The sequence below is a fragment of the Syngnathus scovelli genome, chromosome 15 (assembly GCF_024217435.2).
Source record: "Syngnathus scovelli strain Florida chromosome 15, RoL_Ssco_1.2, whole genome shotgun sequence".
In the NCBI taxonomy this organism is placed as follows: domain Eukaryota; kingdom Metazoa; phylum Chordata; class Actinopteri; order Syngnathiformes; family Syngnathidae; genus Syngnathus; species Syngnathus scovelli.
In genome coordinates, this window is record NC_090861.1 from 12,953,269 (window position 1) to 13,025,357 (window position 72,089).

Here is a 72,089-nt window from a genome sequence, read left to right on the forward strand (position 1 = left end):
CACAGCGAGTGGCAAAGGCGCTGACAAAACGGGAGCTTTGAGCTGCTGAAAACGGCAAAACAAGTCTAAAGCGTGTTCAAACGCGTGCGCACAATGCTACTGCTTGAAAGGTCGGAATTTAAGGGGCCAATTTTTTGGATGGCGGCCGCCGGCCAAGCTTTGGACGGAAAAGGTTTCCTGGCGACAGCGAGCGAGCGCGGCGATGCCGTACGTGCACCGAGTCGCCTGCCTGAAGACCTTGGACAAGTCGTCGATGATGTGCCGCTGCTCCACAACTTGAAGGAACTCCATTTCACCGTCCTGCTGGCCGCAACCGCGCTCCAGGTCATTGAGCGAACTAGGCCTTCTCTGTGGAACACAAATGCAGTGGACTCTGTTGGCACGCCGCCGTTGTCCGCGTCGACTTACCAAGCTTGCCATCTCCTCGTTCTCCTGGGTGACAAAGCGCACTTTGTTTTCAAGGCGACACAGCACCAGCGAGAGTTCTTCATTCTTCCTGCTCAGGCGTTTGTTTTTGTACAGGAGTGGCAGAAACTGGCTTTCTGTTTCTCTCAGTCGCTTAAGCTGCAAGCATGAAGTGCGGGATGCGAAAGACGCACAACACGCGGGCCAGAACGTATCCATTCCTTTTGCATCGGTTTGAACGGAATCGTGGCTTTGGCTCCCAATAAAAGACATCTACCAGGCAACCGACTCGCCGCGCCGCTCAACTAATAAGCAAGCGCAATGGGTGCCTCGCTGGATGGCGCGCATCAAACGTAGCGCAAACCTTCAAGCGTGCCGTCAATAAATTACCAGTTCATTGCGCTCTTCAGAAAGCAGGGCGTTTCGATCCTCCAGTTTCCTGATGACTGCGCTGAGCTCAGCGATTTTCAGATGAAACCTTCGCGTGTCCCGATCCTCCTGAGACTGAAAACGCCCCGCAACACACACACACAACCACTCGTTCAAAGTTCAAAACTGTTTTTGTGCTACCTTCCTCCAGCAACGAACTAAGTCATGCGTACTGCAAGTGTGTGATGAGGTGGCTTACGCTATGAAGAGGATTGCTAGTAGCGCCGTTGACCCCACTTCCAGGGTAGTTTAGGCCCGCCCTTTGGGAATCCCTCAGGGCAGCGATCTGCTGCTCGGCAGCCTGAGTCTGCAGCTGAAGGCGGTGGACGTGGCCGGCCCCAGGGCTTTATCCAAAACACTAACCGCTCTGTCTTTCAGCTTGATCTCATCCATCTGGATGTACAAACGGGGAGCGCTCAGGCAGGCGGGCAAACTCATTTGCCAGAATTGTGACAAAAACAAAGAGAGCAACCGGCCAATTTTTATCTTGAATCGACTAGAACACCATTGCTGTGACAAAAGCGAAGCGAGCAACCGGACGTTTTCTTCTTGTGAAATAGAATAGAATAGAATGCCTTAGGTGTCATTGCACTGCAGGTATACAACGAAATTGGGAACATAGCCACGCACCGCGCATCTGATCAGTCCTACCAGTCGGCGGATCTCCCTCTCGCAGTCCCTCTTGGTTCGGCTCAGCTCCTCCCGATGCTGGTGATGAGCCGATCGGAGCTCGGCCGCTCGGGACTGCCAGGCCTGCTGGGCCGCTGCCAGGGCTTCTTCCGCGCTCCTGGTGGAGGCGACACCGCTCGGTCTCCCGACACCGCCGCGTCTCCTCCACTTCCGCCAGCAAAGCGCCCCCGCTCCTCACCTGAGCAGACATTGCGCCACATCGGGCCGTTGAGACCGCAACGGAGCGCCGCGACGCTTACTGGGGACAAGCTACACAATACGGTAGCGGCCGCATCGGAGCCCGACGTGGCGTGCGGATAGTCAGACACGGATTGAGCGGATCACCTTGTCCATGGAGCCGTCCCTCAGGCTGAGGACCAAGGCATTCAGTCGCTGGATCTCTCCATCTTTGATTTTGATCACTCTCATCAGCTCCATTTCATGCTGCCGCAGTAATGTCTCCCTGGTAACGGCTAACTCTTTCTGCTTCTCCTCATGGAGTTTGCTTTTGAGTTCCGTCATGGCGGCAGTGGCACGGTGGTGCTCCGCCCGCAGGTCCTGACTTCTCTCTCTCTCCAGACAGCTGACCTGACATGACTTAGACAAACTTGCAGTGCTAATTATGCAATAGTGCAAGTAGGCAAAACAGTATTCAAGAGTGTGCAGAGGAATGCTAAACCATGTATTAAACTTCTATTTAAATGGTTTACACAAGTTCAGTAAAGTTGGTAGTGCGAGATAGTGCAAGATAGAGGTCCGTAGTGTCATAAAGTACAGTTCTGTGAATGTGTGATGCAGAGTTCAGTTTAGAGCTCAACAGTTCTAGTGTTCAACAGTCTGATGACAGCAGGGAAAAAGCTGTTGCAGAACCTGGTGGACCTGCAGCGGATTGTGCGAAACCTCTTCCCAGAGGGCAGCAGGGAGAACAGTCCATGGTGGGGGTGTGATGGGTCATTGATGATGTTACGGGCACGGGACATGCAGCGCTGAGATGAAATGTCCTGAATGGAGGGAAGAGGAGCCCCTATGATCCTCTCTGCTGTCCTCACCACTCTCCTCACGTTCTTCCAATCGGAGGCGGTGCAGCCTCCACACCACACAGAGAGTCAGCTTGTCAGAATGCTCTCTATGGTGCTCCTGTAGAACGTCCTCATGATGGGTGGGGGCAGGTGGGCTCTCCTCATCCTCCGCAGGAAGTACAAGCGCTTCTGTGCCCTCTTGACCAGTGCCGTAGTGTTCATAGTCCAGGAATTCAAATCCGCGGGGAGAGTTAACTTGTTTAAAAGGGAGTGGGCAGAAGAATTATTTAATTTATTTAAATCTATTTGGAGTGTGCGCCATTATGTCAATGCATAACAACTGCAAGTCTACTAAACAAAACAGCGGTTGCTATATGACGTCTGCCACGTCGTGGTCACGTGACGCGGACGTGACGTCGACGCCTACTTTACATCCCACCGATCACAGGACCCCTCGGCTGCATAACTGCGCCCCCTTCCCAACCAATCGGATTTGCTATACGCGAAAACGACGCCAATGGGCGGGCTCTTCCGCCAGAATTTAAATCCGTGGGCGTGGCTCGCAACAGGAAGTAGGAAAATGGCGATGTTGACAAAGACACAGCGGATGGTAACATACGACTAACGAGAGAAATATTTTTATTTTCTGCTTGCAACTGGACCGTCCAGAGCGTACACGGTAAGTACAACTCATCGTTTTTAAAAAGAAGTACTTTTGTTGCCCTGAAAAGCGAGTGAGTGTGGCGTTTGGGGGGAACGTCGAATTTCGACGATTCTTTCTGGTCAACGGTTGTAAATGATTGCGTTGATTAAAAAAGAAAACTTGATGTAACTCTACTTTTAACTGCCGTTTCAGATAAGCGGGTATTACGTCGCAGTCATGTGCCGCGGATATGACGTAATTGGCTGAACTTCCACCAAAATTCAAATCTGTTGGCGCGATGGCCGTGAGCCACTGAGCAACGACGAATATCAACAGAAATATCTTTATTTTCTGCTTGCAACTGGACCGTCTACAGCGTACACGGTAAGTAACACTCATTGTGTTTAAAGAGATTTACGTTTGTAATAGCAACGTGTAGCTGAGGCGCTAGCAGAAGTGTAGCCGCGTTGCGTTGTACGTGTGAATATTGGTCCAGGCGAAATGTTAATGTTTAATTTCATTCCTTTAGGTTCCACGGTGTTTGTTGGCTGCAAGTTTTCCACTGCAAGAAGAGGCTCGTATCATTGACCAGGAGCGAGCTACAACGGTGAGTAGCCATAACATTTATGTTAAACACTTCCTATTTCATGTCTAACAGTACTTGATTTAACAAATAACCATAAATAAATACAGTGTGGGCACTGAAGTTAACATATGTGATTATACTGCCTAATCTGTCACCGAGTATATTGTTGCAAAGTAATATAAGATCCAAAGTTGTAATTCAGAATAGTTTTCAAAAGAAGGCCATTAGAATTATATACAAGTCTGATTACCCTGAACATAACAACAAGCTATTAATTAAATCACAAATTATTCAATTCAAAGATTTGGTAGATTATCAGAATAATAATGTCTAACAGTAATTGATTTAACACATCACGATAAGTAGATTGAGTGTGGGCACTCTCAAGTTAACATATGTGATTATACTGCCTAATCTGTTACAGAGTATGTTGTTGCCAAGTAATGTAGAATAGATCCAAAGTAGTAATCCAGAATAGTTTTGAAAAGGCCATTAGAATAATAAACAAATCTGATTACCTTGAACATAATAGTTAAGTGTTGAATATGTCCTATGAAGTTAAAATTTGGCACCATCATGTGGTGAAATTTGGAATTGCATCACATCCAATTTTGCCTGGGAACAAACAGATTAAATAAATCTTAGACTTAAATAAGCCACTCCTTCTCAAACAAGTAAACTCTGCCCATTTTGCGCAGTAGATGTTCTGTTAATATCTAGTATTTATACAAAGTCATAATTTAAATTGCTTTTAACCTTCATTCATCGCTTCAACCAACATTACTCGCTCTTATTACCAACTTGTATCGATTTAACTGAGCGTTTAATACTTCCTATCAGGTCTCAAGTCAAGATTTGGCAAAATACAATTTCAGCAAATCCAATTTTGCCAGGCAACAAAAAGAGATTAAATAAACTAAATAAGTCTTCTTCCCATTAAATAAATCAGAAAAGTCTGTCTTGCAACCAGTCCTCTTCAAACAAGTAAAGTCTGCCCGTTTTGTGCCGTAGATTTTGTGTCTATGCCTAGTATTTATACAAAATCATAATTTAAACGACTTCATTCCTTCATTCACTTTGGAAATTTGGAATTGCAGCAAATCGAATTTTGCCAGGGAACAAAAATAGATCAATTAAACTAAATAAGTCTTCTTCCCATTAAATAAATTAAAAAAGTCTGTCTTGTAACCAGTCCTTTTCAAACAAGTAAAGTCTGCCCATTTTGTGCCGTAGATTTTGTGTTTATGCCTAGTATTTATACAAAATCATAATTTAAAGGATTTCATTCCTTCATTCACTTTGGAAATTTGGAATTGCAGCACGTCAAATTTTGCCTGGGAAGAAAAGTAGATTAAATACATTTAATAAGTCTTACTACTTCCCAATAAATAAATTAAATACGTCTTACTTGTTCCCACTCCTTTTCAAAAAAGTAGTTTAAAACGAGGGCCCTTCACTCAACCTTTAACCTCAACACCGCACGTCACATTGTGTTGTATCTGTGAATGTTGGTTGTGGCCAAATGATAGTTTTCTTTCATTCGTTTAGGTTCCACGGTGTTTGTTGGCTATATGTTTTCCACTGTCAGAAGGATGAAAATACAAAGTACAACGCTTGGACGTGGGCGACGACGTCACCGGTGAGTCCTTCCTTCCTATTTATTTACCTTCTAGGTGCTAGGTGCCGCACTGAACAACATTATGCCGCACTGAACAACATTATGCCGCACTGAACAACACCATGCCGCACTGAACAACACCATGCCGCACTGAACAACATTATGCCGCACTGAACACCATGCCGCACTGAACAACACCATCCCGCACTGAACAACACCATCCCGCACTGAACAACACCATCCCGCACTGAACAACACCATGCCGCACTGAACAACACCATGCCGCACTGAACAACACCATGCCGCACTGAACAACACCATGCCGCACTGAACAACACCATGCCGCACTGAACAACACCATCCCGCACTGAACAACATTATGCCGCACTGAACAACATTATGCCGCACTGAACAACATTATGCCGCACTGAACAACATTATGCCGCACTGAAAAACACCATGCCGCACTGAACAACACCATGCCGCACTGAACAACACCATGCCGCACTGAACAACACCATGCCGCACTGAACAACACCATGCCGCACTGAACAACACCATGCCGCACTGAACAACACCATGCCGCACTGAACAACACCATGCCGCACTGAACAACACCATGCCGCACTGAACAACACCATGCCGCACTTAACACCATGCCGCACTGAACAACACCATGCCGCACTGAACAACACCATTCCGCACTGAACAACACCATGCTGCACTGAACAACACGACGCCGCACTGAACAACACCATGCCGCACTGAACAACACCATGCCGCACTGAACAACACCATGCCGCACTGAACAACACCATGCCGCACTGAACAACACCATGCCGCACTGAACAACACCATGCCGCACTGAACAACACCATGCCGCACTGAACAACACTATGCCGCACTAAACAACATTATGCCGCACTGAACAACACCATGCCGCACTGAACAACACCATGCCGCACTGAACAACACCATCCCGCACTGAACAACACCATCCCGCACTGAACACCATCCCGCACTGAACAACACCATGCCGCACTGAACAACACCATGCCGCACTGAACAACACCATGCCGCACTGAACAACACCATGCCGAACAACACCATGCCGCACTGAACAACACCATCCCGCACTGAACAACACCATCCCGCACTGAACAACACCATCCCGCACTGAACAACACCATCCCGCACTGAACAACACCATCCCGCACTGAACAACACCATGCCGCACTGAACAACACCATGCCGCACTGAACAACACCATGCCAAACTGAACAACACCATCCCGCACTGAACAACACCATCCCGCACTGAACAACACCATCCCGCACTGAACAACACCATCCCGCACTGAACAACACCATTCCGCACTGAACAACACCATGCCGCACTGAACTACACCATGCCGCACTGAACTACACCATGCCGCACTGAACAACATTATGCCCCACTGAACAACAATATACCGCACTGAACAACATTATGCCGCACTGAACAACATTATGCCGCACTGAACAACACCATGCCGCACTGAACAACATTATGCCGCACTGAACAACATTATGCCGCACTGAACACCATGCCGCACTGAACAACACCATCCCGCACTGAACAACACCATGCCGCACTGAACAACACCATGCCGCACTGAACAACACCATGCCGCACTGAACAACACCATGCCGCACTGAACAACACCATGCCGCACTGAACAACACCATGCCGCACTGAACAACACCATCCCGCACTAAACAACACCATGCCGCACTGAACAACATTATGCCGCACTGAACAACATTATGCCGCACTGAACAACATCATGTCGTACTGAACAACACCATGCCGCACTGAACAACACCATGCCGCACTGAACAACACCATCCCGCACTGAACAACACCATGCCGCACTGAACTACACCATGCCGCACTGAACAACACCATGCCGCACTGAACAACACCATGCCGCACTGAACAACACCATGCCGCACTGAACAACACCATGCCGCACTGAACAACACCATGCCGCACTGAACAACACCATGCCGCACTGAACAACACCATGCCGCACTGAACAACACCATGCCGCACTGAACAACACCATGCCGCACTGAACAACACCATCCCGCACTGAACAACACCATGCAGCACTGAACAACACCATGCAGCACTGAACAACATTATAAAGCACTGAACAACATTATGCCGCACTGAACAACATTATGCCGCACTGAACAACACCATGCCGCACTGAACAACATTATGCCGCACTGAACAACATTATGCCGCACTGAACACCATGCCGCACTGAACAACACCATCCCGCACTGAACAACACCATCCCGCACTGAACAACACCATGCCGCACTGAACAACACCATGCCGCACTGAACAACACCATGCCGCACTGAACAACACCATGCCGCACTGAACAACACCATGCCGCACTGAACAACACCATGCCGCACTGAACAACACCATCCCGCACTGAACAACATTATGCCGCACTGAACAACATTATGCCGCACTGAACAACATTATGCCGCACTGAACAACATTATGCCGCACTGAACAACATTATGCCGCACTGAACAACATTATGCCGCACTGAAAAACACCATGCCGCACTGAACAACACCATGCCGCACTGAACAACACCATGCCGCACTGAACAACACCATGCCGCACTGAACAACACCATGCCGCACTGAACAACACCATGCCGCACTGAACAACACCATGCCGCACTGAACAGCACCATGCCGCACTGAACAACACCATGCCGCACTGAACAACACCATGCCGCACTGAACAACACCATGCCGCACTGAACAACACCATGCCCCACTGAACAACATTACGCCGCACTGAACAACACCATGCCGCACTTAACAACACCATGCCGCACTGAACAACACCATGCCGCACTGAACAACACCAGTCCGCACTGAACAACACCATGCTGCACTGAACAACACGACGCCGCACTGAACAACACGACGCCGCACAGAATAACACAATACCGCACAGAACAACAACATGCCGCACAAACAGTTTTAGATAATATTACGTCGCAGTCATGCGACGCGGACATGACGTCAATAGGCGGAACTCATGGCAAAATTATAATCCGTGGGCGTGGCTTGCAACAGGAAGTAGGAAAGCGGCAATGCTGGCAAACAAGACACAGCGGTTAGTAACACGACGACTAACGAGACAAATATTTTTGTTTTCAGCTTGCAACTTGACCGTCTAGAGCGTACAAGGTAATTACAACTCATTGTTTTGAAAAATATGTTTTTTTGTTGGCCTGAAAAGCGAGGCAGTGTGGCATTTGGGAGGAACGTCGAACTCGGCGTCTGCTTCCAGCCACAGACGCCAAATTTCGACGATTATTTCGACTGGTCAACGTTTGTAAATTATTGCGTTGATTAAAAACTTTATTTAACTCTACTCTTAACTTTGCCGTTTCAGATATGCGGGTATTACACCGCGGAAATGACGTCAATAGGCTGAACTCTGGCCAAAATTCAAATCTGTGGGCGCAATGGCCTTGAGCGAGACAACGGATACAAACACGACGATTATCAACAGAAATATCTTTATTTTCTGCTTGCAAGTGGACCGTCTAGAGCGTACACGGTAAGTACAACTCATTGTGTTTAAAAAGATTTATGTTTGTGTAGTTTGCGTTGCGTTGTATCTGTGAATGTTGGTTGAGGCTAAATGTTAATGTTTAATTTCCTTCCTTTAGGTTCCACGGTGTTTGTTGGCTGTATGTTTTCCACTGCAAGAAGAGGCTCGTATCATTGACCAGCAGGAGCTACAATGGTGAGTACCCCTTTCGTCGTCCATTTATGTTAAACACTTCCTGTTTCATGTCTAACAGTACTCGATTTAACAAATAACCATAAATAAATACAGTGTGGGCAGTCAAGTTAACATATGTGATTATCCTGCCTAATATGTTTATCACAAATATGTCACTAATATGTTTATTTGTTTATCACAACACCTTTGGACCTTCAGCAATCGATTATTTCCCTTCATCTACATAGAGACAGAACGATGGTGTCTTAAACATCTCATTCATTTCACCAAATAACTTCACGCAGGTGGATAACGGCCGTCTCGGTCACGCTATGTTGCGTGATGCAGTTTTGAAGAACCAAATGCATTTATTCAATGAATAAGTCAAGCTAGATCTATGTTTATGACGTTGTACGTTACGGTACCGATTGAAGTTGAGTCCGAAGCCAGTGGAAAACAGCGCTGCGTTTGTGCTCTCCAGGTACAAATGTTGTGATCTCTGACTGACGACCGGGCGAGACTCGAGTAAGAGATGTCCAAACGAGCTCCGGCAGGGCGAGTCAAGGCGGAGCGAACGGACGCCTTTCAGGCCGCCAATGACGAGCTGAGAGCCAAACTGATGGACGTCCAGTTAGAACTTCAGCAGGAGAAGAACAAGGTGAAAACCTCGACAGACACTGCCTTCCTCCCTGCCTGCTTCCCTGCCTGCCTCCCTGCCTGCCTCCCTGCCTGCCTGCCTCCCTGCTTGCCTCCCTCCTGCCCTCCCTCCCTCCCTCCCTCCCTCCCTCCCAGTTTCCCCGATGTAGATTTGACATGCGTGTGCCATGACTGTGTCAGCCTACGTCAACAAATGCACCGAGGACGTCAGCACCACTAAGAATATCATCACCCGGGGCAACCAACGACCCTGGATGACTGAGGAGGTACGTCAAACGCTACGAGCGCGGAACTCTGCCTTCAAGTCTGGCGACAAGGAGACACTGAGGACAGCGAGAGCCAACTTGAACCGTGCCATCAGGGTAGCGAAGCGAGACCACAGTCGAAAAATTCAGGATCGTTTCCACGACGCCAACAACACCAGGAGTATGTGGCAAGGCATACGGGCGATTACAGACGACAACTCACCCTCCCCCCCCGGTGGGTGAAGTTGATTCTGACTTTCTAAATGGTCTAAATAACTTCTTTGGGAGGTTCGAGGCACTAAACGGCACTCCAGCAGTTAAAACTGTCCCCCATCAGGAAGAGGAGGTACTCTGCCTTGACTCCGCCGATGTGTTGAAGACCCTGAGGAGAGTCAACCCCCGTAAGGCCCCTGGCCCCGACAACATTCCTGGGCGTGTGTTCAGGGAATGTGCAAGTCAGCTGGCTGGGGTCATCACAGACATTTTTAACACCTCGCTGGGCCAAGCCACAGTGCCAGCGTGCTTTAAGACTGCCTCCATCATTCCGGTGCCGAAGAAACCTCAAATCACCTCATTTAATGATTACCGGCCTGTTGCACTGACTCCGGTCATGATGAAGTGCTTCGAAAGGCTGCTTAAAGATCACATCGTTTCCAGACTCCCCCCATTATTTGACCCGTTCCAGTTTGCCGACCGGCAAAACCGCTCCACTCAGGACGCCATCTCCTCCGTTCTTCACCTGAGCCTGGCTCACCTGGAGGAGAAGAACACCCATGTTCGGATGCTGTTCCTGGACTTCAGCTCAGCGTTTAACACCATCATCCCACAGCATCTAGTAGGAAAATTGGAACACCTGGGCTTCAACACCCCCCTTCGCAACTGGCTGCTAGACTTCCTCACCAACAGACCTCAGTCAGTCCGGGTCGGACAGAACACCTCTGATGTCATCACCCTCAGCACAGGCTCCCCTCAGGGCTGCGTCCTGAGCCCCCTGCTGTTCACCCTGATGACACACGACTGCGTCCCCAGGTTCACCACCAATCACATCGTGAAGTTCGCAGACGACACAACGGCGGTGGGGCTCATCAGAGACAACAACGACCTGGACTACAGAGAGGAGGTGGAGCAGCTGGTGGGCTGGTGCAGAGACAACAGCCTGATCCTGAATGTGGAGAAGATGAAGGAGATCATCGTCGACTTCAGAAAAAACCAGCCTCACCACGCTCCACTGATCATCAACAGCTCAGCTGTGGAGGTGGTCAGCAGCACCAAATTCCTGGGGGTCCACATCACAGAAGACCTCACCTGGACTATGAACACTACGGCACTGATCAAGAGGGCACAGAAGCGCTTGTACTTCCTGCGGAGGATGAGGAGAGCCCACCTGCCCCCACCCATCATGAGGACGTTCTACAGGAGCACCATAGAGAGCATTCTGACAAGCTGACTCTCTGTGTGGTGTGGAGGCTGCACCGCCTCCGATTGGAAGAACGTGAGGAGAGTGGTGAGGACAGCAGAGAGGATCATAGGGGCTCCTCTTCCCTCCATTCAGGACATTTCATCTCAGCGCTGCATGTCCCGTGCCCGTAACATCATCAATGACCCATCACACCCCCACCATGGACTGTTCTCCCTGCTGCCCTCTGGGAAGAGGTTTCGCACAATCCGCTGCAGGTCCACCAGGTTCTGCAACAGCTTTTTCCCTGCTGTCATCAGACTGTTGAACATTAGAACTGTTGAGCTCTAAACTGAACTCTGCATCACACATTCACAGAACTGTACTTTATGACACTACGGACCTCTATCTTGCACTATCTCGCACTACCAACTTTACTGAACTTGTGTAAACCCTTTAAATAGAAGTTTAATACATGGTTTAGCATTCCTCTGCACACTCTTGAATACTGTTTTGCCTACTTGCACTATTGCATAATTAGCACTGCTGCACTTTATACTTATTTGTAATATATATATATATACAGTATATGTATATATATATTTTCATAGGATATGTTACTTCTATTCAACTGCAATATCACTACTTTGTTGTAAGCCGTGTGCAACGAAATTTCGTTTTGTATGCACCATGTGCAGACAAGATGACAATAAAGTTTGTCTAAGTCATGTCAGGTCAGCTGTCTGGAGAGAGAGAGAAGTCAGGACCTGCGGGCGGAGCACCACCGTGCCACCGCCGCCATGACGGAACTCAAAAGCAAACTCCATGAGGAGAAGCAGAAAGAGTTAGCCGTTACCAGGGAAACATTACTGCGGCAGCATGAAATGGAGCTGATGAGAGTGATCAAAATCAAAGATGGAGAGATCCAGCGACTGAATGCCTTGGTCCTCAGCCTGAGGGACGGCTCCATGGACAAGGTGATCCGCTCAATCCGTGTCTGACTATCCGCACGCCACGTCGGGCTCCGATGCGGCCGCTACCGTATTGTGTAGCTTGTCCTCAGTAAGCGTCGCGGCGCTCCGTTGCGGTCTCAACGGCCCGATGTGGCGCAATGTCTGCTCAGGTGAGGAGCGGGGGCGCTTTGCTGGCGGAAGTGGAGGAGACGCGGCGGTGTCGGGAGACCGAGCGGTGTCGCCTCCACCAGGAGCGCGGAAGAAGCCCTGGCAGCGGCCCAGCAGGCCTGGCAGTCCCGAGCGGCCGAGCTCCGATCGGCTCATCACCAGCATCGGGAGGAGCTGAGCCGAACCAAGAGAGACTGCGAGAGGGAGATCCGCCGACTGGTAGGACTGATCAGATGCGCGGTGCGTGGCTATGTTCCCAATTTCGTTGTATACCTGCAGTGCAATGACACCTAAGGCATTCTATTCTATTCTATTTCACAAGAAGAAAACGTCCGGTTGCTCGCTTCGCTTTTGTCACAGCAATGGTGTTCTAGTTGATTCAAGATAAAAATTGGCCGGTTGCTCTCTTTGTTTTTGTCACAATTCTGGCAAATGAGTTTGCCCGCCTGCCTGAGCGCTCCCCGTTTGTACATCCAGATGGATGAGATCAAGCTGAAAGACAGAGCGGTTAGTGTTTTGGATAAATCCCTGGGGCCGGCCACGTCCACCGCCTTCAGCTGCAGACTCAGGCTGCCGAGCAGCAGATCGCTGCCCTGAGGGATTCCCAAAGGGCGGGCCTAAACTACCCTGGAAGTGGGGTCAACGGCACTACTAGCAATCCTCTTCATAGCGTAAGCCACCTCATCACACACTTGCAGTACGCATGACTTAGTTCGTTGCTGGAGGAAGGTAGCACAAAAACAGTTTTGAACTTTGAACGAGTGGTTGTGTGTGTGTGTTGCGGGGCGTTTTCAGTCTCAGGAGGATCGGGACACGCGAAGGTTTCATCTGAAAATCGCTGAGCTCAGCGCAGTCATCAGGAAACTGGAGGATCGAAACGCCCTGCTTTCTGAAGAGCGCAATGAACTGGTAATTTATTGACGGCACGCTTGAAGGTTTGCGCTACGTTTGAAGCGCGCCATCCAGCGAGGCACCCATTGCGCTTGCTTATTAGTTGAGCGGCGCGGCGAGTCGGTTGCCTGGTAGATGTCTTTTATTGGGAGCCAAAGCCACGATTCCGTTCAAACCGATGCAAAAGGAATGGATACGTTCTGGCCCGCGTGTTGTGCGTCTTTCGCATCCCGCACTTCATGCTTGCAGCTTAAGCGACTGAGAGAAACAGAAAGCCAGTTTCTGCCACTCCTGTACAAAAACAAACGCCTGAGCAGGAAGAATGAAGAACTCTCACTGGTGCTGTGTCGCCTTGAAAACAAAGTGCGCTTTGTCACCCAGGAGAACGAGGAGATGGCAAGCTTGGTAAGTCGACGCGGACAACGGCGGCGTGCCAACAGAGTCCACTGCATTTGTGTTCCACAGAGAAGGCCTAGTTCGCTCAATGACCTGGAGCGCGGTTGCGGCCAGCAGGACGGTGAAATGGAGTTCCTTCAAGTTGTGGAGCAGCGGCACATCATCGACGACTTGTCCAAGGTCTTCAGGCAGGTGACTCGGTGCACGTACGGCAGCGCCGCGCTCGCTCGCTGTCGCCAGGAAACCTTTTCCGTCCAAAGCTTGGCCGGCGGCCGCCATCCAAAAAATTGGCCCCTTAAACTCCGACCTTTCAAGCAGGAGCATTGTGCGCACGCGTTTGAACACGCTTTAGACTTGTTTTGCCGTTTTCAGCAGCTCAAAGCTCCCGTTTTGTCAGCGCCTTTGCCACTCGCTGTGCGCTGAAAACGACGGACTCGCCCGGCTGCTCAGCCCGTCAACCATGAGCCGCGAGCGCGACGTCATTGTCCGTAGGCAGCTAGTGGCAAAATGCACCCTGTTAGAGTTGCGCTCGCTCCAACTTATTTTGCAAGAACCACACGGGAGACAAGTAAGTTCTTTTGGACACCTGCAGGTGGAGAGTCCATCCGTTGTACGAATGAAGTCTGACTCTCGGCTCCCGCACGAGCATTTTTATTAAGAGAAACAGGGTGGGTGTAAGAGTGGATTGAATAGAGAAAGCCCTTGACCTCTAGTCAAAACATAGCAAGGGATGTTTTACGACTTTGTGTAGGAAGGGATAAGCGATAGGGATAAATAAGGGATAAATAATATTATTTATTACAGGTTGCAGTCAAAGTCAAAGCAACATAATCATACGATAAAGATAATCTGGAAAACCCTGACACACCCTGTAGTTGTCACTTTTGGAAAAGACGAGCGTCCCTCCAATCATCGCCGGTGACGGGTTTTTCAGGCTCTGGAGACAGGAGCTCATGTCAGAAATGTCATCGTGAGTCGCGTTTGTTTCTGCGCCGGAGCCGTTCGTTCCCTTTGCATCCAAAGAATCTCAAAGGCGGATTATTTGTGTCGACAGGAGAGAGATTTGCTGCTACGATACCGACGTCGAGAATCTCTGAGGAGGAACAAAGCGTGAGGTCCTGCAAGGTGAGTCTGTTTGTTTGCGGCTGCTTGGTGTTGCGCAAGATGAAATGGCCTTTTTCTCGCTATCGTTCCTCTCGTCGATTCATCGTGAGGTGTCGCTTCAGTTTGTTCAGAGAGATGTGCGCGGAAGCAGGTCATCGAAACATTTTACGGCTACGACGAAGACGTGTTGGTGGACTCGGACGGATCGTCCTTGTCTTTTCACACCGACAGAACCCCCGACACGGAACCCGAAGAGGTAGCCCGCCATTTCTGCCAGCGTATTGGCGCCAAACATTCCTCTTCAGCCTGGAATCGGACTCGTCTTTGCGTCGCGGGTGCTTTGTCGCCGGTCTGACTGATTCTGGTACTAGTGTTGTGTTGCATTGGTGTGTGCATGAGGAGGCGGAGCTTCGCTACCGCCAGCTGACGCAAGAATATCAAGCGCTGCAACGAGCCTACGCTCTGCTAGCCCAGACCAGCGGAGGGGACTACGACGCCGAGAAGGAGATCAAGGTGGCGCCCCTTCCCGCAACCCCCGGCCGGGTCGCAGCCTCCCCGTTCTCACCCAGCCTCGGGTGTTCTCTGGTCTGAAAGGAGGAGGAGGAGCCTTCCTCCTCCTCCTTTCAGACCAGAGAAAAGCTGATGGTAGTGTCAAACGCACCTCTTTCAATAATCACTCTTCCCTTAAATATCTACGAAAGTTATTTAATTCTCTAACATGTTCGGAGTTACTTTTTACGCGGCCCGTCAAAAGGGGAAACGGGCCTGCGCCCTTCAAATAATTAAATTACTTTCAGTTCTACACCAAACCGATAATCCGATTCAAACACTTCCGTTAATTTATTCAGACGAAGCAAACTTTCAAACGGATTGAAATTCACTCGTGTCTCAAATAACTACGAAAGTTATTCAATTCTCTAAAATTGTCTGATGTTACTTTTATTTATTACGGTCCTATGTTATACCATAATAACCCCCCGCACATTAATCAAATTGTCAAATCAACCCCGAACCATCGATTGTACATTCAGTACAAATCAGCGCACAACAAAGTAGATGAATATACACAACACATTTATTGAAGAAACATGAAATAGAATTACAAATCTTAATCACTCCAGAAACCGAACAATTTCACCCACTGATACCCGTGTTAATAAAATCATTCAATCCCAGAACAATTCGATTGCAAAACACAGTTCATGAAAGAGGGAATCAATTTTTAGCCAAGCAAAGAAATCAAGAAGTAAAAATCACATTTGTGCTTCTCCAAACAATTTATGTCACGCCACTATTCTCATAGTGACGGGTCCCTTGATCGAATTGACTAACAATATTGCTTTAAGCTGTTACAGAATACATTTTTAGCCAAGCAAAGAAATCAAAAAGTAAAAATCACATTTGTGCGTCCATGCGTGACTCACAATCCGACACCGTGTTCCTGTTTTATTTCTATTTTAACTTGCTTAGCTTATTTTGGCCCCTTTTTTGGTCTCATGTTTTGGTCTGGCGCCATCTTTTGGACAAATTTGGAATTTCAGCTCTGCCAATTTATTCCTGTGAACAATCCATATTTTACCATTTGCACCATCTCTTCCCCCCATGTTACATGACAGTAGAAATGGGTCACTATCAAAGCAGAGTAGCAGATCTGGAGTCAGCGCTGAAGCAACAAGGACAGGTAAGCTTATCAATGAGCACACCTTTTTCTCAGACAAAATAGCTACATTCTTCAGTCACTCATTCGTCTGGCATTACTGGACCAACCCCCTATGAACGTGGCTGGGAAAATGTGGAGAAAAGCAAATGTCATTTTCCAGTCAACCAAAGAATTTGTGGATGAAAATGACACAACATTCCAAAGCTGTCCACGCGTTTGTCTCTTCTAGAATGTCAAGTGGGTGGAGGAGAAGCAGCTGCTGCGTCAGAGCAATCAGCAGTTGGCCGAAAAGGTGACGGAAAGAAAGGCGCTGGGCGGAGTCGCTTGGCGTCACACCCGTCCGGAAGCCCCGCAGATGAGGTCTGACTGTCTTTTCAGGTCAGGCGGATGGAGGCGGAAGAAGCGCGTCTGAAAGAGCACATCCAGGATATCCGAGACCAAAACGAACTGCTTGAGTTCCGCATCCTGGAGCTGGAGGTGGGAAGACTCGCACAAGCGTTTTGAGGCCAGAGATGTGACGGACGGACGGACGGACGGACGGACGGACGGATGCATGCCTCTGCCTTTCAGGAGAGGGAGTGGCGCTCCCCCGTCTTGAAGTTTCTGCAAGTCCGTTTCCCAGACGGCCTCAGCCCTTTGCAGATCTACTGCGAGGCCGACGGCGTGAGCGTACGTAAGGCGTCCCTCGCAACCCTAACCTTAACCTGAGGTCCCAGAACACCTTACATTGCTCCTTGCGCCTTTCCCCAGGACATCGTCATCAGTGATCTGATGAAGAAGCTGGACATCCTGGGCGATAACGCCGTAAGTGTATGTCGAACTCCTTATGTTCGCACTCCACGAGACTCGGCGGCTCAAATGTGACTTTTGGAAGGCTTTGCGCTGAAAGAACCTTGTTGACGCTGTGCCTTTGGGCTCTTGCAGAATCTCACCAACGAGGAGCAGGTGGTCGTGATTCACGCCAGGACCCTTCCCACCCTAGCCGAGAAGGTAACGCGCACGTCCACGCACGCTCTCGCATTCTGCTTATGTGACAGCAGCCTTTCCTCAGTGGTTAGAATACATCAAAGTGACCAAGTCAGCACTTCAACAGAAGATGTTGGACATTGAAAGTGAGAAGGTAGACAGACACGCGACATCAGCCAAGGGGAACTCGGGGCAATGTGCCCCAACAATTCTGACCTTGAGCTGTGCTAGGATATGTTCTGCAACCAGAAGGGCTACCTGGATGAAGAGTTGGACTTCAGGAAGCGTTCCATGGACCAGGCTCATAAGGTAAGCCGCCCTCAAATCTCCCGCCGGACTACTGATGGACGAGGATTGCGGCCCAGAGGATCATGGAGCTGGAGGCCATGTTGTACGAGGCGCTACCGCAGAGGGACTGCCCCGCCACGGACGGCGAAAAAGCCAGCCACGCTGGCGTGAATGACGTGCTGACGGCGGATCAGAGACAAGAGCTTAGGAGCGCCGTGGACCAATGGAAGCGAGCCCTGATGTGGGAGTTGAGGGAGCGCGACGCTTGCATCCTCCAAGAGAGAATGGATCTGCTGCACAGCGCGCAACAGGTAAGGGCCCAAAGCCAGCCCGGCACTTACTTGCACGCTTACTGGCTTTTGAAGGCTACTTTCCATTTGTCCGTCCTAGAGGAACAAAGAGCTGAAAGAATTCATCGAAGCTCAGAAGAGACAAATCAAACAATTGGAGGAGAAGTTTCTGTTTCTCTTTCTAGTCTTCTCCTTGGCCTTCATTCTGTGGCCCTAACACCAGCTGGTGAGTGAGCTCCAGCGGCACCGCACTCGACACCTCCGATACACTGCCAGCCGGTCTCAGACGTTGGCAGACGCTCCGATGCCGACGTATACCCCCCGCCACGGTGACAGAGGCACCGCGTCACACCGGCGCTCATCCAATCAGAAGGCAGGAAAGGCAAATTCACATGCAGGGCACTCTTGAACCAGAAGAGAGCGCCACAAAAAACGGTTGTTGCCCCAAACGCGCACTAAAAAGGGTCAGAATAACAAGAGTCCCACCGGCCAGCCGGGGCCACCCGTCCATCCATTTCTTCAGGGGGGGAAAAAATTGGAGTCACCGGTGAGTACATTTTGCATTTAGCTCTGCTTTTCTGCTTCTGTCTTCAAGTGTGTGGCATCCTGCGACCAAAGATTCAGCCAACCCCAAAGCGGTTGACCTCAACGTCCCACCACCATTCCTACCAGAGCAGGTGACGTGATGCTTTGGACATCCTTCCGTCTCAGATGCCCAAAAGTACTCTTTGCCACATCTGCGGCAATACGGTGTCTTTTCAAAGGTGCAAATAAATCCAGCGTGGGCGGAACACGCACGTCTTCGGTTTTTCCCGCTTTGTTTGTGTGACAGCTGTTGTGAAAATTTTACACAAATAAAGTTGTATAGTACAGGTTTGGCCAAGCCGCAACTCCCGAACCGCATGCGGCTCTTTTATGTTCATATCAACACTTGTGTGTGTGTGTGTGTGTAGGTGTGTGTGTGTGTGTGTGTGTGTGGGGGGGGGGGGGGTTGTGCGTGTTGGCTTCACTTGAGTTCAATTTAGTATTTTCGTCAAAAGCGCATGTGGTGAAATTCCGCAAAGTAGGATGGGCAAACACATTCCAGTAAACTATTAGTGTCAATTGGGCTCTCGAAATGGCAGGGAAAAGATGCACAGTGTCAAACGCACCTCTTGCAATCAGGTGCCCCCCGGCTTCCCAGTAACGGGTTTGTTTTAGCCGGGTTCGGAGATTCGTCCGTAATCTAACCACCTGAGTTAAATTAACTCCTCCGGAATCAATCTAATTTCTGTACGACGCCAATCCCTCTCAAGTCACCCGAAGCGCGTGCCGAGTAACTCAATTCGAGGCAGGACTTCGAAGTGACCGCATCGTATTGATGGCTCCCCGCTAATGTTTGAAGTTCTTATTCGTTACGGATATTTTTTAGATGTCTTTGTTAAGACCTCAGGGATTCGTTTGTATAGCGCACCCAAGCACTAGTTTTGCCGAAGTAAATGTTGATATGGGTCCGTTCCACTTGGTCGCTCATGCAGCGAGCCGACCAACTTTTTTATTCGAAAGAGAATCGAATTAATAAAAGTGTGACAATAATAGCATTTAAGAAGAAAATTAATGCCCTTTATATTATTAATTCTAACTTCGTATACGTAGATCTAGCACTTGACCGTCGGAGTTCTTCACCCCACTTAATTGCTTCGAAGAGAATAGCGACTTTCTTAAACCGAATAAAAATGTCGTGCTGTCTTTAGATTTGCCCAATAATTAATTTGGAAGGCAAGTCTATTTTTTGATCGTGTCCTATTTAACTTTTGACGCGGCCCGACAACTAAAGGGGAACTGGGCCGCGCCCGACGGACAATCGAAATATTTTTATCCTCCACCAACTTCACTGATTTATTTTAATCATCGTCGTTATGTTATTTAAGGGAAGTAAATTCTCAACCGAATTCACTTTCAACGAACTCAACTCTTCCGTTAAATATTTACGAAAATATTTAATTCTCTAACTTGCTCAGAGTTACTTTTTACGCGGCCCGTCGAAAAGGGGAACTGAGCCGCGCCCGACGGACAATCGAAATATTTTTATTCTCCTCCAACTCCACTGATTTATTTCAACCGTCGTCGTTAATTTATTTAGAAGAAGTAAATTTCCAACAATTCACTTCTAACGAAATCCACTCCTCCCTTAAATATTTACGAAGGTTATTTAATTCTCCAACTGGCTCAGAGTTACTTTTTACGCGGCCCGTCGAAAAGGGGAACTGAGCCGCGCCCGACGGACAATCGAAATATTTTTATTCTCCTCCAACTCCACTGATTTATTTCAACCGTCGTCGTTAATTTATTTAGAAGAAGTAAATTTCCAACAATTCACTTCTAACGAAATCCACTCCTCCTTTGAATATTTACGAAAGTTATTTAATTCTCCAACTGGCTCAGAGTTACTTTTTACGCGGCCCGTCGAAAAGGGGAACTGAGCCGCGCCCGACGGACAATCGAAATATTTTTATTCTCCTCCAACTCCACTGATTTATTTCAACCGTCGTCGTTAATTTATTTAGAAGAAGTAAATTTCCAACAATTCACTTCTAACGAAATCCACTCCTCCTTTGAATATTTACGAAAGTTATTTAATTCTCCAACTGGCTCAGAGTTACTTTTTACGCGGCCCGTCGAAAAGGGGAAGCGGGCCTGAGCCTTTCAAATAGTTAAATAACTTTTCGTTCTACACAAAATAATAATCCGATTTAGACACTTCCGCCGTCAAAAAAGGGGAAGCGAGCCTGAGCCTTTCAAATAGTCAAATAACTTTCCGTTCTACACAAAATAATAATCCGATTTAAACACTTCCGTTGATTTATTTTATTTAAATCGGCCCCAAACCATCGGTTGCATATTCAGTACAAATCCGCGTACAACGAAGTAAGTAATATACAAAACACATTTATTGAAGAAACATGGAATAGAATTACAAATCTCAATTACCCCAGAAACTGAACAATTTCACTCACTGATACCCGTGTTAATAAAATCATTCAATCCCAGAACAATTCGATTGCAAAACACAGTTCATAAAAAAGGGAAGCGGTAATTACCAGCTGCGTGCTATTTTTGGTGAAAGCAAAGTCGAGTGATCAGTTCGATCTTGCTTCTAAATCCAAATTAAAGAAACAGGCTAGCCATGAGGAATCCGGCGGCCCGATGGCTATTCCCCCCTCTCGCTAAAATACATAAAAAATATAAATCCCTCTCACCTATTTCTCCTATAAAGTTGTCCAGTCCAATTTTTGGGAGTAAATCCAAGTTAATTTCAGTCCAGCGATCCTGCGTCTCACACAAAGATCTTCGGGACTTTGGAAAAAATCTTGAAACTCCTCCGGGCCTCTTCACGTATAAGCGCTCTTTTGGGGGAAAAAAGCCCTGAAGCTACTCCAGCAGGACCTTTTATAGACCTCTCCGTCTCCCCCCCTCCCCTTTCTTTCCTCCTGTACTTTCCCTATAGGGTAAGACTGCCCAGTTCTCCCACGCCTATAGAAGGGACTGGCCAGCATTCCCACGCCTATGGAGGGACTGGCCAGCATTCCCACGCTTTGTTTTCTGTGGCCTTTAGCAGCTGTTTCCGCCCTGACCACGCAGTACTTTCCACCAAATGCACAGCTAGTGGTAAAACCTTTCACTTCCCCTTTTCACCTTTGACCTACTTTCTGTTACATGAATTGATCGAATTGACAAATAATATTGCTTTAAAGCGGTTACAGAGTACATTTTTAGCCAAGCAAAAAAATCAAAAAATTAAAATCACATAATAAACATTTCATTTGTGCTTCTCCAAACAATTTATGTCACGCCACTATTCTCAGTGACGGGTCCCTTGATCGAATTGACAAATAATATTGCTTAAAGCGGTTACAGAGTACATTTTTAGCCAAGCAAAAAAATCAAAAAATTAAAATCACATAATAAACATTTCATTTGTGCTTCTCCAAACAATTTATGTCACGCCACTATTCTCAGTGACGGGTCCCTTGATCGAATTGACAAATAATATTGCTTAAAGCGGTTACAGAATACATTTTTAGCCAAGCAAAGAAATCAAAAAATAAAAAACACATAATAAAACTTTCATTTGTGCCTCCATGCGTGACTTACACTCTGACACCGTGTTCCTCTTTTCTATTTTAACTGGTCTAGCTTATTCTGGCCCCTCTTTTGGTCTCATGTTTTGGTCTGGCGCCATCTTTTGGACAAATTTGGAATTTCAGCTCTGTCAATTTATCCCTGTGAACAATCCATATTCTACCCTTTGGACCATCTCTACCCCCATGTTACATGACAACAGCAAAACGAAAATATGTAGATGAACACAGGACGTTTTTATCAGAGTGGGAAAGTTTCTATTTTTTGTTGAACGTGATGGCAAACCATTCTGCCTGATACGTCAGACCTCAGCGCATTTCAAAGATTCAAATCTTCAGCGCCATGCACTTCAGCTCACTCCATGCTAACATCGATCAGGCGTCGAACCCGCAACATCATGCTTAAGAGGTGGACATGCTAACCAGTGCGCCATTATGTCAACGCATAACAACTGTAAGAACTTCCGCCGGAATTCAAATCCGCGGGGAGAGTTAACTTGTTTAAAAGGGAGTGGGCAGAAGAATTATTTAATTTATTTAAATCTATTTGGAGTGTGCGCCATTATGTCAATGCATAACAACTGTAAGTCTACTAAACAAAACAGCGGTTGCTATATGACGTCTGCCACGTCGTGGTCACGTGACGCGGACGTGACGTCGACGCCTACTTTACATCCCACCGATCACAGGACCCCTCGGCTGCATAACCGCGCCCCCTTCCCAACCAATCGGATTTGCTATACGCGAAAACTACGCCAATGGGCGGAACTTCCGCCAAAATTTAAATCCGTGGGCGTGGCTCGCAACAGGAAGTAGGAAAATGGCGATGTTGACAAAGACACAGCGGATGGTAACATACGACTAACAAGAGAAATATTTTTATTTTCTGCTTGCAACTGGACCGTCCAGAGCGTACACGGTAAGTACAACTAATCGTTTTTAAAGTACTTTTGTTGCCCTGAAAAGCGAGTGAGTGTGGCGTTTGGGGGGAACGTCGAATTTCGACGATTCTTTCTGGTCAACGGTTGTAAATGATTGCGTTGATTAAAAAAGAAAACTTGATGTAACTCTACTTTTAACTGCCGTTTCAGATAAGCGGGTATTACGTCGCAGTCATGTGCCGCGGATATGACGTAATTGGCTGAACTTCCACCAAAATTCAAATCTGTTGGCGCGATGGCCGTGAGCCACTGAGCAACGACGAATATCAACAGAAATATCTTTATTTTCTGCTTGCAACTGGACCGCCTACAGCGTACACGGTAAGTAACACTCATTGTGTTTAAAGAGATTTACGTTTGTAATAGCAACGTGTAGCTGAGGCGCTAGCAGAAGTGTAGCCGCGTTGCGTTGTACGTGTGAATATTGGTCCAGGCGAAATGTTAATGTTTAATTTCATTCCTTTAGGTTCCACGGTGTTTGTTGGCTGCAAGTTTTCCACTGCAAGAAAAGGCTCGTATCATTGACCAGGAGCGAGCTACAACGGTGAGTAGCCATAACATTTATGTTAAACACTTCCTATTTCATGTCTAACAGTACTTGATTTAACAAATAACCATAAATAAATACAGTGTGGGCACTGAAGTTAACATATGTGATTATACTGCCTAATCTGTCACCGAGTATATTGTTGCAAAGTAATATAAGATCCAAAGTTGTAATTCAGAATAGTTTTCAAAAGAAGGCCATTAGAATTATATACAAGTCTGATTACCCTGAACATAACAACAAGCTATTAATTAAATCACAAATTCTTCAATTCAAAGATTTGGTAGATTATCAGAATAATAATGCCTAACAGTAATTGATTTAACACATCACGATAAGTAGATTGAGTGTGGGCACTCTCAAGTTAACATATGTGATTATACTGCCTAATCTGTTACAGAGTATGTTGTTGCCAAGTAATGTAGAATAGATCCAAAGTAGTAATCCAGAATAGTTTTGAAAAGGCCATTAGAATAATAAACAAATCTGATTACCTTGAACATAATAGTTAAGTGTTGAATATGTCCTATGAAGTCAAAATTTGGCACCATCATGTGGTGAAATTTGGAATTGCATCACATCCAATTTTGCCTGGGAACAAACAGATTAAATAAATCTTAGACTTAAATAAGCCACTCCTTCTCAAACAAGTAAACTCTGCCCATTTTGCGCAGTAGATGTTCTGTTAATATCTAGTATTTATACAAAGTCATAATTTAAATTGCTTTTAACCTTCATTCATCGCTTCAACCAACATTACTCGCTCTTATTACCAACTTGTATCGATTTAACTGAGCGTTTAATACTTCCTATCAAGTCTCAAGTCAAGATTTGGCAAAATACAATTTCAGCAAATCCAATTTTGCCAGGCAACAAAAAGAGATTAAATAAACTAAATAAGTCTTCTTCCCATTAAATAAATCAGAAAAGTCTGTCTTGCAACCAGTCCTCTTCAAACAAGTAAAGTCTGCCCGTTTTGTGCCGTAGATTTTGTGTCTATGCCTAGTATTTATACAAAATCATAATTTAAACGACTTCATTCCTTCATTCACTTTGGAAATTTGGAATTGCAGCAAATCGAATTTTGCCAGGGAACAAAAATAGATCAATTAAACTAAATAAGTCTTCTTCCCATTAAATAAATTAAAAAAGTCTGTCTTGTAACCAGTCCTTTTCAAACAAGTAAAGTCTGCCCATTTTGTGCCGTAGATTTTGTGTTTATGCCTAGTATTTATACAAAATCATAATTTAAAGGATTTCATTCCTTCATTCACTTTGGAAATTTGGAATTGCAGCACATCAAATTTTGCCTGGGAAGAAAAGTAGATTAAATAAATTTAATAAGTCTTACTACTTCCCAATAAATAAATTAAATACGTCTTACTTGTTCCCACTCCTTTTCAAAAAAGTAGTTTAAAACGAGGGCCCTTCACTCAACCTTTAACCTCAACACCGCACATCACATTGTGTTGTATCTGTGAATGTTGGTTGTGGCCAAATGATAGTTTTCTTTCATTCGTTTAGGTTCCACGGTGTTTGTTGGCTATATGTTTTCCACTGTCAGAAGGATGAAAATACAAAGTACAACGCTTGGACGTGGGCGACGACGTCACCGGTGAGTCCTTCCTTCCTATTTATTTACCTTCTATGTGCTAGAGGCTAAGTGTTAGAAGCTAAGTGTTAGAGGCAACACAATACGAACAACACAACACAATACGAACAACTCAACACAATATGAACAACTCAACACAATATGAACAACACAACAAAATACGAACAACACAACACAATACCAACAACACAATACAAACAACACAACACATTACGAACAACACAACACAATACGAACAACACAACGATACCGGACTGAACAACACGATGCCGCACTGAACAACACGATACCGCACTGAACAACACGATACCGCACTGAACAACACCATGCCGCACTGAACAACACCATGCCGCACCGAACAACACCATGCCGCACCGAACAACACCATGCCGCACTGAACAACACCATGCCGCACTGAACAACACCATGCCGCACTGAACAACACCATGCCGCACTGAACAACACCATGCCGCACTGAACAACACCATGCCGCACTGAACAACACCATCCCGCACTGAACAACACCATGCAGCACTGAACAACACCATGCAGCACTGAACAACATTATACCGCACTGAACAACATTATGCCGCACTGAACAACATTATGCCGCACTGAACAACACCATGCCGCACTGAACAACATTATGCCGCACTGAACAACATTATGCCGCACTGAACACCATGCCGCACTGAACAACACCATCCCGCACTGAACAACACCATCCCGCACTGAACAACACCATGCCGCACTGAAAAACACCATGCCGCACTGAACAACACCATGCCGCACTGAACAACACCATGCCGCACTGAACAACACCATGCCGCACTGAACAACACCATGCCGCACTGAACAACACCATGCCGCACTGAACAACACCATCCCGCACTGAACAACATTATGCCGCACTGAACAACATTATGCCGCACTGAACAACATTATGCCGCACTGAACAACATTATGCCGCACTGAAAAACATTATGCCGCACTGAAAAACACCATGCCACACTGAACAACACCATGCCGCACTGAACAACACCATGCCGCACTGAACAACACCATGCCGCACTGAACAACACCATGCCGCACTGAACAGCACCATGCCGCACTGAACAACACCATGCCGCACTGAACAACACCATGCCGCACTGAACAACACCATGCCGCACTGAACAACACCATGCCCCACTGAACAACACCATGCCCCACTGAACAACATTACGCCGCACTGAACAACACCATGCCGCACTTAACAACACCATGCCGCACTGAACAACACCATGCTGCACTGAACAACACCATTCCGCACTGAACAACACCATGCTGCACTGAACAACACGACGCCGCACTGAACAACACCATGCCGCACTGAACAACACCATGCCGCACTGAACAACACCATGCCGCACTGAACAACACCATGCCAAACTGAAAAACACCATCCCGCACTGAACAACACCATCCCGCACTGAACAACACCATCCCGCACTGAACAACACCATCCCGCACTGAACAACACCATGCCGCACTGAACAACACCATGCCGCACTGAACTAAACCATGCCGCACTGAACTACACCATGCCGCACTGAACAACACCATGCCGCACTGAACAACACAATGCCGCACTGAACAACACCATGCCGCACTGAACAACACCATGCCGCACTGAACAACACCATGCCGCACTGAACAACACCATGCCGCACTGAACAACACCATGCCGCACTGAACAACATTATGCCCCACTGAACAACAATATACCGCACTGAACAACATTATGCCGCACTGAACAACATTATGCCGCACTGAACAACACCATGCCGCACTGAACAACATTATGCCGCACTGAACAACATTATGCCGCACTGAACACCATGCCGCACTGAACACCATGCCGCACTGAACACCATGCCGCACTGAACAACACCATCCCGCACTGAACAACACCATGCCGCACTGAACAACACCATGCCGCACTGAACAACACCATGCCGCACTGAACAACACCATGCCGCACTGAACAACACCATGCCGCACTGAACAACACCATGCCGCACTGAACAACACCATCCCGCACTAAACAACACCATGCCGCACTGAACAACATTATGCCGCACTGAACAACATTATGCCGCACTGAACAACATTATGCCGCACTGAACAACATCATGTCGCACTGAACAACACCATGCCGCACTGAACAACACCATGCCGCACTGAACAACACCATCCCGCACTGAACAACACCATGCCGCACTGAACTACACCATGCCGCACTGAACAACACCATGCCGCACTGAACTACACCATGCCGCACTGAACAACACCATGCCGCACTGAACAACACCATGCCGCACTGAACAACACCATGCCGCACTGAACAACACCATGCCGCACTGAACAAAACCATGCCGCACTGAACAACACCATGCCGCACTGAACAACACCATGCCGCACTGAACAACACCATGCCGCACTGAACAACACCATGCCGCACTGAACAACACCATCCCGCACTGAACAACACCATGCAGCACTGAACAACACCATGCAGCACTGAACAACATTATACCGCACTGAACAACATTATGCCGCACTGAACAACATTATGCCGCACTGAACAACACCATGCCGCACTAAACAACATTATGCCGCACTGAACAACATTATGCCGCACTGAACACCATGCCGCACTGAACAACACCATCCCGCACTGAACAACACCATCCCGCACTGAACAACACCATCCCGCACTGAACAACACCATGCCGCACTGAACAACACCATGCCGCACTGAACAACACCATGCCGCACTGAACAACACCATGCCGCACTGAACAACACCATGCCGCACTGAACAACACCATGCCGCACTGAACAACACCATCCCGCACTTAACAACATTATGCCGCACTGAACAACATTATGCCGCACTGAACAACATTATGCCGCACTGAACAACATTATGCCGCACTGAACAACATTATGCCGCACTGAAAAACACCATGCCGCACTGAACAACACCATGCCGCACTGAACAACACCATGCCGCACTGAACAACACCATGCCGCACTGAACAACACCATGCCGCACTTAACAACACCATGCCGCACTTAACAACACCATGCCGCACTGAACAACACCATGCCGCACTGAACAACACCATTCCGCACTGAACAACACCATGCTGCACTGAACAACACGACGCCGCACTGAACAACACGACGCTGCACTGAACAACACCATGCCGCACTGAACAACACCATGCCGCACTGAACAACACCATGCCGCACTGAACAACACCATGCCGCACTGAACAACACCATCCCGCATTGAACAACACCATGCCGCACTGAACAACACCATGCCGCACTGAACTACACCATGCCGCACTGAACAACACCATGCCGCACTGAACAACACCATGCCGCACTGAACAACACCATGCCGCACTGAACAACACAATGCCCCACTGAACAACACCATGCCGCACTGAACAACACCATGCCGCACTGAACAACACCATCCCGCACTGAACAACACCATGCCGCACTGAACAACATTATGCCCCACTGAACAACAATATACCGCACTGAACAACATTATGCCGCACTGAACAACATTATGCCGCACTGAACAACACCATGCCGCACTGAACAACATTATGCCGCACTGAACAACATTATGCCGCACTGAACACCATGCCGCACTTAACAACACCATGCCGCACTGAACAACACCATGCCGCACTGAACAACACCATGCCGCACTGAACAACACCATGCCGCACTGAACAACACCATGCCGCACTGAACAACACCATGCCGCACTGAACAACACCATGCCGCACTGAACAACACCATGCCGCACTGAACAACACCATGCCGCACTGAACAACACCATGCCGCACTGAACAACACCATGCCGCACTGAACAACACCATGCCGCACTGAACAACACCATGCCGCACTGAACAACACCATGCCGCACTGAACAACACCATGCCGCACTGAACAACACTATGCCGCACTGAACAACATTATGCCGCACTGAACAACACCATGCCGCACTGAACAACACCATGCCGCACTGAACAACACCATGCCGCACTGAACAACACCATCCCGCACTGAACAACATTATGCCGCACTGAACAACATTATGCCGCACTGAACAACATTATGCCGCACTGAACAACATTATGCCGCACTGAACAACATTATGCCGCACTGAACAACATCATGTCGCACTGAACAACACAATGCCGCACTGAACAACACCATGCCCCACTGAACAACATTACGCCGCACTGAACAATATTATGCCGCACTGAACAACACCATGCCGCACTGAACAACACCATGCCGCACTGAACAACACCATGCCGCACTGAACAACACCATCCCGCACTGAACAACACCATGCCGCACTGAACAACACCATGCCGCACTGAACAACACCATGCCGCACTTAACAACACCATGCCGCACTGAACAACACCATGCCGCACTGAACAACAACATGCCGCACTGAACAACAACATGCCGCACTGAACAACAACATGCCGCACTGAACAACACGACGCCGCACTGAACAACACTACGCCGCACAGAACAACACGACGCCGCACAGAATAACACAATACCGCACAGAACAACACCATGCCGCACAAACAGTTTTAGATAATATTACGTCGCAGTCATGCGACGCGGACATGACGTCAATAGGCGGAACTCATGGCAAAATTATAATCCGTGGGCGTGGCTTGCAACAGGAAGTAGGAAAGCGGCAATGCTGGCAAACAAGACACAGCGGTTAGTAACACGACGACTAACAAGACAAATATTTTTGTTTTCAGCTTGCAACTTGACCGTCTAGAGCGTACAAGGTAATTACAACTCATTGTTTTGAAAACTATGTTTTTTTGTTGGCCTGAAAAGCGAGGCAGTGTGGCATTTGGGAGGAACGTCGAACTCGGCGTCTGCTTCCAGCCACAGACGCCAAATTTCGACGATTATTTCGACTGGTCAACGTTTGTAAATTATTGCGTTGATTAAAAACTTTATTTAACTCTACTCTTAACTTTGCCGTTTCAGATATGCGGGTATTACACCGCGGAAATGACGTCAATAGGCTGAACTCTGGCCAAAATTCAAATCTGTGGGCGCAATGGCCTTGAGCGAGACAACGGATACAAACACGACGATTATCAACAGAAATATCTTTATTTTCTGCTTGCAAGTGGACCGTCTAGAGCGTACACGGTAAGTACAACTCATTGTGTTTAAAAAGATTTACGTTTGTGTAGTTTGCGTTGCGTTGTATCTGTGAATGTTGGTTGAGGCTAAATGTTAATGTTTAATTTCCTTCCTTTAGGTTCCACGGTGTTTGTTGGCTGTATGTTTTCCACTGCAAGAAGAGGCTCGTATCATTGACCAGCAGGAGCTACAATGGTGAGTACCCCTTTCGTCGTCCATTTATGTTAAACACTTCCTGTTTCATGTCTAACAGTACTCGATTTAACAAATAACCATAAATAAATACAGTGTGGGCAGTCAAGTTAACATATGTGATTATCCTGCCTAATATGTTTATCACAAATATGTCACTAATATGTTTATTTGTTTATCACAACACCTTTGGACCTTCAGCAATCGATTATTTCCCTTCATCTACATAGAGACAGAACGATGGTGTCTTAAACATCTCATTCATTTCACCAAATAACTTCACGCAGGTGGATAACGGCCGTCTCGGTCACGCTATGTTGCGTGATGCAGTTTTGAAGAACCAAATGCATTTATTCAATGAATAAGTCAAGCTAGATCTATGTTTATGATGTTGTACGTTACGGTACCGATTGAAGTTGAGTCCGAAGCCAGTGGAAAACAGCGCTGCGTTTGTGCTCTCCAGGTACAAATGTTGTGATCTCTGACTGACGACCGGGCGAGACTCGAGTAAGAGATGTCCAAACGAGCTCCGGCAGGGCGGGTCAAGGCGGAGCGAACGGACGCCTTTCAGGCCGCCAATGACGAGCTGAGAGCCAAACTGATGGACGTCCAGTTAGAACTTCAGCAGGAGAAGAACAAGGTGAAAACCTCAACAGACAGACACTGCCTTCCTCCCTGCCTGCTTCCCTGCCTGCCTCCCTGCCTGCCTCCCTGCCTGCCTGCCTCCCTGCTTGCCTCCCTCCCGCCCTCCCTCCCTCCCTCCCTCCCAGTTTCCCCGATGTAGATTTGACATGCGTGTGCCATGACTGTGTCAGCCTACGTCAACAAATGCACCGAGGACGTCAGCACCACTAAGAATATCATCACCCGGGGCAACCAACGACCCTGGATGACTGAGGAGGTACGTCAAACGCTACGAGCGCGGAACTCTGCCTTCAAGTCTGGCGACAAGGAGACACTGAGGACAGCGAGAGCCAACTTGAACCGTGCCATCAGGGTAGCGAAGCGAGACCACAGTCGAAAAATTCAGGATCGTTTCCACGACGCCAACAACACCAGGAGTATGTGGCAAGGCATACGGGCGATTACAGACGACAACTCACCCTCCCCCCCCGGTGGGTGAAGTTGATGCTGACTTTCTAAATGGTCTAAATAACTTCTTTGGGAGGTTCGAGGCACTAAACGGCACTCCAGCAGTTAAAACTGTCCCCCATCAGGAAGAGGAGGTACTCTGCCTTGACTCCGCCGATGTGTTGAAGACCCTGAGGAGAGTCAACCCCCGTAAGGCCCCTGGCCCCGACAACATTCCTGGGCGTGTGTTCAGGGAATGTGCAAGTCAGCTGGCTGGGGTCATCACAGACATTTTTAACACCTCGCTGGGCCAAGCCACAGTGCCAGCGTGCTTTAAGACTGCCTCCATCATTCCGGTGCCGAAGAAACCTCAAATCACCTCATTTAATGATTACCGGCCTGTTGCACTGACTCCGGTCATGATGAAGTGCTTCGAAAGGCTGCTTAAAGATCACATCGTTTCCAGACTCCCCCCATTATTTGACCCGTTCCAGTTTGCCGACCGGCAAAACCGCTCCACTCAGGACGCCATCTCCTCCGTTCTTCACCTGAGCCTGGCTCACCTGGAGGAGAAGAACACCCATGTTCGGATGCTGTTCCTGGACTTCAGCTCAGCGTTTAACACCATCATCCCACAGCATCTAGTAGGAAAATTGGAACACCTGGGCTTCAACACCCCCCTTCGCAACTGGCTGCTAGACTTCCTCACCAACAGACCTCAGTCAGTCCGGGTCGGACAGAACACCTCTGATGTCATCACCCTCAGCACAGGCTCCCCTCAGGGCTGCGTCCTGAGCCCCCTGCTGTTCACCCTGATGACACACGACTGCGTCCCCAGGTTCACCACCAATCACATCGTGAAGTTCGCAGACGACACAACGGCGGTGGGGCTCATCAGAGACAACAACGACCTGGACTACAGAGAGGAGGTGGAGCAGCTGGTGGGCTGGTGCAGAGACAACAGCCTGATCCTGAATGTGGAGAAGATGAAGGAGATCATCGTCGACTTCAGAAAAAACCAGCCTCACCACGCTCCACTGATCATCAACAGCTCAGCTGTGGAGGTGGTCAGCAGCACCAAATTCCTGGGGGTCCACATCACAGAAGACCTCACCTGGACTATGAACACTACGGCACTGATCAAGAGGGCACAGAAGCGCTTGTACTTCCTGCGGAGGATGAGGAGAGCCCACCTGCCCCCACCCATCATGAGGACGTTCTACAGGAGCACCATAGAGAGCATTCTGACAAGCTGACTCTCTGTGTGGTGTGGAGGCTGCACCGCCTCCGATTGGAAGAACGTGAGGAGAGTGGTGAGGACAGCAGAGAGGATCATAGGGGCTCCTCTTCCCTCCATTCAGGACATTTCATCTCAGCGCTGCATGTCCCGTGCCCGTAACATCATCAATGACCCATCACACCCCCACCATGGACTGTTCTCCCTGCTGCCCTCTGGGAAGAGGTTTCGCACAATCCGCTGCAGGTCCACCAGGTTCTGCAACAGCTTTTTCCCTGCTGTCATCAGACTGTTGAACATTAGAACTGTTGAGCTCTAAACTGAACTCTGCATCACACATTCACAGAACTGTACTTTATGACACTACGGACCTCTATCTTGCACTATCTCGCACTACCAACTTTACTGAACTTGTGTAAACCTTTTAAATAGAAGTTTAATACATGGTTTAGCATTCCTCTGCACACTCTTGAATACTGTTTTGCCTACTTGCACTATTGCATAATTAGCACTGCTGCACTTTATACTTATTTGTAATATATATATATATATATATACAGTATATGTATATATATATTTTCATAGGATATGTTACTTCTATTCAACTGCAATATCACTACTTTGTTGTAAGCCGTGTGCAACGAAATTTCGTTTTGTATGCACCATGTGCAGACAAGATGACAATAAAGTTTGTCTAAGTCATGTCAGGTCAGAGTCAACAAGACTCGCACAAGCGTGTTGAGGCCAGAGATGTGACGGACGGACGGACGGACGGACGGACGGACGGACGGACGGATGCATGCCTCTGCCTTTCAGGAGAGGGAGTGGCGCTCCCCCGTCTTGAAGTTTCTGCAAGTCCGTTTCCCAGACGGCCTCAGCCCTTTGCAGATCTACTGCGAGGCCGACGGCGTGAGCGTACGTAAGGCGTCCCTCGCAACCCTAACCTTAACCTGAGGTCCCAGAACACCTTACATTGCTCCTTGCGCCTTTCCCCAGGACATCGTCATCAGTGATCTGATGAAGAAGCTGGACATCCTGGGCGATAACGCCGTAAGTGTATGTCGAACTCCTTATGTTCGCACTCCACGAGACTCGGCGGCTCAAATGTGACTTTTGGAAGGCTTTGCGCTGAAAGAACCTTGTTGACGCTGTGCCTTTGGGCTCTTGCAGAATCTCACCAACGAGGAGCAGGTAGTCGTGATTCACGCCAGGACCCTTCCCACCCTAGCCGAGAAGGTAACGCGCACGTCCACGCACGCTCTCGCATTCTGCTTATGTGACAGCAGCCTTTCCTCAGTGGTTAGAATACATCAAAGTGACCAAGTCAGCACTTCAACAGAAGATGTTGGACATTGAAAGTGAGAAGGTAGACAGACACGCGACATCAGCCAAGGGGAACTCGGGGCAATGTGCCCCAACAATTCTGACCTTGAGCTGTGCTAGGATATGTTCTGCAACCAGAAGGGCTACCTGGATGAAGAGTTGGACTTCAGGAAGCGTTCCATGGACCAGGCTCATAAGGTAAGCCGCCCTCAAATCTCCCGCCGGACTACTGATGGACGAGGATTGCGGCCCAGAGGATCATGGAGCTGGAGGCCATGTTGTACGAGGCGCTACCGCAGCGGGACTGCCCCGCCACGGACGGCGAAAAAGCCAGCCACGCTGGCGTGAATGACGTGCTGACGGCGGATCAGAGACAAGAGCTTAGGAGCGCCGTGGACCAATGGAAGCGAGCCCTGATGTGGGAGTTGAGGGAGCGCGACGCTTGCATCCTCCAAGAGAGAATGGATCTGCTGCACAGCGCGCAACAGGTAAGGGCCCAAAGCCAGCCCGGCACTTACTTGCACGCTTACTGGCTTTTGAAGGCTACTTTCCATTTGTCCGTCCTAGAGGAACAAAGAGCTGAAAGAATTCATCGAAGCTCAGAAGAGACAAATCAAACAATTGGAGGAGAAGTTTCTGTTTCTCTTTCTAGTCTTCTCCTTGGCCTTCATTCTGTGGCCCTAACACCAGCTGGTGAGTGAGCTCCGCACTCGACACCTCCGATACACTGCCAGCCGGTCTCAGACGTTGGCAGACGCTCCGATGCCGACGTATACCCCCCGCCACGGTGACAGAGGCACCGCGTCACACCGGCGCTCATCCAATCAGAAGGCAGGAAAGGCAAATTCACATGCAGGGCACTCTTGAACCAGAAGAGAGCGCCACAAAAAACGGTTGTTGCCCCAAACGCTGTCAAACGCACCTCTTGCAGTCAGGTGCCCCCGGCTTCCCAGTAACGGGTTCGTTTTAGCCGGGTTCGGAGATTCGTCCGTAATCTAACCACCCGAGTTAAATTAACTCCTCCGGAATCAATCTAATTTCTGTACGACGCCAATCCCTCTCAAGTCACCCGAAGCGCGTGCCGAGTAACTCAATTCGAGGCAGGACTTCGAAGTGACCGCATCGTATTGATGGCTCCCCGCTAATGTTTGAAGTTCTTATTCGTTACGGATATTTTTTAGATGTCTTTGTTAAGACCTCAGGGATTCGTTTGTATAGCGCACCCAAGCACTAGTTTTGCCGAAGTAAATGTTGATATGGGTCCGTTCCACTTGGTCGCTCATGCAGCGAGCCGACCAACTTTTTTTATTCGAAAGAGAATCGAATTAATAAAAGTGTGACAATAATAGCATTTAAGAAGAAAATTAATGCCCTTTATATTATTAATTCTAACTTCGTATACGTAGATCTAGCACTTGACCGTCGGAGTTCTTCACCCCACTTAATTGCTTCGAAGAGAATAGCGACTTTCTTACCGAATAAAAATGTCGTGCTGTCTTTAGATTTGCCCAATAATTAATTTGGAAGGCAAGTCTATTTTTTGATCGTGTCCTATTTAACTTTTGACGCGGCCCGACAAAAGGGGAACTGGGCCGCGCCCGACGGACAATCGAAATATTTTTATCCTCCACCAACTTCACTGATTTATTTTAATCATCGTCGTTATGTTATTTAAAGGAAGTAAATTCTCAACCGAATTCACTTTCAACGAACTCAACTCTTCCGTTAAATATTTACGAAAGTTATTTAATTCTCTAACTTGCTCAGAGTTACTTTTTACGCGGCCCGTCAAAAAAGGGGAACTGAGCCGCGGCCGACGGACAATCGAAATATTTTTATTCTCCTCCAACTCCACTGATTTATTTCAACCGTCGTTGTTAATTTATTTAGAAGAAGTAAATTTCCAACAATTCACTTCTAACGAAATCCACTCCTCCTTTAAATATTTACGAAAGTTATTTAATTCTCCAACTGGCTCAGAGTTACTTTTTACGCGGCCCGTCGAAAAGGGGAAGCGGGCCTGAGCCTTTCAAATAGTTAAATAACTTTTCGTTCTACACAAAATAATAATCCGATTTAAACACTTCCGTTGATTTATTTTATTTAAATCGGCCCCAAACCATCGGTTGCATATTCAGTACAAATCCGCGTACAACGAAGTAAGTAATATACAAAACACATTTATTGAAGAAACATGGAATAGAATTACAAATCTCAATTACCCCAGAAACTGAACAATTTCACTCACTGATACCCGTGTTAATAAAATCATTCAATCCCAGAACAATTCGATTGCAAAACACAGTTCATAAAAAAGGGAAGCGGTGATTACCAGCTCCGTGCTATTTTTGGTGAAAGCAAAGTCGAGTGATCAGTTCAATCTTGCTTCTAAATCCAAATTAAAGAAACAGGCTGGCCACGAGGAATCCGGCGGCCCGATGACTAGTCCCCCCTCTCGCTAAAATACATAAAAAATATAAATCCCTCTCACCTATTTCTCCTATAAAGTTGTCCAGTCCAATTTTTGGGAGTAAATCCAAGTTAATTTCAGTCCAGCGATCCTGCGTCTCACACAAAGATCTTCGGGACTTTGGAAAAAATCTTGAAACTCCTCCGGGCCTCTTCACGTATAAGCGCTCTTTTGGGGAAAAAAGCCCTGAAGCTACTCCAGCAGGACCTTTTATAGACCTCTCCGTCTCCCCCCCTCCCCTTTCTTTTCTCCTGTACTTTCCCTATAGGGTAAGACTGCCCAGTTCTCCCACGCGTATAGAAGGGACTGGCCAGCATTCCCACGCCTATGGACTGGCCAGTTTTTCCCCCGCCCATAGAGGGAACTGGACAGCCCCTCCCACGCTTTGTTTTCTGTGACCTTTAGCAGCTGTTTCCGCCCTGACCACGCAGTACTTTCCACCAAATGCACAGCTAGTGGTAAAACCTTTCACTTCCCCTTTTCACCTTTGACCTACTTTCTGTTACATGAATTGATCGAATTGACAAATAATATTGCTTTAAAGCGGTTACAGAGTACATTTTTAGCCAAGCAAAGAAATCAAAAAATTAAAATCACATAATAAACATTTCATTTGTGCTTCTCCAAACAATTTATGTCACGCCACTATTCTCAGTGACGGGTCCCTTGATCGAATTGACAAATAATATTGCTTAAAGCGGTTACAGAATACATTTTTAGCCAAGCAAAGAAATCAAAAAATAAAAAACACATAATAAAAATTTCATTTGTGCCTCCATGCGTGACTTACACTCTGACACCGTGTTACTCTTTTCTATTTTAACTGGTCTAGCTTATTCTGGCCTCTCTTTTGGTCTCATGTTTTGGTCTGGCGCCATCTTTTGGACAAATTTGGAAATATCAGCTCTGTCAATTTATCCCTGTGAACAATCCATATTCTACCCTTTGGACCATCTCTACCCCCATGTTACATGACACCACCTCCTTGGATTGAAAAACAGGTATAAATTTTCTCTGCTCACTCCCTCCCCCGTTACGAGCTAAGCAGTCATGTCGTCGTCTCCGTCTGAGATACTCACAACCTCAGCGGTTGTTGAAGTAGGGCAGGCCGCCGCCATATCACCTTGTCTGGCGATCTCCGCGAGGGCGTTGATCAGGCGCGACAACCCACCAGCAGCGTTGTCGTCGTCAGCGTGGTCCTCCACCGCGAGGGCTCTCAGCACCGGTGGCGTTGAATCCCCTGTGGCCACACTCTCGACATCTGCTTCCTCATCCTCAGCCCCGAGGTCGCTCTCGCGTTCTCTGTCTTGAGCCTCATCGTCGTCCTCAGACCCAGAAGGAGCTGCATCCACATCCAGCGGGCTTATCAGCCGTACGGGGCTGGTGGGCGAGTCGAGGGGAGGACCATCACCGTAGCCAGGCCCTCCATACATACGGCTGTCGTCTGAATCCCGACGCCTCATGGAACCCTCGCCTGGCTCTCTGTACCGTCCTCCTCCCCGACGCGCAGGCCGGACAAGCCCCACAGGGGCCTCGCTGGGTATCACCATAGGTCGGTGTGCTCCATATTCCGCGTTCGGGTGGGTGTAAAAGTCAGCCGGGAGAAAGCGATGAGGAGCGCTCACCGCCAGACAGCGCCCACATTGCCAATGCGAAGTGACGCATCGAGTGCCGTTCCGTTGACGCCAGGTCAGGTGAATTAAAGGCCAGATGGTGCCGTGGGTTCTTCCTGCTCCTTGCGTGAGAACCGTACATGCTGTTAGGGGCCCTCGAGTTGTCTCGAGCAGAGTCGCGGTGATCATCAACTCCGCACATCCTTCCCATCCGAGATGGTCCAAGCTGGACTGCTCTCCCTCTTTTACATACAGACCGTCAGGGACCAGCCAAGTCAAACTAAAGCCGGCCTGATAACAACAGCTTCCCACATAAGATCTCCCGATCACCCAGGCCAATTTCATATGGCTCATTCCGCACAGGATGCATTTAGGTGCATCCCCAAACCAGTGTACAGTCTGTAAAACATGGAAGCACAAATTTTAACATTCTTCATCAAACAATCACCCCTCTGCCAGCCCCTTGGTATACAATAGGGGGGCTTCTCTGCGGCCGTCCTCCCGCCTCTCGGGGCGGGAGGGGAAAAAAAACAGAGTATGTAAAAAACCAGGTTATCATTGCCAATTGGTCCACCACTTCGACCCAAAGTAACACAGACAATGACCCCCATATCACGCACCAGAGTACGAGTTTGGCCGTACGCCATCTCCACGCGACAGAGGTGCGTGCATGCTGGTCAAGTCCGGCTACCATCTTTATAACATACATGGCCATTCCTATCACCAATATCGCTTCCAATATGACAACCCCAAAAACGACATAATAAACAAAAATTGACACCACTTCCAAAACACTCCACAAAATAAGCAATACAATTTCGGCGATACCTCTGGGTGTATCAGGGTCAACATACATTCGGCCATGCATGTAGACTACAAAAAGACCCAAACCCATCGTGTGTCTTGTGTATAAAAATCTCAAAATCAAAACCTTGAATATTGATATGACCAAAATTACGGGGCGAGTGAGTTGTTGCAAATCCCAAGACCCAGAACAGCAGTAGGCTGTCCAGATACTGAATAAAACCCAATATTGAACTTCGTTACTCACTCTCATCGCTCCTGGCCTCCCCCTTGGATCTAAAAACCCACTTGAGCTGTTTGTTGCCATTATTAGTTTTAGTTCCTTTTTTTTTTTTTTCTCTCTCTTGTAGTCCCTGTCTCTGAGCTGTCAGGCTCGAATGCCCGACGGCTGGCCGACTTCTCCTTTTAATACGACGTTCCGACCACCCCTCTTGCGGGCCGTCATTTGCCTAACTAGAGACACCCCTCTTTTGCGGGGGTCGAATAAAATCTTCTTAATGCTTCCTTTTATGGCAATGCACAGAGTCGTTGCTATCCCTATCAATGCAAACCCTACTAGCACCCACGCCCAGATTGGCCCCAGTACCACTTCCAACGCACCAGTGATCACGTCCCCAAAGGCCTCAACCGCGGCACTTGTTGCTGACTGCAGCGCCGCCCCTATCTTCTCATACCAAGTGCAATCATGAATATTGTCTCCATGACCACATTTTATCCAATGCTCTGACGGGGAGAAACATGTTCCATTATTGAAAATTCTATTGGGGCCAACCCAATCAAAACCTATAAACTGCCGCCCCTCACACAGACTCTTTCGGAACGCACGCCCCTCAGCAATCTGCATCAGCGCAGGCAGCCGATAGGGGATAGACACTGGCTTGCCTAAATTTAGCAATCCTTCATTTTGTACCCAGGTACTACAAGGCACCCGGTCTCTAGCGGGCTGCCGCCTCCACCTGTTTTGTGGCGAGACGTACTCCCACAAAGCCCCTTCTACACTTCTGTATCTCTCATCTTGATATTTATCTAAACAATATTCTTTCCAATTAGGCAGTGTAACACATTGTTCACGAGCTAAGGCAATCAAACATTTTGTTTTCTCAGTGTTACAAGTCATCGCCCAGGGCCGAGGATTCACATAGATATATGGGGAATATATTCCCGTGGGCTTGATATCAGTCTCTTTTGAATATACTGTTGACATATATTGGTATTGAACCCAGTAATTTGTTGTTACGTTTAAACAGGGTATAACCCATTGCTTCATCTCATACCCGTTAAATCCCCACCATGTCTTGGCGGGGTCCCGAACGTTTATCTCAGACCATGCCTGTAAAATTCCTTTCACTGTTTTGTTTACTAAGAGACTGGCACAGTTGTGAACCCACCTGGTGCCCAAGACGGATCGCTTGATCTCATCCAGGTCACATCTTGGTGACTTCCCAACTGTCCAATCCTTCCCATGCAATCCAGCATAAATTTTGCCCACTACACATTGGTCAATTTTATCAAATTCTCCCGGAGTTACCGTCAACAAATCGGCAGGAGTGGGTAACCGTTGAACCCATAAGTGCCTTGCCGATGGGTACAACCGGTGTCTGCCCTGGTCACTGCTGGGCACAGCGATCTGTCTCTGTACCTGCCATAACCATGGAAATGAACTATTTAGCCAAAATTCAAAATCCACTGGTTCCTTATTTGGGTTGAACTTTGTCATGTAACATGGAGATAGAGATGGTCCAAATGGTAGAATATGGATTGTTCACAGGGATAAATTGACAGAGCTGATATTTCCAAATTTGTCCAAAAGATGGCGCCAGACCAAAACATGAGACCAAAAGAGAGGCCAGGATAAGCTAGACCAGTTAAAATAGAAAAGAGGAACACGGTGTCAGAGTGTAAGTCACGCATGGAGGCACAAATGAAATTTTTATTATGTGTTTTTTATTTTTGATTTTTTGCTTGGCTAAAAATGTACTCTGTAACCGCTTTAAGCAATATTATTTGTCAATTCGATCAATTCATGTAACAGAAAGTAGGTCAAAGGTGAAAACAAGTCATGTAACAGAAAGTAGGTCAAAGGTGAAAACAAGTCATGTAACAGAAAGTAGGTCAAAGGTGAAAACAAGTCATGTAACAGAAAGTAGGTCAAAGGTGAAAACAAGTCATGTAACAGAAAGTAGGTCAAAGGTGAAAACAAGTCATGTAACAGAAAGTAGGTCAAAGGTGAAAACAAGTCATGTAACAGAAAGTAGGTCAAAGGTGAAAAGGGGAAGTGAAAGGTTTTGCCACTAGCTGTGCATTTGGTGGAAAGTACTGCGTGGTCAGGGCGGAAACAGCTGCTAAAGGCCAGTCCCTCTATAGGCGTGAGAAAGCTGGACAGTCCCTTCTATACGCGTGAGAAAGCTGGACAGTCCCTTCTATACGCGTGAGAAAACTGGGCAGTCTTACCCTATAGGGAAAGTACAGGAGAAAAGAAAGGGGAGGGGGGGAGACGGAGAGGTCTATAAAAGGTCCTGCTGGAGAAGCTTCAAGGCTTTTCCCCCCAAAAGAGCTCTGATACGTGAAGAGGCCCGGAGGAGTTTCAAGATTTTTTCCAAAGTCCCAAAGATTTTTGTGTGAGACGCAGGATCACTGGACTGAAATTAACTTGGATTTACTCCTAAAAATTGGACTGGACAACTTTAAACGAGAAATTGGTGAGGATGACCGTTTTTATGTATTTTAGCGAGAGGGGGGAATAGTCATCGGGCCGCCGGCTTCCTCGTGGCCAGCCTGTTTCTCTAATTTGGATTTTAGAAGCAAGATCGAACTGATCACTCGACTTTGCTTCCACCAAAAATAGCACGCAACTGGTATTTACCTCTTCCCTTTTTTATGAACTGTGTTTTGCAATCGAATTGTTCTGGGATTGAATGATTTTATTAACACGGGTATCAGTGAGTGAAATTGTTCAGTTTCTGGAGTAATTGAGATTTGTAATTCTATTTCATGTTTCTTTAATAAATGTGTTTTGTATATTACTTACTTCGTTGTGCGCGGATTTGTACTAAATATGCAACCGAAGGCTCAGGCCCGCTTCCCCTTTTTGACGGGCCGCGTAAAAAGGAACTCCGAACAAGTTAGAGACTTAAATAACTTCCGTAGTTATTTGAGCCACGAGTGAATTTCGATTTGTTCGAAAGTTGTTTCGTCTGAATAAAATTAAAGGAAGTGTTTAAATCAGATTATTGGTTTTGTGTAGAACGAAAAGTTGTTTGACTATTTGAAAGGCTCAGGCCCGCTTCCCCTTTTCGTCGGGCGCGGCTCAGTTCCCCTTTTTTGACGGGCCGTGTAAAAAGTAACTCTGAGCCAGTTAGAGAATTAAATAACTTTCGTAAATATTTAAAGGAGGAGTGGATTTCGTTAGAAGTGAATTGTTGGAAATTTACTTCTTCTAAATAAATTAACGACGACGGCTGAAATAAATCAGTGGAGTTGGAGGAGAATAAAAATATTTCAATTGTCCGTCGGGCGCGGCTCAGTTCCCCTTTTTTGACGGGCCGTGTAAAAAGTAACTCTGAGCAAGTTAGAGAATTAAATAACTTTCGTAAATATTTAACGGAAGAGTTGAGTTCGTTGAAAGTGAATTCGGTTGAGAATTTACTTCCTTTAAATAACATACCGACGATGATTAAAATAAATCAGTGAAGTTGGTGGAGGATAAAAACATTTCGATTGTCCGTCGGGCGCGGCCCAGTTCCCCTTTTGTCGGGCCGCGTCAAAAGTTAAATAGGACACGATCAAAAAATAGACTTGCCTTCCAAATTAATTATTGGGCAAATCTAAAGACAGCACGACATTTTTATTTGGTAAGAAAGTCGCTATTCTCTTCGAAGCAATTAAGTGGGGTGAAGAACTCCGACGGTCAAGTGCTAGATCTACGTATACGAAGTTAGAATTAATCATATAGGGTGCATTAATTTTCTTCTTAAATGCTATTATTGTCACACTTTTATTAATTCGATTCTCTTTCGAATAAAAAAGTTGGTCGGCTCGCTGCATGAGCGACCAAGTGGAACGGACCCATATTAACATTTACTTCGGCGAAACTAGTGCTTGGGTGCGCTATACAAACGAATCCCTGAGGTCTTAACAAAGACATCTAAAAAATATCCGTAACGAATAAGAACTTCAAACATTAGCGGGGAGCCATCAATACGATGCGGTCACTTCGAAGTCCTGCCTCGAATTGAGTTACTCGGCACGCGCTTCGGGTGACTTGAGAGGGATTGGCGTCGTACAGAAATTAGATTGATTCCGGAGGAGTTAATTTAACTCGGGTGGTTAGATTACGGACGAATCTCCGAACCCGGCTAAAATAAACCCGTTACTGGGAAGCCTGGGGCACCTTAATCCGAGAGGTGCGTTTGACATTTTGGCGCCCAACGAGTAGGAGGGGGGTTGTGAGTAAAAGTTTAGAAAAAAAATAGAAATGAGACAATAGAAGAACATTTGTTTTTTTGTTTTGCTCACAGCTCCAAAACGAACCTGTGTGGAGTTTTTCAGTTTTTTCTTCCCAGAAACTGTCCTAATTCCGCTCACTGATACAAATAAATGTCAGAACGGCCTTGAGTGACATAAGTACAGTCTCTTTAAGGAATAGAGTTTCCTAGAAAAGAACCTTATTAGCACGGGAGGATTAGAACTGTATTGTGTCATAGTAAACGGTGACCGCTGCCCCTCAGCACATCACTTTAAGCATGAGTAAGGAGGAGATCCTTCACAGCTTGTACTTGTATGGGGTGCTGAAAGTAATGTTTGTAGTGTACGCAGAGTATGCGGCAGAACTTGCAAGAGAAAGAGGGGCCGGTACATGGGCACGGATATTGGGTATAAATACAGAAGATGAACCAGTCGATGAGGAGCCTGCAAATGTTTTAGATTTCATGCCAAAGCCAAGGCCAAAGAGAAGGCAACCAATTAGGAGACCGTTAGAAGAGAGGCCTTTTTATTTTGAAAGATAAAAAGAGAAGACTTGTCTCCCCTCTTCCTTTTCCTTTTTCTTTCTCATTCAATTCTCCCTTACAAAATTTTTTTTTTTTTTTTTGTTCCTGGACACTTGTGTCGACCACAAATTTTTTTGTTCCCGGACACTTGTGTCGATTACAAATTTTTTTGTTTTTGGACACCTGTGTGGATTACAACATTTTTGTTCCCGGACACTTGTGTCGATTACAAATTTTTTTGTTTTTGGACACCTGTGTGGATTACAACATTTTTGTTCCCGGACACTTGTGTCGATTACAAATTTTTTTGTTTTTGGACACCTGTGTGGATTACAAGGATTTTTGTTCCCGGACACTTGTGTCGATTACAATTTTTTTTTGTTTTTGGACACCTGTGTGGATTACAACATTTTTGTTCCCGGACACTTGTGTCGATTACAAATTTTTTTTGTTTTTGGACACCTGTGTGGATTACAACATTTTTGTTCCCGGACACTTGTGTCGATTACAAATTTTTTTGTTTTTGGACACCTGTGTGGATTACAACATTTTTGTTCCCGGACACTTGTGTCGATTACAAATTTTTTTGTTTTTGGACACCTGTGTGGATTACAAGGATTTTTGTTCCCGGACACTTGTGTCGATTACAATTTTTTTTTGTTTTTGGACACCTGTGTGGATTACAACATTTTTGTTCCCGGACACTTGTGTCGATTACAAATTTTTTTTGTTTTTGGACACCTGTGTGGATTACAACATTTTTGTTCCCGGACACTTGTGTCGATTACAAATTTTTTTGTTTTTGGACACCTGTGTGGATTACAACATTTTCCCGGACACTTGTGTCGATTACAAATTTTTTTGTTTTTGGACACCTGTGTGGATTACAAGGATTTTTGTTCCCGGACGCATCAGAGGATTACAGATTTTTGTCCGCTGAACTCACGAAAGGATTTTTCTTTTTTCCGCCCTTTTCTCTTTTTTTTTTTTTTTTTTTCCTGCTGTTGAAGACTACAGTAAAGGCTGACCAGGAGTAGTAACTATACTTACTCTCCAGGCAGAAGAAAAACAGCCAAGATAATTCTTCTAAGGCTTGTATGGTACATGATTCTTAACTGTTGGAGACCTTTTGTGACTTACAGGTTCCCAAGAATTGAAAGGCTGAGTGGCTTCGGGCTGATGATTAGTCGTCATTTCCTGTTCGCTACAATAACGTTTGAATTAGAATTTGCAATTGAATGTACCCTTGTTAGAATTTCCTGTCAGTAGAAAACCTGGTGGGGAAAAAAGAAAAAGAAAAAGAAGTGCATCCCACCGTTGAGAGCATCAATAAGCGAGGCAAAAGTTCTCATATTGGTGTTCTGAGTAGAGGCGACGCAAAGGGCGCCGCTGAGTAACTAAGAGCTGAATCGACCCTGTTCCGAATGCGTACGGAAAGGCTTCGAAAGGAGACAGCTCGACCCTACAACTAGAGAAACTGCTACTCATTGAAAGGATGGCTAGCGGTGGAAGGAGATTGGATCCCGAACCTGGAAATCCTATGAATGGAACCGGAAAGGAGGGGTCTAATCCAGACTCTCCAAGACGACATGAAGAACCAGCATGTGTAATATTGTATGGAGGAGGCTTAGAGAAGTGGCCTCAGAAATGGACTGAGTACATAGTGGGATCAAACCCGTCGATAGAGGCAGGATGCCTCTCAACGCGGATGAAGAGAAGCCCTATGAATGGACTCTTTACACCGATGGGTCAAAAAAGGAAGGAGAGCAGAATGCCCACTGGGGTTTTGTTCTGAAGCAAAATGGAGTGGAGCGTTGCCGCCGCAAAGGAAAGACACCCGGCAGCGCGCAAACAGGAGAGGCCACGGCAGTGTTGGAAGGACTGTTAGAGAAAAAAAAAAAAATCACGCTGGACGCGTAAGACTTATAACTGATAGTCATTATTGTGAGCAAGCTCTCAAATTCGATCTAGCCATTTGGGAAGAGAATGGCTTCGAGGGCGCGAAAGGAAAACTAGTGGCCCACTATGAAGTGTGGAAAAAGATAGCCGAGTTACGGCTAAATTTGAGTTTGGATGTGGTTCACCAGAAATCTCATGTGGAAGAAGGAGCTTATTGGAGAGGTAATAACGAAGTTGATTGATACGTCCAGAAAAGAAGAATAAAAGTTGTAGGAGCAGAAAAATGGGACAAGACCCCTCGCGGAAAAGTGGTCCCAGATGAGAGCGTGAGGCAAGTCGTGTCGGCAGTGCATGAAGCACTAGGCCACGCGGGTCCACTGCCTACGCGAAAAAAGTTAGAGATGCTGGAACTCTGGGTCCCTGACCGGACGATTCGTGCGGTCCTGCGGGATTGTAATCCGTGCAACAAAAACAACGCAGGGCGAAGAGGACGACGCACGGATGGAGTGAAGATTAGGAGTACTGTGCCGTGGGGCTCGGTTTGTATGGACGTAGCTGGCCCCATGGGAATAAGTGGCGCAAAGGGTGAGAAATACCTTGTTGTGCTGGTTGACTCGATGTCAGGACACGTCGGGCTGAAAGCAGTGAGAAAAGCCAATGCAAACAGTGTGATCAAGACACTAGAAGATGGGTGCATGTGGCTAGGAATCCCAAAAGAGTGGAGTACTAAATTGCTTGATTTGGTTGCAGACCTAAACGGGAGGAGCAGAAGCAGCCGGCCCTCCCCGCCCGAAGAACTGAACCAAAGACTTTTTGTGTCACAAGAAGTGGGCAGAACCCAAGACGGCTGTCCCAGAATAAAGAGAAGTGTCGGATCAGCGTTGGACAGAAGGGGTGGATCAAGTCGAGGGACCTGAACAGCAACACGGCAGTGAAGGCCCAGTACGACTGCTCGGACATAGTTAGTGAAGTTTTGGATAGAAACACAGTACGACTAAAGAAGAAAGGTATCCAAGGAGTTGAACAGCTGAAGCCGTTATCGGCTGACCCGAGTCAAGCCAAGAAGTAATTTAAATAACATATGGCAACGGACCACGGAACAATCCCAGCCTTCGTGCGCATGGCCGCACACAAAGGTGCGGTCATCGTAAGAAGAACACCAAATGGGATCCAGACCGGAAGGGCCCTAAATCTGGTGAGATTGGCCAAGCGGGGTTGCACACCCGGTGGACCAGAACATTTTCACTGGACATGGGTCAACGAAGCTTGTGTCATTTGTTTGACACCCAACCTGTTGCCTGCTATGTGGTCGGGAGTAGGCTTCATGATGCCACCTGTACTGACCACCGAAGTAAGAGAGCTGGAATTTGCCCAGAGAAATGAGGACAAGCTTCCAGTCAAAGTATTAGATGCCATGGTATGCCACCAGTGTCGAATTACCATCTTGGCACGAATGGTGTTCTTTTCACAGTGGGAGATCGGACCAACTACGGATGTACGGGCTCGACAAATTAGCTCGTGCACGTGTGTTTGGGACGGCGATGAGCTGAAATATTGCCTCATGTGTTTAGATCGCATGGCAAGAGGAAAATTATTGAAAGTTGGAGAAGCAGAGGGATGGCAAATTACCAGGGCAATGACCCCCCTGGCGACCCTCTATCCAGTGTTGGGAGGAGCGTCTTGGCCGGCATATGATAATAATCAGGCCATGAAGAACCTTTATCTGGCCTTGGGTCATTGTTGGCCTTGGCCAAGGCCAGTCGGCCGGCCTGCCCCCGACAGTTATACAGAAAAGGCCGACGAAATAGCCTTGTTTGCTCGTGAGTCGGTTCTTTCCGCAGGAGGAACCGCAGTCCTTGGGGACCTGCTTGAGGGACCTTGGAGGCCCATGACCTGGGCTCGGTCTATAGCCCAGTTGTTGGCGTGCAAGGACGCACCATTGGTCAAAGTGGAGGCAGCCCCTGCGGAAACAAGCCCGACCGTGAGCAACATGTACTGCTATTGAAGTGTTTTGGACACAAGTAAAAAAGACTTTCAGTATGTGACCAAAAAGGGAATGTACTGTTTTGCCCCTGGGAATAAAGTCGGATCAGTCCTTATAGTGAATAAGGGTGAAGCAGCACTGGTAGGGATTACAGTGAAAATGGCCATCATTCCTTACGAAGGAATATATTCACTGGGAATCAAATTGGAGGCCAAAAGGCTTAGCCAATTTGTAGCCATAAGAAACACCGGGTCCCAGATACGGGATATTTTTAGGGAACAAATACAAACGAGAAAGGAGCACGGCACAGTAGCGGAGATAGAACCTCAAGAAAAGGCCAAGGAGACAGATGACCTTGACCGGTCGGAAGCAAGAGAATGGGATAAAGGTCCCAGCCAGGAGTTGGCACAGGGATGTCCAGCTGGAGGAAGCATGTTCCAATCGGTGGTGACGGAGGAAAATTCAACCACTTCACTCCCGCCAGAAGCAGGAGCCCAAGTGGAAATTCAAACAACTTTTCTCCCGCCAGAACCAGAAGTCCGAGTGGAAAGTCAACCCACTTCACTCCTGCCAGAAGCAAAAGTCCAGGAGGGAAACTTATCATGTCCAAATGAGGAGGACGGTGTGTTGGACATTGGACCCTGGATGGGTCTTACGTCCGGTGCAGAGAGCCATGCGAGGGTTGCATGGGGCGTCGGGATCCAGACGGCAGCCGTACGTATGGAGGGCCTGGCTACAATGATGGTCCTCCCCTCGACTCGCCCACCAGCCCCGTACGGCTGATAAGCCCGCTGGATGTGGATGCAGCTCCTTCTGAGTCTGAGGACGACGATGAGGCTCGAGACGGAGGACGCGGGAGCGAGGCTGAAAATGAGGAGGCAGATGTCGAGAGTGTGGCCACGGGGCGTTCAACACCGGAGCTGAGAGCCCTCGCCGTGGAGAACCACGCTGACGACGACAACGCTGCTAGTCGGTTGTCGCGCCTGATCAACGCCCTCGCAGAGATCGCCCGACAAGGAGACATGGCAGCGGCCTGCCCTACTTCAACAACCGCTGAGGTTGTGAATATCTCAGACGGAGACGACGACATGACTGCCTAGCTCGTAACGGGGGAGGGAGTGAGCAGAGAAAATTTATACCTGTTTTTCAATCCAAGGAGGGGGTGTCATGTAACATGGAGATAGAGATGGTCCAAATGGTAGAATATGGATTGTTCACAGGGATAAATTGACAGAGCTGATATTTCCAAATTTGTCCAAAAGATGGCGCCAGACCAAAACATGAGACCAAAAGAGAGGCCAGGATAAGCTAGACCAGTTAAAATAGAAAAGAGGAACACGGTGTCAGAGTGTAAGTCACGCATGGAGGCACAAATGAAATTTTTATTATGTGTTTTTTATTTTTGATTTTTTGCTTGGCTAAAAATGTACTCTGTAACCGCTTTAAGCAATATTATTTGTCAATTCGATCAATTCATGTAACAGAAAGTAGGTCAAAGGTGAAAACAAGTCATGTAACAGAAAGTAGGTCAAAGGTGAAAACAAGTCATGTAACAGAAAGTAGGTCAAAGGTGAAAACAAGTCATGTAACAGAAAGTAGGTCAAAGGTGAAAACAAGTCATGTAACAGAAAGTAGGTCAAAGGTGAAAACAAGTCATGTAACAGAAAGTAGGTCAAAGGTGAAAACAAGTCATGTAACAGAAAGTAGGTCAAAGGTGAAAAGGGGAAGTGAAAGGTTTTGCCACTAGCTGTGCATTTGGTGGAAAGTACTGCGTGGTCAGGGCGGAAACAGCTGCTAAAGGCCAGTCCCTCTATAGGCGTGAGAAAGCTGGACAGTCCCTTCTATACGCGTGAGAAAGCTGGACAGTCCCTTCTATACGCGTGAGAAAACTGGGCAGTCTTACCCTATAGGGAAAGTACAGGAGAAAAGAAAGGGGAGGGGGGGAGACGGAGAGGTCTATAAAAGGTCCTGCTGGAGAAGCTTCAAGGCTTTTCCCCCCAAAAGAGCTCTGATACGTGAAGAGGCCCGGAGGAGTTTCAAGATTTTTTCCAAAGTCCCAAAGATTTTTGTGTGAGACGCAGGATCACTGGACTGAAATTAACTTGGATTTACTCCTAAAAATTGGACTGGACAACTTTAAACGAGAAATTGGTGAGGATGACCGTTTTTATGTATTTTAGCGAGAGGGGGGAATAGTCATCGGGCCGCCGGCTTCCTCGTGGCCAGCCTGTTTCTCTAATTTGGATTTTAGAAGCAAGATCGAACTGATCACTCGACTTTGCTTCCACCAAAAATAGCACGCAACTGGTATTTACCTCTTCCCTTTTTTATGAACTGTGTTTTGCAATCGAATTGTTCTGGGATTGAATGATTTTATTAACACGGGTATCAGTGAGTGAAATTGTTCAGTTTCTGGAGTAATTGAGATTTGTAATTCTATTTCATGTTTCTTTAATAAATGTGTTTTGTATATTACTTACTTCGTTGTGCGCGGATTTGTACTAAATATGCAACCGAAGGCTCAGGCCCGCTTCCCCTTTTTGACGGGCCGCGTAAAAAGGAACTCCGAACAAGTTAGAGACTTAAATAACTTCCGTAGTTATTTGAGCCACGAGTGAATTTCGATTTGTTCGAAAGTTGTTTCGTCTGAATAAAATTAAAGGAAGTGTTTAAATCAGATTATTGGTTTTGTGTAGAACGAAAAGTTGTTTGACTATTTGAAAGGCTCAGGCCCGCTTCCCCTTTTCGTCGGGCGCGGCTCAGTTCCCCTTTTTTGACGGGCCGTGTAAAAAGTAACTCTGAGCCAGTTAGAGAATTAAATAACTTTCGTAAATATTTAAAGGAGGAGTGGATTTCGTTAGAAGTGAATTGTTGGAAATTTACTTCTTCTAAATAAATTAACGACGACGGCTGAAATAAATCAGTGGAGTTGGAGGAGAATAAAAATATTTCAATTGTCCGTCGGGCGCGGCTCAGTTCCCCTTTTTTGACGGGCCGTGTAAAAAGTAACTCTGAGCAAGTTAGAGAATTAAATAACTTTCGTAAATATTTAACGGAAGAGTTGAGTTCGTTGAAAGTGAATTCGGTTGAGAATTTACTTCCTTTAAATAACATACCGACGATGATTAAAATAAATCAGTGAAGTTGGTGGAGGATAAAAACATTTCGATTGTCCGTCGGGCGCGGCCCAGTTCCCCTTTTGTCGGGCCGCGTCAAAAGTTAAATAGGACACGATCAAAAAATAGACTTGCCTTCCAAATTAATTATTGGGCAAATCTAAAGACAGCACGACATTTTTATTTGGTAAGAAAGTCGCTATTCTCTTCGAAGCAATTAAGTGGGGTGAAGAACTCCGACGGTCAAGTGCTAGATCTACGTATACGAAGTTAGAATTAATCATATAGGGTGCATTAATTTTCTTCTTAAATGCTATTATTGTCACACTTTTATTAATTCGATTCTCTTTCGAATAAAAAAGTTGGTCGGCTCGCTGCATGAGCGACCAAGTGGAACGGACCCATATTAACATTTACTTCGGCGAAACTAGTGCTTGGGTGCGCTATACAAACGAATCCCTGAGGTCTTAACAAAGACATCTAAAAAATATCCGTAACGAATAAGAACTTCAAACATTAGCGGGGAGCCATCAATACGATGCGGTCACTTCGAAGTCCTGCCTCGAATTGAGTTACTCGGCACGCGCTTCGGGTGACTTGAGAGGGATTGGCGTCGTACAGAAATTAGATTGATTCCGGAGGAGTTAATTTAACTCGGGTGGTTAGATTACGGACGAATCTCCGAACCCGGCTAAAATAAACCCGTTACTGGGAAGCCTGGGGCACCTTAATCCGAGAGGTGCGTTTGACAACTTCCTCCCTCCCCTTGTTGACACTGCGACAGGGGACTTCATCTTTTGGAATTTATAGGCCCACATTATCACATGATAATTATTCTCACAAAATTGTCCCACATTAAAGTAACACGCATTTAACCTACTAAAAACTCTCTGACAGTCCCAAAATACTGGCTTCTGGCTGTCGGACAGGCTTCTCGGCACCCGGTTAAGGCGACGCTTACTTGAATAATCCTGAGTTTTTTCACAAACCAAATCTAAACAACTCCAGCACGGCTCCCATCCGGGATAAGTGCCACGGCACGTGGAGTTTTTCATTGGGGCCGGGAATGAAAATTCATCCGGCCTTTTCCCACTCTTTTCCCAATACCCTCCTTTTGATTCGGGCAACGGGACACACGAGGCATTGCTATACCATTCCGCATGCTCCTCGCCCACCTTTAAAATCCAATTTCTTTTAACAATTTTCTCTTCACGTTTGTTCTTGCAAATCAAGCTTATTGTTAGATTAGCAAAGTTTTCTGGCGCTTTGAAGTACCTCATATCACAAGCACTGATGTTACTTATTATTTGCCCTGTCCAATTCACGAGACCCAAATGATCGGGAAAGTGAGTTACTTCACTCACTATTTCCCTTTTTGTCTTATATCGTCTTTCCTCCTCGTCTCCTGCGCGCGGAATTGCTCCTGGTTCCACTGGCAAGGCGATCATCTTCTCTCGTCGTCGCAGCATCGATGTCCAATATTGTCTGGTAGCGATGTCTGGTGCTATGGATGTATTCCATTTCACGGTGACGCTTCCAAAGTCCACTGCCCAACAGGTTTGATTGAAGAGCTTCGTTCCATCGTACTCGATATTGATCATCTCCATCGGATCATAGCGGGCCGCGCTCTTCCAAAGTGTGAAGCTGAGTAGGATGCCTGTCAAAATGACTGACAGTATTATAGCTGTCAGCCAATCCGTCATCAGGGTCTTCTTCCATGATATCGCTGGCTGAGGAAAAATAGATGGTCTCCATTCAATTGTGTTCCAATCCATTGGAGGGTTGTCGGGTAAATTCGGTGGTTCGTCGCAAAAAGGCGAAGTGCTGGGAATCTCATACCCGCCGTCTGCACATAAAGTTATTCTTCGCCTTTCAAAATTTGGCTCTGGATTCCTGCTCACGGGAACTGCATTCGCGTAGAGTGGCTCCAGAGCTATCCATTCCCGGTTTGCATAAACCTCTTGTTCCTCTTGCGCAAAAAACGGATTCCTCCCGTTTTTCCCATCGTTGTCTGTGGAAGCCCCGGTCCCGGGGCTCAGCCTACCCGCTGGTTCCACCGGGTTGCAGCCAGCGGGATCATCCGTGTAGCCTGGGGGGGTCATTGGTGACTCCCCACTCTCCAGGCTCATTGTTCTCTTTCTCTTGACTCCGCGCGGGAAGTTCATGGTTGGTCACTTCTCAGGGCTGAATGAAGATCTGGTTCTTCTCTCCTGGGTTTATAGGGGATCTTCCAGCCCCTCCTCCTTCCCTGGCTCCTCCCTTGTGCCAAGGAAAACGTCCACCTCCTTGGCCAAGGTGGTCACTCCTTCCGCTGTCCCCGTCTGGTTTTCTTTCTATTATTGGTTATGTACAGTCCATTAATGATACATCGTTATCATACTTTTATATACACATGTATACATACACAATTACATGTCTATTCATTTACATATACACGTATGTACACATTCTTCTCTTTTTTTTTTCAGTTGTCTCCCCCCTGGGAATCTGGCCGCCTCCACAGCTTAACCAACCCCTCCACTGCGGCTCGACCCCTTTTTTTCTTTTGAGGGTCTGTCTCTTTAGACCGCAGTGTATAGTAGGAGGCCGCTTGAGCCAACGTTCCTAGCGGCCTATCAGAGGTGGACGGCCCTGGTTCCCCCGGCCTGGTGTCTACCGCATCTTCTGCCATGTTGCTCTCTTGGCCACCGGCTTGTTTTCTGGTTTCGGAGGCTTTGCGCTTCATTTCTGCCAGCACTGGACATGTCTTAAGGGTGCGGTGACGCTCCGGACCCCATCTGGTGTTTCCTTTTCCATCACATCCCGGCGTGGGACACACCTCGAGGCTCCCCACATATATCGGACAAGCTCTAAATGAGCGGTGGTAAGTTGCCCCTGGTCGTGTGCTACCGCTTCCGTCGCAGCCAGGAGTAGAGCAATTTGCCGGATACAACTTCGTCCAATCAAAAGGGGTCCAGTCCGGTAGAATCTTCCCGGGTCGGTCACTTACGCCACCACCTTCCGCCTTTGGAAACAGGTTTTCCTTCTGGACTCCTGTCTCTGGCGGGAGAGAAGTTGTTGGATTTTCCACTTGGACTCCTACTTCTAGCGGGAGAGAAGTGGTTGGATTTTCCACTTGGACTCCTACTTCTGGCGGGAGAGAAGTGGTTGGATTTTCCTCCGTCACCAACGATTGGAACATGCTTCCTCCAGCTGGACATCCCTGTGTCCACTCCTGGCTGGGACCTTTATCCCATTCTCTTGCTTCCGACCGGTCAAGGTCATCTGTCTCCTTGGCCTTTCTTTGAGATTCTATCGCCGCTACTGTGCCGTGCTCCTTTCTTGTTTGTATTTGTTCACTAAGAACATTCCGTATTTGGGACCCGGCGTTTCTCATGGCTACAACTTGGCTAAGCCTTTTGGCCTCCAATTTGATTCCCAGTGAATATATTCCTTCGTAAGGAATGATGGCCATTTTCACTGTAATCCTTACCAGTGCTGCTTCACCCTCATTCACTATAAGGACTGATCCAACTTTATTCCCAGGGGCAAAACAGTATATTCCTTTTTTTGTCACATACTGGAAGTCCTTGTTACACATGTCCAAAATACTTCGATAGCAGTACATGTTGCTCACAGTCGGGCTTGTTTCCGCAGGGGCTGCCTCCACTTTGACCAATGGTGCGTCCTTGCACGCCAACAACTGGGCTACAGCCCGAGCCCAAGTCATGGGCCTCCAAGGTCCCTCAAGCAGGTCCCCAAGGACTGCGGTTCCTCCTGCGGAAAGAACCGACTCACGAGCAAACAAGGCCATTTCGTCGGCCTCTTCTGTATAACTGTCGGGGGCAGGCCGGCCGACTGGCCTTGGCCAAGGCCAACAATGGCCCAAGGCCAGATAAAGGTTCTTCATGGCCTGATTATTATCATATGCCGGCCAAGATGCTCCTCCCAACACCGGATAGAGGGTCGCCAGGGGGGTCATTGCCCTGGTGATTTGCCATCCCTCTGCTTCTCCGACTTTCAATAATTTTCCTCTTGCCATGTGTTCTAAACACATGGGGCAATATTCCAGCTCATCGCCGTCCCAAATACACGTGCACGAGCTAATTTGTCGAGCCCGTACATCCGTAGTTGGTCCGATCTCCCACTGTGAAAAGAACACCATTCGTGTCAAAATGGTAATTCGACACTGGTGGCATATCATGGCATCTAACACTTTGACTGGAAGCTTGTCCTCATTCCTCTGGGCAAATTCCAGTTCTCTTACATCGGTGGTCAGTACCGGTGGCATCATGAAGCCTACTCCCGACCACATAGTAGGCAACAGGTTGGGTGTCAAACAAATGACACACGCTTCGTCGACCCATGTCCAGTGAAAATGTTCTGGTCCACCGGGTGTGCTACCCCGCTTGGCCAATCTCACCAGATTTAGGGCCCTTCCGGTTTGGATCCCATTTGGCGTTCTTCTTACGATGACCGCACCTTTGTGTGCGGCCATGCGCACGAAGGCCGGGATTATTCTGTAGTCCGTTGCCATATGTTATTTAAATTACTTCTTGGCTTGAATCGGGTCAGCCGATAACGGCTTCAGCTGTTCAACTCCTTGGATACCTTTCTTCTTTAGTCGTACTGTGTTCCTGTCCAAGACTTCACTAACGATGTCCGAGCAGTCGTACTTGGCCTTCACTGCCGTGTTGCTGTTCAGGTCCCTTGACTTGATCCACACCTTCTGTCCAACGCTGAACCGACACTTCTCTTTATCCTGGGACGGGCTGTCTTGGGTTCTGCCCACTTCCTGGGACACAAAGAGTCGTTGATTGAGTTCTTCGGACGGGGAGGGCCGGCTGCTCCTACTCCTCCCGTTCAGGTCTGCAACCAAATCAAGTAGTTTAGTACTCCACTCTTTCCCGTTTGCATTTTTTCCCAACCAGGTTTTGACTAGGCCAATACTTCTTTCGGCCACTCCGTTTGCCTGTGGTGTATAGGGAGGCGAATAGACTCTGACTATTCCCCACCTACGACACCATTCGTCTACCTGGGCGTTTTTGAAATGAGTTCCATTGTCTGTTCTCAACTCTTTTGGGATTCCTAGCCACATGCACCCATCTTCTAGTGTCTTGATCACACTGTTTGCATTGGCTTTTCTCACTGCTTTCAGCCCGACGTGTCCTGACATCGAGTCTACCAGCACAACCAGGTATTTTTCACCCTTTGCGCCACTTATTCCCATGGGGCCAGCTACGTCCATACAAACCGAGCCCCACGGCACAGTACTCCTGATCGTCAATCCGTCCGTGCGTCGTCCTCTTCGCCCTGCGTTGTATTTGTTGCACGGATTACAATCCCGCAGAACCGCACGAATCATTCGGTCAGGGACCCAGAGTTCCAGCTTCTCTAACTCTTTCCGCGTAGGCAGTGGACCCGCGTGGCCTAGTGCTTCATGCACTGCCGACACGACTTGCCTCACGCTCTTGTCTGGGACCACTTTTCCGCGAGGGGTCTTGTCCCATTTTTCTGCTCCTACAACTATTATTCTTCTTTCCTGGACGTATTGATCAACTTCGTTATTCCCTCTCCAATGAGCTCCTTCTTTTACATGAGATTTCTGGTGAACCACATCCAGACTCAAATTTAGCCGTAACTCGGCTATTTTTTTCCACACTTCATAGTGGGCCACTAGTTTTCCTTTCGCGCCCTCAAAGCCATTCTCTTCCCAAATGGCTAGATCAAATTTGAGAGCTTGCGCGCAATAATGACTGTCAGTTATAAGTCTTACGCGTCCAGCGTGATTTTTTTCTGCTTCTAACAGTCCTTCCAGCACTGCCGTGGCCTCTCCTGCTTGCGCGCTGCCGGGTGTCTTTCCTTTGCGGCGGCAACGCTCCACTCCATTCTGCTTCAGAATAAACCCCCAGTGGGCATTCTGCTCTCCTTCCTTTTTTGACCCATCGGTGTAAAGAGTCCATTCATAGGGCTTCTCTTCATCCATACTCTTTTTGGGTATCGGCTTCTTTGTGGAGGTTGTATTAGGTCCAATTTCCAAGTCGGGGTCTAGTAGGATGTCTTCCCATCTGCCCCATCGGATGTTGGTCGCTTTAGTGCTCTCGATTGTAGTCTTTCTTAGAAAACGATGCACGTTACTTCCGGTCTGGACTTTGATACCTTGTCCCTGGGCCAGGTCTTTTAAATTACTCCAGTACCTTGCCAACACTGCAAGTTCTTTCTCCTCCTGGGGGAATTTTTTCTCGACGCTGGACAGGGTGTAGGTCCACAAGGCCACCAAACCGGCACCTTCGTTGCTGACCGACACCATTGCATCATTTTCTTCGCACTGCACCTTTGCGACCAGTCTTACTGTCAAACTTCGTGGCTCAAGCCGCACGGCTTCTCGGACGGCCTGTTTCAAATTATTCAAGTTCTCATTGTCTTTGTCTGACCACTGCCACTTTGTTGGTTTTTGGCCCTCCGGTGTTTTCTTCAAGCGGCCGTACAGCGGCCTTGCATGTTTCTGATAGTGAGGAATATGATCCCGCACATAATTGCACAGTCCAAGTATTCGCTGCAACTCTGTTTCTGATCTCGGGGGCGAAATCTGTTCAATTTTCTGTCGAAATCCTTCTGAGATTCCTAGGTTCTCAGTCACTTGGAATCCCAAGTAATCCACTTGGAATCGAGCTAGTTGGCATTTCTTGAGATTCAGCTTGAGGCCGGCAGCGGAGACTCGTTCCACCACTTTCTGCAGCAAGTCCAAATGTTCTTCCTCTTCGTCATTTGAAACAAACACATCATCGATGTACACCGTAACATCCAAACCACTCAAAACTTGTAAAACCGCTGATTGAAACACATTTGGGGAGTTTTTGTATCCTTGTGGCAATCTTTGCCACACGTATGATTTCCCTTTATGCGTGAATGCTGTTTTTCCTTGTGATGTTTTGGCCAGTCGTAGTGAAAAGAACCCGTTTGCTAAATCAATGCATGATTTGTATTTCTTCACTCTTAGCGTCTTTAGGGATGCCTGGGGATTTATGAGGCTAGCTCGATTAGCCACCGTCCGGCGGTTAAGAGCTTTAAAGTTGATAACTGGCCTCCATCCTCCCCCGGACGCCTCTGGTTTTTTCACTGCCTGAATCGGGCTGTTGGTCACTGGATTTGATTCTTCCCGAATGATGCCAAGCTGTAGAAGTTCCTTCACGATTGTTTCCATTTCAGCCACTGCTTCGGGATTCAAGGGATATTGTCTCACCGGTGGATGCACTCCTCCTTCAATTGTGTGGATGTATTTTGATCCAAGGTCACCACAGTCGTTCTTGAAATACGCCACAGCTGCCCTTTCCAATATGGCGGTCAGTTTCTGCTTCCCATCTGGAGACAGGTCGCTGTTTTGGACCAATTGGATCCGGACGGAGTCCACATCCACAGGTTTGTACCACTCATTCAGTGGCATGGTTTTAGTTGGACCCACTCGGACTGTTTTTGCTTTAATATTTTCCAACCTTGCTTTTACTGGCTGACGCTGATGTGCTGTTTTTTTCAGATCTTCGGCGTCTCTTAATGTCAGTAAATTGTGGGGCCCTTTCACCCAAACGATTCTTTTCCAGACTCCAATTGGCATGCTGGTCACTGATCCATCTGCCATCATAACAGTTAGGTGTCCTATCACTTTCAAGGCTTTGCGGGTCATCGACACCTCAGCTCCGGTATCTACTAAATATGGAGCTCCATCAATATCAGTGTAGAGATTGTCTCCCTCTCTGTACACGCCTGACAGGGTGACCCGCGCCTCTTTTTCACTTATTTTCTGGGCCCAGCAGGGGCCGCAGCCTTGCGAGCCTCTGCCAGGGCCTTTCTTTCTTCTGGTGACATTTTGTCATACACATCTTTTGCCACATAACCAGTTGAATTCACTTTACCATAAGGGGGTTTGGGATTCTCTCGGGTGTTTTGTCTCTGATTATCATTAAATTTTTGCCCCTTCCCATAAGTTGGCTGTGGTGGTGGTTTCCGACTTGCTTGTGTATCTTCTGTGCGAGTGCGAGTGCTGCCCGATGGATTCGGCTTTTGTCTCTCCATGTAGTGTTTTGTTACTCTGTCCCATTTCTTTATGGATTCTTCGATTCGTGCCAGAGTTGCCTCCGCACCCAGCTTCACAAAAGTGGTGTCCTTGTCCTCGGTAACTGCTCTCAGTACTCGCACGTATCTGTTTGGGCTTATCACTTGTTTCAACTTATGCCACACATTCAGCAAGGTGAGACCCTGTTTTAATGCTTCCTTAGCTCTGGTTATATGTGCATCTTCGTCATCTTCTTCATCATCCACCCACCTCTGGTAGGCTTCCTGGGCTGTCTCATCCCTTCCAATGGGCTCGGCTGTAATATATTGCAGCCACAACTTCTTTGACAACTCTCCGCCCGGACCGTCTTTGATTACTGGCCAAGTTGCCAATAAATATTCTTTGACGCTTTCTTTTTGGTACTTTACGCGTACCATTCCTTTTAAAGTTTTAAAGGCTCGTGTCTCTCTTTCCAGGTCATTTCCGGGCATCCCTGTATTTTCCAGATAAGTCGCTCCCAGTTGTGTGGTGCTCGGCTGAGCTTGTTGGGTGAAGTTTCCAATTATGTTGGTTTGTGTGGACATTGCGGGATTAACAGCGTGTGTGTCCAACTCTTCACACGCTCTTAGTTCTGCTTGAGCGGCATCATACACACCCTGCTTCATCCTCCGCAACAATACGTCATACATTACGGTCACAAAGCCTTCCCTAAAATTTTTTGTCAAATCTGTGTAACTTACTAGGGTGTGGTAGGCTGGTGTGTTTAACACATTCATCGCCTCCCTGTAAGTTAGCTTCACCGGGACGTCTATATTTCCTTCTATTTTTTCCCACCAGGCTGGTGGGAAGGGGTATTCTTTCTGCCTAACTTCTGGGATATAGGTTTTCCTTCCATCCTTGGTTTCCACCCATCCTAATTGAACCTCCCTTGCCAGCCTTTCCGAAGCCTGGAAGATGCTTAACACCGGCTGTTGCTTCTTGAATCCTTTCCGGGTTGCTCCTAGCACAACTCTCGGTGGGGGGTCATTAGGCTCAGGAGGGCCTACTGCCGACATCACCGAAGCCTGATTTTCCTCTTCGGAGACCACGTCATCACTCGAGGTGGCCGCCTCCCTGTTTTCTCCCTCTCCATCATTATTACCCTCTTCCTCGTGGGATGTATGAGCATGGTCAGTGGCCCCAACTCCGGTGTTCCTTGATTCTATTTGTTGACGTGGGCCCTGAACCGTGGAGGGTCTATTTTTGGGAGTAGACGTCAGGCGTGCTCGGTAAGAGGTACCAGCCACTTCTCGGTTTGATCTTAAAACCACTCTCCTCTCCCTTTCAATTCTTCTCCCTCTTTCCTGAGGTGGTTTCTCGGGAGCCGGGACCTCAGTTGGTGCCGGATCCGGCCCCCCCGGTTTAGTTATCTCTGGGTTGATTTTGTGGGTCACGGTTTCGTCCTCATCCCCTGTAGTTGGGGATGGTGTCCTGGACCGTACGGTCCTCTTTTGCAATTCTGGGGTAGCACTTGAGGCTGCCCCTTTTTCTTCTTCTGTTCGAATTGTTTTGGCTGATGGATGAGGCAAGACTGTCACCTTACGTTTTGTTTGCTGTTCCATCTTCTGCTCTTTACGAGCCACCTGTAGCGCTTGGTCATATGTGGCTTCCAGGGCTACCAATTCCCTTTCTCTTCTTTGAGAGGCTGATATTGCCAACACCAACTCCAGCCCTTCCACTGCTGTGATCGGGGTGGATATCTGCAGTTTATAAGCTCCTGCAATTGCTGTTTCCGCAATTTTCCATGACATCCGTCCAGATCTGACGCCATTTACTTCCGTAACTATTCTTCTGGCCCCCCTCTCGATGGCAGCATCCACCGCTCTCTCCAGAATTTTTGTCATCATCTTCAGGTAATCCTGCTGGTCCAGGTCCGCACTCCACTTCTGCACGACGGCATGTATTATCATGTGATATTTTGATCTTCCCCCACTTGTGAAGATGAAGGTAAGATCCTCCGGGACATGTTCCATCTGCCGTCTTGCATCTTGTAGGTCCTCAATATATTTTTCACCGGCCATCAACCTCATCCGTGAATCAAAGGTCTGGTTCCAGGCACGGAATTTGTCGTTGGTGAAAACAATGAGGGCGTCTCCTGTCAGTGACCAAATATCTCCGACAAACTGGCACATCAGCACTCCGTTGCCCACAATCACTTTCTTGGTTGATTCTTCCGGTAAAGACGGTAGGGGGTCTTTTCTAATAAGGGGATTGAGCTTTGGTGCAAAGGCGCCTTCGCGCCTGGTGTCCTTGGTCTCCCATAGCTCCTCTGTGTCCTTGCTCGTGCCCAACCCTTCTTCCTCTTTAGGCACTTCCTCTTCGTCTTCACTGGAGAATACCGGCTGATCAGTTCTTTTCTCCAAAATACTTCTCATCCTCGCCAGGTGCTGCATGCACTCGTAATAGCGAGGCACTGCCTGCACTTCTCCAGGTAATGGAGTTGCAAGCTCGCTCTGGATGCCAGATTCGTTGGTCAGCATTTTCACTATTGAGTCCAAATCTGTACTTGTACTTATTATTTTTCTCATGTTACATTCCTCCACCATTTTTGCCCCCCATTCACACCAGTCAGGTGCTTCTCTTCGAGTGTAGCCCCTTTCAGGGTGGGCTGACACTATTATTGTTAGTCCATCTTCTCCTGGCTGCTCGGCAAAAAATCTTCCATCTTTCTCGATGGCTTCTTCCATTCGCGTTGAGAGGCATTCCGCCTCTATCGACGGGTTAGATCCCACTATGTACTCAGTCCATTTCTGAGGCCACTTCTCCAAGCCTCCTCCATACAATATTACACATGCTGGTTCCTCATGTCGTCTCAGAGGGTCTGGATTAGACCCCTCCTTTCTGGTTCCTTCCATAGGATTACCAGGTTCGAGGTCCAGTCCTCTTCCACCGCTAGCCATCTCTTTAATGAATAGCAGTTTTTTCAGTTGTAGGGTCGAGCTGTCTTCTTTCGAAGCCTTTCCGTGTGCACTCGGGACAGGGACGATACAGCTCTTAGTTACTCAGCGGCGCCTTTTGCGTCGCCTCTACTCAGAACACCAATATGAGAACTCTTGCCTCACTTATTGATGCTCTCAACGGCGGGATGCACGTTTTTTTTTTTTCTTTCTTTTTCCCACCAGGTTTTTCTACTGACAGGAAATCCTAACAAGGGTACATTCAACAGCAAATTCTAATTCAAATGTTATTGTAGCGAACAGGAAATGACGACTAATCATCAGCCCGAAGCCCCTCAGCCCTTCAATTCTTGGGAACCTGTAAGTCACAGCAGGTCGCCAACAGTTAAGGGTCATGAACCATATAAGCCTCAGAAGAATCGTTGTGGCCGATTTTTGACTGTCTGGAGAGTATGTACGTTTACTACTCCTGGTGAGCTTCAATTGTCGTCCTCAACAAGCGGAAAAAGGGAAAGGGCGGAAAGAAGGGGAGGAAAAAAAAAAAAAAAAAAAAAAAAAAAAATCCTTTTGTGAGTTCAGCGGACAAAAATCTGTAATCCTCTGATGCGTCCGGGAACAAAAAAAATTTGTAATCCACACAGGTGTCCGGAAACAAGAAAATTTGTAATCCACACAGGTGTCCGGGAACAAAAATCTTTGTAATCCACACAAGTGTCCGGGAACAAAAAAATTTGTAATCCACACAAGTGTCCGGGAACAAAAAAAATTTGTAATCCACACAAGTGTCCGGAAACAAGAAAATCTTGTAATCCACACAGGTGTCCGGGAACAAAAAAATTTGTAATCCACACAGGTGTCCGGGAACAAAAAATTTGTAATCCACACAAGTGTCCGGGAACAAAAAATTTGTAATCCACACAAGTGTCCGGAAACAAGAAAATCTTGTAATCCACACAGGTGTTCAGCAACAAAAATCTTGTAAGGGGGAAATTAGTATATATTATAAAATGAAATTAAGAAGGAAAAAGGGAAAAAGAAGAGAGGAGAAAAGCCTACTTTTCTTTCTTTTTTATCTTTCAAAATAAAAAGCCCTCTCTTCTGTCGGTCTCCTAACTATCTGCCTCCTCCTCGGCTTTGGTTTTGGCATGAAATCTAAAACATTTGCAGGCTCCTCGTTGACTGGTTCATTTTCTGTATTTATACCCAATATCCGTGCCCATGTACCGGCCCCTCTGGCTTTTGCAAGTTCTGCTGCATACTCTGCGTATACTACAAACATTACTTTCAGCACCCCATACAAGTACAAGCTGTGAAGGAACTCCTCCTTACTCATGCTTAAAGTAATGTGCTGAGGGGCAACGGTCACCGTTTACTATGACACAATACAGTTCTAATCCTCCCGTGCTAATAAGGTTCTTTTCTAGGAAACTCTATTCCTTAAAGAGACTGTACTTATGTCACTCAAGGCCGTTCTGACATTTATTTGTATCAGTGAGCGGAATTAAGACAGTTTCTGGGAAGAAAAAACTGAAAAACTCCACACAGGTTCGTTTTGGAGCTGTGAGCAAAACAAAAAAACAAATGTTCTTCTATTGTCTCATTTTTATTTTTTTCTAAACTTTTACTCACAACCCCCCTCCTACTCGTTGGGCGCCAAAATGTCAAACGCACCTCTTGCAGTCAGGTGCCCCCGGCTTCCCAGTAACGGGTTCGTTTTAGCCGGGTTCGGAGATTCGTCCGTAATCTAACCACCCGAGTTAAATTAACTCCTCCGGAATCAATCTAATTTCTGTACGACGCCAATCCCTCTCAAGTCACCCGAAGCGCGTGCCGAGTAACTCAATTCGAGGCAGGACTTCGAAGTGACCGCATCGTATTGATGGCTCCCCGCTAATGTTTGAAGTTCTTATTCGTTACGGATATTTTTTAGATGTCTTTGTTAAGACCTCAGGGATTCGTTTGTATAGCGCACCCAAGCACTAGTTTTGCCGAAGTAAATGTTGATATGGGTCCGTTCCACTTGGTCGCTCATGCAGCGAGCCGACCAACTTTTTTTATTCGAAAGAGAATCGAATTAATAAAAGTGTGACAATAATAGCATTTAAGAAGAAAATTAATGCCCTTTATATTATTAATTCTAACTTCGTATACGTAGATCTAGCACTTGACCGTCGGAGTTCTTCACCCCACTTAATTGCTTCGAAGAGAATAGCGACTTTCTTACCGAATAAAAATGTCGTGCTGTCTTTAGATTTGCCCAATAATTAATTTGGAAGGCAAGTCTATTTTTTGATCGTGTCCTATTTAACTTTTGACGCGGCCCGACAAAAGGGGAACTGGGCCGCGCCCGACGGACAATCGAAATATTTTTATCCTCCACCAACTTCACTGATTTATTTTAATCATCGTCGTTATGTTATTTAAAGGAAGTAAATTCTCAACCGAATTCACTTTCAACGAACTCAACTCTTCCGTTAAATATTTACGAAAGTTATTTAATTCTCTAACTTGCTCAGAGTTACTTTTTACGCGGCCCGTCAAAAAAGGGGAACTGAGCCGCGGCCGACGGACAATCGAAATATTTTTATTCTCCTCCAACTCCACTGATTTATTTCAACCGTCGTCGTTAATTTATTTAGAAGAAGTAAATTTCCAACAATTCACTTCTAACGAAATCCACTCCTCCTTTAAATATTTACGAAAGTTATTTAATTCTCCAACTGGCTCAGAGTTACTTTTTACGCGGCCCGTCGAAAAGGGGAAGCGGGCCTGAGCCTTTCAAATAGTTAAATAACTTTTCGTTCTACACAAAATAATAATCCGATTTAAACACTTCCGTTGATTTATTTTATTTAAATCGGCCCCAAACCATCGGTTGCATATTCAGTACAAATCCGCGTACAACGAAGTAAGTAATATACAAAACACATTTATTGAAGAAACATGGAATAGAATTACAAATCTCAATTACCCCAGAAACTGAACAATTTCACTCACTGATACCCGTGTTAATAAAATCATTCAATCCCAGAACAATTCGATTGCAAAACACAGTTCATAAAAAAGGGAAGCGGTGATTACCAGCTGCGTGCTATTTTTGGTGAAAGCAAAGTCGAGTGATCAGTTCGATCTTGCTTCTAAATCCAAATTAAAGAAACAGGCTGGCCACGAGGAATCCGGCGGCCCGATGACTATTCCCCCCTCTCGCTAAAATACATAAAAAATATAAATCCCTCTCACCTATTTCTCCTATAAAGTTGTCCAGTCCAATTTTTGGGAGTAAATCCAAGTTAATTTCAGTCCAGCGATCCTGCGTCTCACACAAAGATCTTCGGGACTTTGGAAAAAATCTTGAAACTCCTCCGGGCCTCTTCACGTATAAGCGCTCTTTTGGGGAAAAAAGCCCTGAAGCTACTCCAGCAGGACCTTTTATAGACCTCTCCGTCTCCCCCCCTCCCCTTTCTTTTCTCCTGTACTTTCCCTATAGGGTAAGACTGCCCAGTTCTCCCACGCGTATAGAAGGGACTGGCCAGCATTCCCACGCCTATGGACTGGCCAGTTTTTCCCCCGCCCATAGAGGGAACTGGACAGCCCCTCCCACGCTTTGTTTTCTGTGACCTTTAGCAGCTGTTTCCGCCCTGACCACGCAGTACTTTCCACCAAATGCACAGCTAGTGGTAAAACCTTTCACTTCCCCTTTTCACCTTTGACCTACTTTCTGTTACATGAATTGATCGAATTGACAAATAATATTGCTTTAAAGCGGTTACAGAGTACATTTTTAGCCAAGCAAAGAAATCAAAAAATTAAAATCACATAATAAACATTTCATTTGTGCTTCTCCAAACAATTTATGTCACGCCACTATTCTCAGTGACGGGTCCCTTGATCGAATTGACAAATAATATTGCTTAAAGCGGTTACAGAATACATTTTTAGCCAAGCAAAGAAATCAAAAAATAAAAAACACATAATAAAAATTTCATTTGTGCCTCCATGCGTGACTTACACTCTGACACCGTGTTCCTCTTTTCTATTTTAACTGGTCTAGCTTATTCTGGCCTCTCTTTTGGTCTCATGTTTTGGTCTGGCGCCATCTTTTGGACAAATTTGGAAATATCAGCTCTGTCAATTTATCCCTGTGAACAATCCATATTCTACCCTTTGGACCATCTCTACCCCCATGTTACATGACAACGCGCACTAAAAAGGGTCAGAATAACAAGAGTCCCACCGGCCAGCCGGGGCCACCCGTCCATCCATTTCTTCAGGGGGGGAAAAAATTGGAGTCACCGGTGAGTACATTTTGCATTTAGCTCTGCTTTTCTGCTTCTGTCTTCAAGTGTGTGGCATCCTGCGACCAAAGATTCAGCCAACCCCAAAGCGGTTGACCTCAACGTCCCACCACCATTCCTACCAGAGCAGGTGACGTGATGCTTTGGACATCCTTCCGTCTCAGATGCCCAAAAGTACTCTTTGCCACATCTGCGGCAATACGGTGTCTTTTCAAAGGTGCAAATAAATCCAGCGTGGGCGGAACACGCACGTCTTCGGTTTTTCCCGCTTTGTTTGTGTGACAGCTGTTGTGAAAATTTTACACAAATAAAGTTGTATAGTACAGGTTTGGCCAAGCCGCAACTCCCGAACCGCATGCGGCTCTTTTATGTTCATATCAACATTTGTGTGTGTGTGTGTAGGTGTGTGTGTGTGGGGGGGGGGGGTTGTGCGTGTTGGCTTCACTTGAGTTCAATTTAGTATTTTCGTCAAAAGCGCATGTGGTGAAATTCCACAAAGTAGGATGGGCAAACACATTCCAGTAAACTATTAGTGTCAATTGGGCTCTCGAAATGGCAGGGAAAAGATGCACAGCAAAACGAAAATATGTAGATGAACACAGGACGTTTTTATCAGAGTGGGAAAGTTTCTATTTTTTGTTGAACGTGATGGCAAACCATTCTGCCTGATACGTCAGACCTCAGCGCATTTCAAAGATTCAAATCTTCAGCGCCATGCACTTCAGCTCACTCTATGCTAACATTGATCAGGCGTCGAACCCGCAACATCATGCTTAAGAGGTGGACATGCTAACCAGTGCGCCATTATGTCAACGCATAACAACTGTAAGAACTTCCGCCGGAATTCAAATCCGCGGGGAGAGTTAACTTGTTTAAAAGGGAGTGGGCAGAAGAATTATTTAATTTATTTAAATCTATTTGGAGTGTGCGCCATTATGTCAATGCATAACAACTGTAAGTCTACTAAACAAAACAGCGGTTGCTATATGACGTCTGCCACGTCGTGGTCACGTGACGCGGACGTGACGTCGACGCCTACTTTACATCCCACCGATCACAGGACCCCTCGGCTGCATAACCGCGCCCCCTTCCCAACCAATCGGATTTGCTATACGCGAAAACGACGCCAATGGGCGGGCTCTTCCGCCAGAATTTAAATTCGTGGGCGTGGCTCGCAACAGGAAGTAGGAAAATGGCGATGTTGACAAAGACACAGCGGATGGTAACATACGACTAACGAGAGAAATATTTTTATTTTCTGCTTGCAACTGGACCGTCCAGAGCGTACACGGTAAGTACAACTCATCGTTTTTAAAAAGAAGTACTTTTGTTGCCCTGAAAAGCGAGTGAGTGTGGCGTTTGGGGGGAACGTCGAATTTCGACGATTCTTTCTGGTCAACGGTTGTAAATGATTGCGTTGATTAAAAAAGAAAACTTGATGTAACTCTACTTTTAACTGCCGTTTCAGATAAGCGGGTATTACGTCGCAGTCATGTGCCGCGGATATGACGTAATTGGCTGAACTTCCACCAAAATTCAAATCTGTTGGCGCGATGGCCGTGAGCCACTGAGCAACGACGAATATCAACAAAAATATCTTTATTTTCTGCTTGCAACTGGACCGTCTACAGCGTACACGGTAAGTAACACTCATTGTGTTTAAAGAGATTTACGTTTGTAATAGCAACGTGTAGCTGAGGCGCTAGCAGAAGTGTAGCCGCGTTGCGTTGTACGTGTGAATATTGGTCCAGGCGAAATGTTAATGTTTAATTTCATTCCTTTAGGTTCCACGGTGTTTGTTGGCTGCAAGTTTTCCACTGCAAGAAGAGGCTCGTATCATTGACCAGGAGCGAGCTACAACGGTGAGTAGCCATAACATTTATGTTAAACACTTCCTATTTCATGTCTAACAGTACTTGATTTAACAAATAACCATAAATAAATACAGTGTGGGCACTGAAGTTAACATATGTGATTATACTGCCTAATCTGTTACAGAGTATGTTGTTGCCAAGTAATGTAGAATAGATCCAAAGTAGTAATCCAGAATAGTTTTGAAAAGGCCATTAGAATAATAAACAAATCTGATTACCTTGAACATAATAGTTAAGTGTTGAATATGTCCTATGAAGTCAAAATTTGGCACCATCATGTGGTATATTGTTGCAAAGTAATATAAGATCCAAAGTTGTAATTCAGAATAGTTTTCAAAAGAAGGCCATTAGAATTATATACAAGTCTGATTACCCTGAACATAACAACAAGCTATTAATTAAATCACAAATTCTTCAATTCAAAGATTTGGTAGATTATCAGAATAATAATGTCTAACAGTAATTGATTTAACACATCACGATAAGTAGATTGAGTGTGGGCACTCTCAAGTTAACATATGTGATTATACTGCCTAATCTGTTACAGAGTATGTTGTTGCCAAGTAATGTAGAATAGATCCAAAGTAGTAATCCAGAATAGTTTTGAAAAGGCCATTAGAATAATAAACAAATCTGATTACCTTGAACATAATAATTAAGTGTTGAATATGTCCTATGAAGTCAAAATTTGGCACCATCATGTGGTGAAATTTGGAATTGCATCACATCCAATTTTGCCTGGGAACAAACAGATTAAATAAATCTTAGACTTAAATAAGCCACTCCTTCTCAAACAAGTAAACTCTGCCCATTTTGCGCAGTAGATGTTCTGTTAATATCTAGTATTTATACAAAGTCATAATTTAAATTGCTGTTAACCTTCATTCATCGCTTCAACCAACATTACTCGCTCTTATTACCAACTTGTATCGATTTAACTGAGCGTTTAATACTTCCTATCAGGTCTCAAGTCAAGATTTGGCAAAATACAATTTCAGCAAATCCAATTTTGCCAGGCAACAAAAAGAGATTAAATAAACTAAATAAGTCTTCTTCCCATTAAATAAATCAGAAAAGTCTGTCTTGCAACCAGTCCTCTTCAAACAAGTAAAGTCTGCCCGTTTTGTGCCGTAGATTTTGTGTCTATGCCTAGTATTTATACAAAATCATAATTTAAACGACTTCATTCCTTCATTCACTTTGGAAATTTGGAATTGCAGCAAATCGAATTTTGCCAGGGAACAAAAATAGATCAATTAAACTAAATAAGTCTTCTTCCCATTAAATAAATTAAAAAAGTCTGTCTTGTAACCAGTCCTTTTCAAACAAGTAAAGTCTGCCCATTTTGTGCCGTAGATTTTGTGTTTATGCCTAGTATTTATACAAAATCATAATTTAAAGGATTTCATTCCTTCATTCACTTTGGAAATTTGGAATTGCAGCACGTCAAATTTTGCCTGGGAAGAAAAGTAGATTAAATAAATTTAATAAGTCTTACTACTTCCCAATAAATAAATTAAATACGTCTTACTTGTTCCCACTCCTTTTCAAAAAAGTAGTTTAAAACGAGGGCCCTTCACTCAACCTTTAACCTCAACACCGCACGTCACATTGTGTTGTATCTGTGAATGTTGGTTGTGGCCAAATGATAGTTTTCTTTCATTCGTTTAGGTTCCACGGTGTTTGTTGGCTATATGTTTTCCACTGTCAGAAGGATGAAAATACAAAGTACAACGCTTGGACGTGGGCGACGACGTCACCGGTGAGTCCTTCCTTCCTATTTATTTACCTTCTAGGTGCTAGGTGCCGCACTGAACAACATTATGCCGCACTGAACAACATTATGCCGCACTGAACAACACCATGCCGCACTGAACAACATTATGCCGCACTGAACAACATTATGCCGCACTGAACAACATTATGCCGCACTGAACACCATGCCGCACTGAACAACACGATGCCGCACTGAACAACACCATCCCGCACTGAACAACACCATGCCGCACTGAACAACACCATGCCGCACTGAACAACACCATGCCGCACTGAACAACACCATCCCGCACTGAACAACACCATGCCGCACTGAACAACATTATGCCGCACTGAACAACATTATGCCGCACTGAACAACATTATGCCGCACTGAACAACATCATGTCGCACTGAACAACACCATGTCGCACTAAACAACACCATGCCGCACTGAACAACACCATCCCGCACTGAACAACACCATGCCGCACTGAACAACATTATGCCGCACTGAACTACACCATGCCGCACTGAACTACACCATGCCGCACTGAACAACACCATGCCGCACTGAACAACACCATGCCGCACTGAACAACACCATGCCGCACTGAACAACACCATGCCGCACTGAACAACACCATGCCGCACTGAACAACACCATGCCGCACTGAACAACACCATGCCGCACTGAACAACACCATGCCGCACTGAACAACACCATGCCGCACTGAACAACACCATGCCGCACTGAACAACACCATGCCGCACTGAACAACACCATGCCGCACTGAACAACACCATGCCGCACTGAACAACACTATGCCGCACTGAACAACATTATGCCGCACTGAACAACACCATGCCGCACTGAACAACACCATGCCGCACTGAACAACACCATGCCGCACTGAACAACACCATCCCGCAATGAACACCATCCCGCACTGAACAACACCATGCCGCACTGAACAAATCCATGCCGCACTGAACAACACCATGCCGAACAACACCATGCCGCACTGAACAACACCATGCCGCACTGAACAACACCATCCCGCACTGAACAACACCATCCCGCACTGAACAACACCATCCCGCACTGAACAACACCATCCCGCACTGAACAACACCATGCCGCACTGAACAACACCATGCCGCACTGAACAACACCATGCCAAACTGAACAACACCATCCCGCACTGAACAACACCATCCCGCACTGAACAACACCATCCCGCACTGAACAACACCATCCCGCACTGAACAACACCATTCCGCACTGAACAACACCATTCCGCACTGAACAACACCATGCCGCACTGAACAACATTATGCCCCACTGAACAACAATATACCGCACTGAACAACATTATGCCGCACTGAACAACATTATGCCGCACTGAACAACACCATGCCGCACTGAACAACTGAACAACATTATGCCGCACTGAACAACATTATGCCGCACTGAACAACATTATGCCGCACTGAACAACACCATGCCGCACTGAACAACACCATGCCGCACTGAACAACATTATGCCGCACTGAACAACATTATGCCGCACTGAACACCATGCCGCACTGAACAACACCATCCCGCACTGAACAACACCATGCCGCACTGAACAACACCATGCCGCACTGAACAACACCATGCCGCACTGAACAACACCATGCCGCACTGAACAACACCATGCTGCACTGAACAACACCATGCCGCACTGAACAACACCATGCCGCACTGAACAACACCATGCCGCACTGAACAACACCATCCCGCACTAAACAACACCATGCCGCACTGAACAACAT

The 72,089-nt window shown here is 46.8% G+C and overlaps 2 long non-coding RNA genes across 2 annotated transcripts; both read left to right on the forward strand.

The window, feature by feature from the left end:
• Nucleotides 1–12,625: 12,625 nt before the first annotated feature.
• On the forward strand, nt 12,626–14,442 carry LOC137840986 (uncharacterized). Its single transcript, XR_011088253.1, has 4 exons — nt 12,626–12,820; nt 13,079–13,272; nt 13,397–13,510; nt 13,742–14,442. It is a non-coding gene; the product is annotated as an uncharacterized lncRNA (long non-coding RNA).
• Nucleotides 14,443–33,966: 19,524 nt separating this feature from the next.
• LOC125982051 (uncharacterized) lies at nt 33,967–34,406 on the forward strand. The gene is made up of 3 exons (XR_011088170.1): nt 33,967–34,097; nt 34,179–34,232; nt 34,353–34,406. It is a non-coding gene; the product is annotated as an uncharacterized lncRNA (long non-coding RNA).
• Nucleotides 34,407–72,089: the final 37,683 nt, after the last annotated feature.